This window comes from Microtus oregoni, unplaced genomic scaffold, assembly GCF_018167655.1.
Source record: "Microtus oregoni isolate MIOR12 unplaced genomic scaffold, Mior012 000054F_ref0000373, whole genome shotgun sequence".
NCBI lineage: Eukaryota > Metazoa > Chordata > Mammalia > Rodentia > Cricetidae > Microtus > Microtus oregoni.
In genome coordinates this window covers 826,133-898,221 of record NW_024543830.1, presented here as the reverse complement: position 1 = coordinate 898,221, position 72,089 = coordinate 826,133, and the positions used below count along the sequence as shown (strand labels likewise).

The 72,089-nt window shown below is 41.1% G+C and overlaps 3 protein-coding genes and 2 pseudogenes across 3 annotated transcripts; 3 read left to right on the top strand and 2 right to left on the bottom strand.

The window, feature by feature from the left end:
• Positions 1-25,900: 25,900 nt before the first annotated feature.
• Positions 25,901-31,548, top strand: LOC121437772 (speckle-type POZ protein-like). The gene is made up of 2 exons (XM_041637847.1): positions 25,901-25,907; positions 30,431-31,548. The coding sequence occupies exons 1-2, from the start codon at positions 25,901-25,903 to the stop codon at positions 31,546-31,548; spliced, it is 1,125 nt and encodes a 374-aa protein (XP_041493781.1).
• Positions 31,549-41,599: 10,051 nt separating this feature from the next.
• Positions 41,600-42,327, bottom strand: LOC121438056 (survival of motor neuron-related-splicing factor 30-like). The gene has a single exon (XM_041638265.1). The coding sequence runs from the start codon at positions 42,314-42,316 to the stop codon at positions 41,600-41,602; it is 717 nt and encodes a 238-aa protein (XP_041494199.1). The 5' UTR covers positions 42,317-42,327.
• A 1,112-nt stretch (positions 42,328-43,439) lies between these two features.
• Positions 43,440-44,576, top strand: LOC121437771 (annotated as a pseudogene).
• Positions 44,577-54,629: 10,053 nt separating this feature from the next.
• Positions 54,630-55,357, bottom strand: LOC121438061 (survival of motor neuron-related-splicing factor 30-like). Its single transcript, XM_041638271.1, has one exon. It carries the CDS (start codon positions 55,344-55,346, stop codon positions 54,630-54,632), a length of 717 nt encoding a protein of 238 aa, XP_041494205.1. The 5' UTR covers positions 55,347-55,357.
• Positions 55,358-56,469: 1,112 nt separating this feature from the next.
• LOC121437770 lies at positions 56,470-57,606 on the top strand (annotated as a pseudogene).
• Positions 57,607-72,089: the final 14,483 nt, after the last annotated feature.

Below are 72,089 nucleotides of genomic sequence, written 5' to 3'. Positions count from 1 at the left end.
CTGTCATGGCAGAATAAATATTCTCTTGATTTTTCATCAATTGAGGCTGTGTGAGTGGTGTCTGGAGCAACTCCTCCCTGATGTTTGGACATCTAGTCCAACAATCCCAATGCCTGGGAAACTTATATTTTGTCAGACTTCTATATATGATCAAAGACCAAAGCTAAGAGTGTATATAAATAGAAATTCAATGAAGGGATTGTTAGACATGGGTGCAGACATGAGTATCATTATTCCAGAATCGTGGCATTCAGATTGGCCTCTTCAAGAGGCAGATGCTAAATTTCTAGGAATTGAAACCCTTTCTAAGTGAAACAAAGCATGACATGAGTTGAATGTATAGGGCCAGAGGTAGAGAAAGGAAGGCTGAGTCCATATGTAGCTCATATTGCAGTGAATTTATGGGGTTATGACCTATTGCAAAAATGGAATACCCAGGTTATAATTCTTGCATTTTCCAAAACTAATGTTTTTGGGAAGGATATTATAAACAAAGGTCACCAGCCTTCCCAACATTGCACATCTCCTCATTTTCATTGTGAGGTCAACACATCCTTGAAATACACTGGCTGGTTTAATTCAGAAGTTTTTATCTATTATCCAATGTCTCTCGGATACTGTTGTTCCTTTCCCATTAGTGTTAAGATATTCAATATTAATAAAGAATTATGCAATCAGTTCCTGGGGGTAGTTTCCATTCTGGAAATTGGAAAAGGACAGGATGACTGGGAGGGTTGGGAACATTGTGATGGTGGGAAAGGGGAAGGTAAGAGAAGAAGAGGAGGGAGGAGGGGGAGGGGAGAGGAAAATTTGAGGGAATAGGATGGATGAGATGGAGAAAGACAGAGATGATAGCAAGGAGAGAGATATCTTGGTTGAGGGAGCCATTATAGGGTTTGCTGAAACCTGGCTCTAGAGAAATTCCTAGGAATCCAAATCTCAATCCAGCCAGTATTTTAAAGATGTATTGACCTCAAAATGAATATGAGGAGATGGGCAATGCTGGGGAAGGGGTTTTGCTCTTGTTTCCACAGGAGGAGAAATGCATGGATACTATTAAAACTAATAAAGATTCAGTTTGGAAAAGGAAAACTTCTTGAGAAAGAGAAATGACACCTCATCCATAGAGGTGAGAATCACACAGGTGGGAAGAAAATCTCATAAAGGTTGGGCAGACTTTTCTCCTGTAAGTGTTCCTCTAACACTAATCATCAGTGTATATGGTATAAATTAATCAATTGTTTTTAATCATTTGATTTTTGATTCCTCTGGTAAGTAGACTTTGTGCAGACTGGTAATTAGTAGCACAATTAGGTATGGTCGGGGTTAGGGTGGTAGATAACCCTTCCTCAAATCTGTCCTTTGAATGGTTTTAGGTGATCATTTCAATACCCATTGTTTCCAAGAAAGGTGCTCTAGATTGTGAGTGCAGTGCTCTGATGGGCATGCTACTGGAGGGCAGGTGTGACTTGTCATGAAGGAACTGAGAACCCCTGGGAAGCAAGCTTAGGCTTTACTCATGAAGTTTCACATTAATGGAGAGGCACAGGGGAAGACTTTCTTTCTTCCATAGGTGGGGGCTTCACAGGGTGACCTGACAGACCAAAAAGAAGTTAGATCCCCATTAGGAAGTAGCATTTGTCTTAAACCTGCAGGTGGGTGTACTCCTACTTGGGGAAGTCACTATTCATTAAAGGAAAACAATGAAACACAGAGCCACAGTGAAACACAAAAGCACACACACTAAAGAACACAGGGCTGTCTAGCACATATTCAAACAGCTGAACAGATGGGGGGATCCAATAAAGTCTCGCACAAATTTAAACCATGGGTAGTAGCCCAATGGCACACCTCCTTTGTGTGTTCATACAGAAAGGGCCTTAAACAAGACTTTCCTCTAGAACTTAGAGAAGATATGACTTTCTAGTCTGTTATCTTTTTGTTGTGAAGATTCAGATTGAAGTTTAATACAGCAATTTGTCAATGGAGGTTTGCATGCCTAGAACTCAGGATGAGCATACCCTATGATCTCCTTGTACTCCATACTCATCTACATACCAAGAGTCTCTGAGCCCCCACTCTATATTACTGATCTCTGGAATCTCAGTGGAATCTGCAGAAATATAGGTTTTAGGCCCCAGAGAAGACTGCTGGGACATGCATTTAAGAAAATAGAACATCTGTATTGACAGACTGATGATTACATTGGATGTTAGGGAATGCAGTGCACCATGGGGCCTTGCCAGGTTGAGTTTAAGCACAGATGACAAATTACCATTGTCACAATTCTCTTAACAAGAAGAGTGAGCCAGAAGCAGAAATATGGAGACCGAACAGTATCGGGCAGAGAATTTAGAGTTTCCCCATCATTATGGACATTCGTGGTTTAGGACCTTGTTTTAGTGTTGTCATGTGGTGTACATGATGAATTTTACAGCCTGCGTGGTAATTCCACCATGGAATCTAATAATATGCCACACATCTTCTGGATACTGAAGCGACTGGGCATGGCCAAGTTCTCTTGTGTGTCTAAACAGCACAAGTCAATAACATTCCAAATGCAGAGATGATAGACCAGGTGCAGGTGTCAGATTCCTCCAGAGCATCAGGCAGAGTATGAACAGAGGGCGTTCGGTGACCAGGAATGCAGGCTGTGCCATTCCTAGAGTTCCTTGACTACCACAGGCTTTTTCTCTGACTTGCTCTGAGAGCCCTGGTATCTCAAGGTCTGGCTTTTGGAATCTCAGTGGAAACCGAAAAACTATCATGTAGAAGCCTGAGAATCTCCGGGGGTGAAGGCACTTTAATGTGAAAAGAGCCTACACAAATGTGCAGCAGACGAGACCAGAAATGCAGACCCAGACTAGTATACCCCACCAAAATTTCAATTATCATACATTTAAATATTAAGGCACTTCTAGAAAAAGCCAAATCTAAGCAATATGTATGTATAAATCCAGTCTGAATGAAACGTCTTTCAGAAAAACTTCAACCTAAGGATAATCACTAAATATTGAATAACAAAGGGAACAAATAATCTCAGAACAGTAAAGTAGGGAAAGACACACCCACACAAACACTGCCTCCACCAAAACAATGACAACAAAATATTAGAAGTCCATCCCTATTGGTCATTGATAGCTCTCTTTAGCAGTGGTCTCGATTCCCCATGGAAAATCACATACTAACAGATTGGATGTGAAAATAGGTTCCATTCTTCTGCTGCAGGCAGAAATTGAACCTAACAAAATGGGTAGAGATTACATCACAGTAAAGCATTGGAAATAGAAAACCCATGGAAATGGACCTAAAAAGTAAGTTGGTGTGTCTGCTTTTATGCCTTAGAAGATAGACTTCAACCAAAAGATAATCAAAAGAAACTAGTAGAGACACTATATACTCATCAAAGTTGAAGGGCGCCAAAAAAATCCAAATCAGGAACAATAGGATCCACTTAGAAAAGTAAAATCAAGATCAGATATGTATTTTGACAGGTTGATAAGCCCTAGGAAAATAGCATTCTCTAAAAGTCTCCCAACAAATAAACAAGAAACATAACAATAAAAAACATTGAGCAAGATAGTTTGGCACAGAACTCTATCTGCTATTCAGGCAAGAGTTAATGCCCACCATCATCAAATTATCCAGATATAGAAACAAAGGATTATTTTCTAATTTATTTTATGAGTACTAAATTATGCTGATACCTAAATCACTAAGCAATTCCCTTATAAACACTGATGCAGAAATTCTCATTAAATAATTCCAAACTGAATATCAGAATTTCCCAAGATAATTTACCATGTTGAATTAGCCATTTGTCCCAGATATGTAGGGATGGTTCAATATACAAAACCAAGAAATGAAATTGACCATATAAATTCCTAAATGACCAAATCACAGAAAGACATGAACCACATGGTCATATTTTTGAATACATGAAGAACATTTTTCAAAATTCCATACCCCCTGATGATAAAAGCCAGGTATGCATACAAGTTGCATACTTAAAGAGAATAATGGCAGTTTAATACAATCCACAGTCAATATCAACTGAAATAGAGAGAAACTCTAACAATTCCCCTAAAATTTTGTTGAAGACAAGAGGTTTCACTGTCTTTGTATAAAAATTGGAAAGGAAGAAGAAAGAATCTTTATTAGTAGCAAACAGAATAATAAAGACAATTTAGGCAAACAAGTCAACAGGGATATTCTGATAGCTGATTAAAAATTCCAGCAAATTAGCTTGATAAAAATCTAAGGGAGAGAAAACCCTGTTTAGGATGTATTATGAGAGAGAATAACACATTTTCAGTAAGAAAATAACAGTACAATCTAACAGTCCTCCAATATAGAAATGAGAGACAGACTGGGAAAGAAATCAGAGAAAAAAAATTTCAGAATAGCCTCCAATAATATAAACAATGTTGGGAGTAACTAACAAAGCAAATGAAAAGTTTGTATGATAAAAATTTCATTTGTTTGAGGAAGAAATTGAAGAAGACATCAGAAAATGGAGAGATCTCCCATGCTAATGGAAAAGGAAGATTAACATCTAAAAATGGGCATTCTACAAGAACAATCTACAGATACAATGCACTTTGCTTCAATGTTCAATACAATTCTTTACATATCTCTTAAAGTCCATTCACATCTTCATATGGAAATACAAAAGACATTGAATAGATAAAACATTTCTGAACATTATAAGAAACTTTATACTGGTATGGGAATTCCTTCTGTATATGTGTTGCTTTTATTGGTTAATGAATAAAGCCACTTTCAGCCAATGTTTTAACAGAGTAACACCAGGCAGGAAATTCAAACAGAGATGTAGAGAGAGAGTAAGCAGAGTTAGAGAGAAGCCATGTAGCTGCTACATGGGGCAGATGCCTCTGCCAGAGCCCACCAAAACTTTACCAATAGGCCATGACCTCACGGTGATACACAGATTAATGGAGATGGGTTAGTTTAGGATATAGAAGCTAGCTAGAAATACACTTAAGCTATTGGCTAAACAGTATTGCAAATAATATATTTTTTCTGTGTAATAATTTTGGGTCTGAGCACCCAGGAACATACAAGCAGCTTCCACCAACACTATAGATCTCACCATATCTGATTTCAGTTTTTACTTTAATGATATGGGATTCCCTTCTGTATGCTGTGAATACCACTAGTGAATATAGAAACTGCCGTGGCCTGTTGATAGGGCAGAACTTAGATAGGTGAGGAAAATTTAACTGAATACTGGGAGAAAAGAGGCAGAGTCAGGGAGAAGCCATGTAGCCCAGATAGAGACTGGACAAGCAGGATAAAAGAAAAATGACTGCTAACACTTGCCAAGATAGGGTAAGACTGTTCTGAAAAAATTCCTGCCTCTGAAAATGGTCTGTAAAGTACTAGAGGCCTTAGACAAAGTTAGTTGCTTCAACATTGCAAATGAGACTTTGGATGATTGCTCAGGCAGTCAGTTGTCTCTGTCATCTACTGCATATTTTGGAAGATGTTGGATTGTGCTTCCTTCCCATTCAAGAAATATTATCTCCCTTCTCAGGCCTTCCATGGGGTTGGAGATTAGATAGTCACAGTTACCATCCTCTTATGATCTATCCAAGCCATTTCCTATACAAGACTTAGACTCCTTAGGATAGAATGTGTATTAAAACATTAGGATATGTTCCTTGCTTAATATTGCTTATGCTAGTTGTATTTCCAACTTTATCCTTGATATCTGTTCCTAGTGTGCTGTGTGACAATGATTTTACCCTGTAGAGATTTGTTTCTTGTACTTGTTTAATAAAATGCTGGTTGACCAGTATCCAGGTAGAAAGTATAGGTGGTGCAACCAGACAGGAAGCAGAGGTGGGACAAGGAGAACAGGAGAATTCTGGGAAGAGAGTCAGTCTTCAATGATCATGCAGACACAGAGGAAGCCAGACACAGAGCAAGCAAGTTATAACTACCTCGCCGATAAAGGTACTAAGCCACGTGGCTAACGCTGACAAGAATTATGGGATAATATAAGTTATAAAAGTTTATAAGAAGCCTGAGCTAATAAGCTAACCGTTTATAATTAATGTATATCTCTGTGTGTTTCTTTGGGATGAAATGGCTGTGCAAATGGGTAAGATAAAAACCTCTGTCAACACTAGTGAATATAGTTTTCTATTGGGTTTGGGACTCTCTTATTTAAACAAAAGGGAAAGGTGCTGCGGGAGTTCCTTCAGCCACAAGCCTTTAAGATACCAGCCCACTTGGGCATGATATCTTATACTATAAATGCAGCTGTAAAGCATGTAATAACTCTCTTGCTTCCAGTTTTCTCTTTCTTCTGCTAGATTCATTTCCTGATCCCTGTTTTTACAGAGGACTGTGTTCTCGGACCATGATTTGTAAGCCTACCCCTAAATAAATAACCCTTTATTATACATAATTCTGAGCTAGTGTGGAGTTACTTTGTAACTTTCAGCATCACCTATCTATCTGAAATATATCTCTCTATATCTAGAAATCCTAACATGTCTATAACATTGATTATTATAAGTGACACTCTATTAACCTTTGTTTCTTAATTATAAATTGCATTTTCATATAAGCTGCACAAGCACAATACTTTAATAAAGAGCAGAAACATATATATATGTGTGTGTGTGTGTGTGTGTGTGTATACCAATTAAATTTCTTTAGCATATCCCCCTTGAAATGTAAACAAACATTTATAAACAATCATTTAGTTAATTTGGGCATAGTTCTCTCCAAACTGTTTCCTGCTTGTCGTCTGATGAAATAATTTTTGGGGGTGTTCGGGGCAACCTTTCAGGAGGTCTTGTTCCTTCTAACCACATTAGTCTGGAAGGATTCCACAGCTTCTATTCTTCTGCAGAAACTAAAAAAGAACCTCTTTTCCAAAGCAATATATCCTTAGACCCAAGTTTTGAAGACATATACCATTAAAGTATACATATTGGTTACTTAGTTCCTTCACAGTCAAAAAATTCAAAGAAAGCACAATAATATATATAATCCAGACTTTCTATATATATTACATCTTTACATGACTTTTATCTTACTTTATTATTTTTTCTACAAATTTAATATTCATTTTAATATATTTATTCCTTTAATCTAGGACTATCTGTACTCTTTTATATATTGTACTTACTGTTTTTTTTATTCCTTTCCTCTCTCTTTCCCAAGCCTACATATATTTTTTAAACACACTGTGTCTCACTTGAGGTCTTTTATGTCTGAATCTGTCCTATTGTCTATCTGGAATCCTTTTCTGTCTTAGAAAGCTTTTAAAATGCTAAGCAGCTCAGTTGCAGTAACCCTGGATACTGATTCTGTCTTTATCTGCTTTTCAAAATGGCAGAGGTACCATTACTGCCAGCTCTGGGACTGCCAGGTAGGAGCTGCACTCACCACTTTAACTCTGAGAAAGAGCATATGGCACATAAACCCATTTTGTTTGAATAATAGCAAAATCTTCCATGCAACACACTGCATGGCCTGGAAATATCTCTGTGTATGGTGTCAGGAATCTGCCATGCTTGTACACACATAGTAGACCTGATTCTGCTGCCTGCAAGGAAGAGAGCACTGAGCCATGGGCATGGTCTCAGCTATTTTTCGCCAGACCCCTTGTGAGCATACAAGCACCCAGGCTCACAAACCCCATTCAAATGCTTGGCCTCCTGAAAGTGCCAGAGCAGTTTGTGATGCTGTTTTGAAAATGTGTGGCTTTTTTTGTCTCTTCTGCTGAATCAGTAAAACCTCTCTTAAAGGAACTGCAGCATGCCACAAGCAAGCAGAGTCCATTAAAAAATGTGGCTAAACTTTCATTTTTACTGTCTAGAGTTCCTTTCTAAGACCCTTCAGGTTTTATGAGCATCGAGCTATAACACATTGGAGAGCCAATCTCTTATAGGAGGCAACTTGTTTTTTCCTAGTTGCCCAGATTCCTGAAATAACCACTCAGAAACTGTATTAATTAAATTGATGCTTGGCCTATTAGCTCTAGTTTTTTATTGGCTAGCTCTTACAACTTAATTTAACTCATTTCTATAAATCTGTTTATTACCACGTGGTTGTGTCTTACTGGTGGTTCCATCTGGTGTCTGTCTCTGGTGGGGTTACATGGCTTCTCAATGACTCTTCCTACTCTCTCTATATATGTCTTTCAGCCTGGCTTTACTCTGTTAAGTCATTGAAAGCAACTTCTTTATTAACCAATGGCAATAAAACTTATTCACAGCATATATCACCTCCCCTCTTCTGTTTAAATAAATAGCAAAGTATTAACTTTAACATAGTAAAATTACATAGAAGAATTATAGTTATAATATTTATGTCTACTTTATCTTTTATCATAACTAAGGAAAACTATAATTATACCTATTTATTCTTCAAATCCATCAAAGACCCTAGAAAGATATCATATTACCTAAGTAAACAGAAAGTACATTGTAAAAAACATCCAAAATTCTAGAATTGACAGAGACATATCAATATCCGGACAGTCACTGAAAGTTCTTCTGTAACATTGCGGGCACCCATCATCAGCTTAGTGGTCCATAGTATCCTGCAGACTTTTCCATGAAGCAAGAAATTTCAAAGACAGTTCCACCTATATTGGCAGCTTGTTAGTCACTTTCTTCTGTGTCCTGCAGAATGTCTGGCAGACTCTTTCATGAAGCAGGAAACACAAAGAACTGTCTCACCTTTACGCAAGTTCAGCAGTCATTTCTCTGTGGGCCCTACATGTCTAATTCATCAAGCATTCCAGTGAAGAGCAGTTTTTTCTCAAATGAGGAACTATGCTGTATTGAGATTCCAAGTGGGCTGGTGGGTAGTCAGAACAGATTTTATGAGTCCATTCAGCGCCTGACAGTCTGAGTGAAGGGGAAGTGCTTGGAAGGTTCCTCTCCTGTCTCTTGTAAACATCCCTCCCCTGTCCCTGCATAGACGCTGAGTGCTGAAGTTTTGAGGGCTAGGGGCCCAACCAGACGGTTCCTCAGGAACAGGTGCGGGAAGTAATTCCTCCAGAGGAGGAGTGGGAGGGAAAACATCATTCTGGGTATCAGGAAGAACGGGAGGTGCCTGAATTCTGGATTTTGTTTGCTCCTGTAGAGGAAAGAGAGAAGACAAAAGGCTCAGAGGGGGTTGGGGGCAGCTGGCATAGCTGCTGCCTCTGCTTTCAGAATGAGAGGAGCTGATGATGGCCATGGGGCCGGTACCAGGTTTTGAATTCCTGCAGGTGGTTACATGTTGCTTTATTTTATCAAAGACAAACCATCATACAAAACCAAAAATATAAAGAGACAGACACAAACTCAAATCCAGAAGCTGGTGCTCTCACCACCACTTAGGTGCAGAACTGAAAGTACAGATTGAAACAAATCATGTTTCCTATGGACTAGGGCGACCTGGTCACCCCCTCTGCAAACTGCCTGGAACGCATTCCAGGACTAGGGACAGGGGTCTCTGGGCGAATCTGCCTCCCCTCTCTGTTCCCGTTTCAATACAGACAATGCACAGGTACAATTTTCAAATTACTGATTCACAATTACACAGAAACAGAAACATAATACACAAAGAGACAGACACAAAAGTAAGCTCATTCATACCTCCAGTTGGATCTGGAGTCAGTCTGGGAGAGACTCGATTCCAGGGCAGGGAACCAAATGTTGGACCCTGAAGTCCCATTACCAGAAGGAGTTGCTCCAAGAGACCATCTCTCACACCACAGTTGATGTAAAAGCTTGAGGATTTTAATAATTCTGTCTTGAGAGTGGGTTTCATCATGTGAGAAGCCAGAAAGACTCCAAATAGCTGGTACAGGCTACTTAAAGCAAAATCCACAAAAGAAAGGGGGTTTATGGGGGTAGTTTTTTAACTATTAACATTGGCTTATTCAAAGGGCTATTACTGATAATTGGCTGGAGAGTGGTTGGCACATCAGGTGACGTAAGTGGGAACATCTGAGGATCTCTTTGCCCCTTTCCCAGGGACTGAGTCAAAACACCAGGAACTGACTCAACATCTAAGGGTTATCTTGCCTGTATTCAATAACTGAGTTCTACTTGGAGAACATTTACAAGGACTAAGAAAGATGATGGAAAGTTGCAAACATTTTAGTACATTCATGTGTAGTTGTTATGTCGTTGGTTCCCCGGGGCGGGCATTTCTGCTGAGAAGCCTCAAAATTGGCCTCATCGTTGTCAGATATGTCTTTCGAGTTATTTTAGAGTTTTGCAAAAGCAATTCCTGTTGACAAAAATTGTGTGGTATGACACTAACATGGCTACCAACATAAACATGAACATGTTGTTTTCAAATTTGAGGCCTAAATCAACAGGGAGCTTGGCTGGGATTAAACTGTAAATTTACTACTACACACTATTCTGGAAAGAATTGTAGAAAAAAAACAAGGAGAGTCAGAAAAAGGAGTAGGGAGAGAGGGATACCCAGGCATTGACCCTGTTTCTAAGAGAGTATGAATTTCTGACAATTGCACAGAAGGAAGATTGAGCACAATTAATGAAAACCCAGAGACAGATACTGTGGTTCAACCTGAATAACAGAAAAGAAAAGCAGTGAGCCAATGTATCTTACCTCTACCTCAGAATGAATAAATGGTGAGATCCTGTCTCTACGAATGCTGAAGACTCCACACTCCACAGTCCACTGAGTTCCTCTCTTTCCCATTATATGCCTTCTCCACACAGCCATATAACTCCTGCCTCAACCTCCCTAGTGCTGGAATTAAAGGCGTATATTAATACCAGATGTTGGGATCACATTTGTGTGTTTTGTTTCTCCTTTAAGACAGATTCAATCTCAAGTACCCCAGGATGACTTTGAACTCACAAAGATATCTCTGTCTCTGTCTCCTGAGTCCTGGGATTAAAGGTGTGTGCCATCAGACCCTGGCCTGTATAACTGAATAGTATGGCTGCTTTGCCCTCTGACCTTCGGGCAAGGGTAAAGCCCCTCATGTGTGCTGGGAAGTGATCAAGGGTCCCCTGCAGAAATAACTATTGCTTTTGTCAACTAAGTCATCATCTCTCCAGCTCACACATGCTAAATTTGGAGGGAAAATGTCTTCTTCTTCTTCCCCTTCTTTTGTAAATAAACATTCATATTTATTCTTTCCTTTGTTCGGAGCCCTTGATCATATGGTCTGCTCATCCAATGCAGACAGTTTTATGTAAATAAACCTTACTGGGATGAGCTTGGAATCAGCAAAACCCTGAATCACAGTGTCCTTCTGATTGGACAAGAATCAAAGCAGTCTGAAAACAGGGTAGAAGTTGCATAGAGCATTCTAGTGTCCAGTACTGCTCTTTCCTCTACCTGCCATTCACTCATTTACAGAGGTGTTGAAGCCAGGCCTATCAGCTGTGTTTCCAAAAATTCATTGTAAATGCACCTCAGAGCCCAGACTCTAAAGAGGCATATTTAGTAACAATACTGACTGCTTTTTCTGTTAGACACACGTAGGTCACAGCCCACAGGGTCCTAAGATCACTTCAGGCATTTGAGGGGTGGCTTCAGGCAAAGACCATATGCAGGAAACAGAGAGGCACATATTTCAAACACCAAGTGGGGATAGGAGTCAACCACTGTCTTCCATCTTGAGGTATGAAAAACCTCAGAAGCACGAAGTGTAATGAAATCCATTGCCCGAGTTTTCAACTGCACTGAGCTGTGGAGATCAACCAGAAAGTGAGTGTGGGCAGTATTCTCCACAGAGAGGTCCCTGCAGAGGGCACTCTCACACATGACCTTCAAATGCTCCAGGCCATACTTGTCAGCAGCTGCCAGCACAGCACCTACCACTCTGTGGAGATCTGGTTCCTTCCCAGTGTAAATGAACCCCATTATTGACTTGAAAAATTGCTACTCCATGTCAAGGATGTCCATGAAGTTCTTTTTGCTCTCGTCCAAGTCCTGTTCAAATATAGCTGTGAAATTGAATAACAAGCTGTTAAGATGTCCTTAGAGTCCAGAATTCTTGTCCAGCTGCCTTCAAGCAGCAGTCTGTGAAGCAGGAATTCTCTCACAACTCCCCTAGCTTAGCTGCAAATATGGACCTGGCAACCTGGAACATTTGCTTCATTTTCTGGTTAGAGATCTTAAATGAAACTTGACCATGCTCACCTGGCAGAGGAGGGTGAACTAATCTTCAGGGAGAATCTGATATGCATAGGACAAGATGAAATCTCAAGGAATGAACCTTTTGAATCACAGGTTGAATCGAATACTCTTGGGCTCCTCATGCTTTGGGTTTTATTCTCCTTACGTGCTTGCAATCCAGAACTAGAATTTCACCCAAATGCGGCTCTTTGAACAGCTGAGGAACATTAGGTTAACTGACAAGTAATCTGTGCTTTCCTCCTTGACCCTGTTGTAGTGTACTCTTAGACACCATTTGTCATTGTCTCCTGTTGAGAACGTCGGGCTTCTAATGCTGTCCCACAATTCTTACAGGAAAAAAATGGAAGTTGCTAATGGTCCACCTGTAGGATAAATTCTGGACAGTATTTGTGTGTAGTCCCAGCTCTGGGCTGTCCTGCCCTCTGACATTTCTCCTGGAGGCTGTTTAAAGGTTAAACTGGATCCCAAATGAAGAACTAGGACTTGTTTTCTCTTCACCGCATGAAACACAATTAGAAACAGGGTATAGATTTTTAGGTTATGTTTCTTATCTGTTTCCTCTTCTATGTAGCAGCAACTGTATTTCTTGAAATTTTCACTCCAGATTTCAATATTAGTTTTACAGAAGACAGCCAAGGCTACTATTACGGAGTATTAAATCATTCAATTTGTTTTCTAGATTGAATCTCAGGTAACTAGTTTTGAGAATAGGTAACTAGTTTTGGCAATTATACATTATTTTTAAAAGTTTGGAACATGTTATACACTCTTACCTAAAATATTGCTCTAGAGTTCTCTATAGTAACAGAACATATGCAGCGAATCTCTCTTTGTTTGAATAAAGGGGATTTATTGGAATTATTTAGTGCTTCAGTCCTGACAACATGACATCCCACAATGGCAAACTCTGAGGATTACATCCAACAATCCAGTACACACTTAGTCCAGGAGGTTAGACATGTTGCCTGGTCTTCAATAAAGACAGAAATTGCAAGGAGAATTCTCTAATGCCAGTGAAGGAATGGACTTGCTGCAAGATGAGTGTAAGCAGCAGAGATCAACAGCTTCCTTCTTCCTTGTCCTTAAATAGGCTTCCAGCAGAAGGAAATTCTGATAGCTGATCTAAAATTCCAGAAAGTTAGCTTGACAAAAATCTAGGGGCTGAAAACTCTGTCTAAGATGTATTGTTTGAGAGAAGAATCCATTTTCAGTAAGAAAATAACAGTAAAAAGCTAGCAGTCCTCAAATATACAAATGAGAGACAAACTGGGAAAGAAATCAGAGAAAAAAATTTCAGAATAGCCTCTAATAATTTAAACAATCTTGGGAGTAACTAATAAAGCAAATGAAAAGATTTTATGAAAAATTTCATTTGTTTGAGGAAGAAATTGAAGAAGACATCAGAAAATGGGAAGATCTCCCATGCTCATGGATAAGTAGGATTAACATCTAAAAATGGGCATTCTACAAGAGCAATCTACAGATTCATGCACTTTGCTTCAATGTTCAACACAATTCTTTACATAACTCTTAAAGTCCATTCACATCTTCATATGGAAATACAAAAGACATTGGATAGCTAAAACATTCCTGAACACTATAAAAAATTGTAATGCTTTCGACAGTGGTTGCTCAAGATTGCATTCCCATTCGGGATCAACCTACCCCTGGACCCAGCAATACCACTCTTGGGAATATACCCAAGAGATGCCCTTTCATATGACAAAAGCATTTGTTCAACTATGTTCATAGCAGTATTATTTGTAATAGCCAGAACCTGGAAACAACCTAGATGCCCTTCAATGGAAGAATGGATGAAGAAAGTATGGACTATATACACATTAGAGTACTACGCTGCAGTAAAAAACAATGACTTCTCGAATTTTGCATGCAAATGGATGGAAATAGAAAACACTATCCTGAGTGACGTATCCCAGACCCAAAAAGATGAACATGGGATGTACTCACTCATAATTGGTTTCTAGTCATAAACAGGGGTCAAGGAGACTACAATTGGTGAACCTAAAGAAACTAAATAAGAAGGTGAACCCAAGGAAAAACATATAGTTATAGTCTTGGCTATGGGGAGTAGACAAAATTTCCGGGGAGAAAATTGGGATCTTGGGGGTGGGGTGGGATGGGGGTAAGGGGAGACGGGGAGAGAAAAGTTAGAAGGGAAGGAGGGGGTGAACTTGGGGAAACAGGAGAATTAGGATAAAGGAAGTTTGGACAGGGGAGCACGGAACCACAATTCTAAGTTAAGGGAGCCACTTTAGGGTTGGCAAGAGACTTGACCCTAGAGTGGCTTCCAGGAGCCCATGGTGATGTCCCCAGTTAGTCCCTTGGGCAGCTGAGGATAGGCAACCAGAAATGACCCTATCCTATAGCAATACTGACGAATATCTTGCATATCACCATAGAATCTTCATCTGGTGATGGATGGAGATAGAGACAGAGACCCACACTGGAGCACTGGTCTGAGCTCCCAAGGTCCCAGTGAGGAGCAGAAGGAGGGAAAAGATGAGCAAGGAAGTCGGGACCACAAGGGGCGCACCCACCCACTGAGACAAGGGGGCTGATCTAGTGGGAGCTCACCAAGGCCAGCTGGACTGTGACTGAAAAAGCATGGGATAAAACCGGACTCTCTGAACATGGCAAACAATGAGGGCTGATGAGAAGCCAAGGACAATGGCACGGGGTTTTGACCTTACTTCTTGTTCTGGCTTTGTGGGAGCCTAGCCAGTTTGGTTGTTCACCTTCCTAGACATGGACGGAGGGGGGCGGACCTTGGACTTTCCACAGTGCAGGGAACCCTGACTGCTCTATGGATTGGAGGGGGAGGGGGAGAGGAGTGGGGGGAGGGGGAGAAGGGTGGGAGGAGGTCGAGGGAAATGGGAGGCTGGGAGGAGGCAGATACTTTTTTTTCCTTTTCTCAATAAAAAAAAAATTGTAGTGCTATTGGAAGTCCTTCTGTATATGTGTTGCTTTTATTGATTAACAAATAAAACCACTTTCAGCCAATGTTTGAACAGAGTAACACCAGACAGAAAATTCAAACAGAGATGTAGAGAGAGAGAGAGTAGGCAGAGTCAGAGAGAAGTCATGTAGCTGCTACATGACGCAGATGCCTCTGCCAGAACCCTCCAAAACTTCATCGGTAGGCCATGACCTCACAGTGATACACAGATTAATAGAGATTGGTTAGTTTAGGATATAGAAGCTAGCTAGAAATACACTTAAGCTATTGGCCAAACAGTATTGCAAATAATATATTTTTTCTGTGTGATTATTTTGTGTCCGAGCAGCTGGGAACATACAAGCAGCTTCCACCAACACAATAGATATCACCATTTCTGATTTCAGTTTTTACTTTAATGAATTGGGAGTCCCTTCTATATGCCGCGAATACCACTGGTGAATAAAGAAACTGCCATGGCCTGTTGATAGGGCAGAATTTAGATAGGTGAGGAAAACTAAACTAAATGCTGAGAGAAAGGAGGTAGAATCAGGGAAAAGCCATGTAGCACTGATAGAGAAAGATGCTGGGAATTTTACCAGGTAAGCCACAGCCATGTGGCAATACACAGATTACTAGAAATGGGTTAAATTAAGATATAAGAGTTAGCCAATAAGAAGCTAGAGCTAATTGGCCAAGCTGTGATTTAATAAGTATAGTTTCTGTGTGGTTATTTTGGGGCTGAGCAGCTGGGAACAAACAAGCAGCCTCCTACAACACATGATCTCTTTCTTTATGGAAGATGAACCCCAGTGAGCCAACTCCAATTATAACGGTTTTATTGGTTCCCAACTAGATCACACCTGATTAACTAAAATTCTAAAATGGAAAGCACAACTGTGACAAATGTTTTACTTAAGTTGAAGTAGGTAGAGTCACTTCCAATATGGACTTTGGAGATAGAAAGACACAAATATTTGATCCAGATTTTCAGGCCTAAAGTCATGCACCTTTAATCCTAAAATACCTCTAGTATTCTGTGATACTAATAAAGATTTTTTTTCCAGTTTGTATAAAGAGAGAGTGAAACCCTTGTATTCATCAGGGTTTTAGGAAAATTGTTAGAGTTTCTCTCTATTTCAGTTGATATTGACTGTGGATTGTTTTAAACTGTCATTATTTTTTTTTATGTATGCCATTTGTGTTTCAAATTCTCCTTGGATTTTCTCATCATTGGTACTGAATTTTGAAAAATGTTCTTCCTGCATTTAGTAATATGATTATGTAGTTTATGTCTTTCTGTGATTTGGTCATTCAGCGATTTATATGGTCAAGTTTATTTTTACATTTTTGTGTATTTGACCATCCCTATATATCTAAGACAAAAGACTAGTTCAATGTGATAAATTATCTTTGAATATTCTGTGATTCAGTTAGCAATTATTTAATGAGAATTTCTGCATCAATGTTTATAATGGAATTGCTCTGTGATTTCGATATCAGTGTAATTTAGCACTCATAAAATAATTTAGGAAAAGGTCCTTTGTTTCTATTTCTGGAATAAATTGACAGAGTTGGGCATTAACTCTTGCTTGAATAGCAGATAGAGTTCTGTGCCAAAACTATCTTGCCCAAGGTTTTCTTGTTGTTGTTTCATTGCATTTCTGCTTCCTCAGTTTCCCAATATAGGCATGATTCAAGTAAGGGCAGATAAGATATCATGTTTATTACATATATTGAACACATAATTGTTTTGATATAGTCCTAGATGGAATATTGAATTATTGTTCACATTTATCTTCCTGTGTATAAGCAATCATCCTGAACAAGTCTCGAGGGTATCTTGAGCTGAAGGGATGAACCACCACAGACATAATGAAAAACAACTTTCAGCTTGATTGTTGCTCTCTCTTTTTGATTTTGAAATGAAGTGTTCTTACACAGCCTAGGCTGTCTTTGAATTCACTCTATAGGCCAGGCTGACTCAAAAACAGAGATATCTGCCTACCTATGCCTTCTTAGATTTGGGATTAAAACTTGACTTCTTAAATCAGGAGAGAGACAATAATAAGATGACTAGCTATGACAGAAAGAAGAGATAAAAATATTTTTAAGTGAATGGAATGTATGTAGTACGACCTATGGACCCTAGCACGTCACAGACTGAGGGAATGGAATCAGGAGTCCTCTGGCCTCGGCTGAATAATGAGTTGAACCACAACAGGAAGAGTTGGAAGAAAACTTCAGGGAGACATCTGAACCCTAGAAGTTTGCATGATGCCCAAAGCAGAGAGAGATCATTCACATTGTCTCAGTGTCTCTGTCTCTCTCTTTCTCTCTCTGCCTCTCTGTCTCTCTCTCTCTACATAAAAATATATATATATAGTAAAAGGGTAACATATTATATATATATATACATATATATATATGTATATATATATATATATATATAACTTTTTTGATTAGTGTTTGTTGTAAGACCTTCCTGGATGACCGGACTTGCCCTGATCCTACATCCCACTCACCTCATCCTCCCAGGTTATACATGAGCACCACCATTACTGCCTCTTGACACCTAAGGAATGCTCTAATTAATAAATAAATCAAAATATCCAGTGGGCCTCTGCCATCCTCTTTATGATCTCCAGGCAGCATTGATTTTCCTGTAATGAGCAGTAGCTTTATCATGCATGAGGACACTACTGTTAATTAAGACTTGTGTATCCACCTGAGTCGGACCTGAATCATTTGACTGTGCAATATCCACCTGAGAATCATCTACCTGAAGTAAAAGCACCACCTATCCCATTCCCGGAAGAAGAAACTATATGAACAGATCCTGTACTTCAGCTCCATGGGAGTTTTAGGTCCCCCATGAGAAGTTGCAGCATGCTCATGGGAGCTCTGGGCTAAAATGTAAACAGTTTGTTTCTGCAAATTTGGGGTCCTGCATTGATTGTCAACTTTCATTACCAAACACACAGGTACCCGCCACCTGACTCTAAACCTACATAGAGAAGAGTCACTGATGCTACTAGTTAGCCAACTGTAATAGATTCCTAACTGAGGAACCAACAACTCAAGACATCAAAATCAGTCAATTGATTTATCCTGTTGTGAGGGAGGAGTGACCATGGAGAGAGACTTTCAGGAGAGCTAGCCGGGGAATTGTTGAGTTGATTAAATAACTGAAGTTATTGTCATGTCTTCTAGGCTTAAAGAGTCCCTGCAAACATGCTGGTTTGGATAGAGATGGTAGATCTGGGGAGAAATTTACAGATTTCATTACAAGGGAAACTGCCTCAAAAACCTCTTCTTAAGTAACTCCTAAATATATTCTGCACACTTTGGAAGCTAGAATACTCTCTCACTTCTAAAGTCCTGAAGAGTAACATGAAAGTTCAAAGTTTAAAGAGGACAGAACTCACCAGTGAGGATGAAAGTTATGGGGTATTGAGAAGCTGAACCTTGGCAGGCAACATGAAGCTACTGGGAAGTATTTAAGATTGTCTCATAGGACAACCCTAAAGTGGATCAGGAAGACTGCTTTCAGTCAGGATTATTTGAGTTGGAAAGGAATAGGCAACCAATAAAATTGGTGGAGGCATACCGGGGACTGTGAGTCCGGATGGAATAAAAGCCAAGAGAAGACAGCCACTTTCAGAGGATCCTGGCTGCCTCTGGGCCCAGCTGCCATACATGATCTACCACACTGATCTCGAAGTTGTGAACACTGAGGCTTTTGACAGGGAAAAAAAACACCTCTTCCCAGATCATATTATAAGGGACTTCTAATAACCACATGGCAAAAGTAATAACAGCTGTGTAGGAATGGACACCATTCCTTTACTTATGGAAGATTAACCCCCATAAACAAAATGCACATGTGATGGATATTCTTGCTTCCCACCTTACGACACCTGGAATTAACTAAAATCCTAAAGTAGAGGGCACAACTGTGAGAAAAGCTTTCATTAAGTGTAAGTGGGTAGATCACTTCAAATACAGATGTTAGAAAGACACAAACATTTAATCCGGATCTCCAGCCTGAAGACATGTACCTTTAATTCATATCTTGAGTCTTGAGGTTGCTAGCCACATCTTTAATTGGGCAGTACCTTCTGCCTTCTGGAAGCCTATAAAAGGACATGGAAGAATGAAGATATTACTCTTTGCCTGCTTGCCATCACTTTGAAGCAAGTCTATTATAAGGGACTTCTAATAACCACATGGCAAAAGTAATAACAGCTGTGTAGGAATGGACACCATTCCTTTACTTATGGAAGATTAACCATAGATTACTGCTATTAGAAAATTCTTCAGAACTGCAGCATATACTGAAGATGAGCCGACATGTCTAACCTCCTAGACTAAGTACGAATTGGATCTTTGTACTTTCCCTTCACAGGTAGCCATTGTAGGATTAGCAGGACTGCAGCCCTAAATCATTCTAATGGATCTCCTTTGTTCATACAGAGAGAGTCACTGGATATATTCTTCTACTGCAGAGAACCCAGGTAAAACATTTTTGATATAAGTGTATAAAATGTCTCCTATGATCAAAAGGTGTGCATAACTGGCAAAGTTAGGTATCTACTGACCTAAGACTCAATCTTAAAAAAAAAAATGAAGTGATAGAACAGCCCGTGGTAGCCTAGACTATCTACACTGAAAACACTTTGGAATCTTGACAGATAATTCTGAGATCTGATGTGGGAGGTGATGTATGATGTGAATAAGTTTTATTGCCATTGGATAATAAAGAAGCTGCTTTCAGCCAATGGCTTAACAGAGTAAAGCCAGGTAGTAAGACATAGAGATAGATAGAGAGAGAGAGAGAGAGAGAGAGAGAGAGAGAGAGAAGGCCGAGTAGGTGAGAAGCCACATAGCCCTGCCAGAGACAGATGCTAGATGGAACTTTAGCCAGTAAGCCACAGCCATGTGGAGATATACAGATTAATGGGGATGAGGTAATTTAGGATATAAGACCGAGCTAGAAATATTCTTAAACTATATAGTTTCAGAGTGATTATTTCAGCTCTGAGCAGCCAGGAACAAATGAGAGCCTCCCCTAAGATTGACATGCAAATATAGAACTGACTACATCTACAGAAAGTCTGGGAAAGCTTGGAAAGGAATCCTAGACACAAAAGAACAGAGTTAAGGGGTGCTGCCTCTTTCTTCCTGGCCCACCCAGCTTCCGTCCAGAGCCCTCCCCACTTCGGCCCCACTGCCCTCTTTTGGCGCGTGGCATCGCCCAGCCCAGCCTATCTGGGCACTGGGTCCGAGTACTCGGGGCTCCTGGTGGGCTGCAGTTCCTTTGTTTCTGTGGCCTGCCTGCACCAAGCGGGGTAGGCGCTTTGTTTGCGAGCTGCCCAACCAGCACAGAGGCCTGATCTTTCGGCGCCAGGAGACCCAGCATTGGGGTGAGTTTCTGGCCCACGGCGCCAGCCTGGGACGGGGAGCTCAGGGGTTTCTTGGCCCCCTGTCCTTCTTGGGCTCTTTGCAGGGCCTCTACTCCCTGGGTGCTGCCTCTTTCTTCCTGGCCCACCCAGCTTCCGTCCAGAGCCCTCCCCACTTCGGCCCCACTGCCCTCTTTTGGCGCGTGGCATCGCCCAGCCCAGCCTATCTGGGCGCTGGGTCCGAGTACTAGGGGCTCCTGGCGGGCTGCAGTTCCTTTGTTTCTGTGGCCTGCCTGCACCAAGCAGGGTAGGCGCTTTGTTTGCGAGCTGCCCAACCAGCACGGAGGCCTGATCTCTCATCGCCAGAGAGCCAACATTGGGGAGAGACAGCGTTTGGTAGGCAAGGAGACCTGATCCGGTAAAAGAAGATCCATAGGGAGCATTTGGAAGAAGAGATGGGCCGACGTCAAGGCAAGAATTCGCCCAACAAGCTGAAAAGCAACATGAAGCCACCAGAAACAAGCGACCTCACAACGGGAGGACAAGAACCCCTTAATCAAGAGGAAGGAGAAAAGATTGACTTTATGAAAGTGATTGACACCCTTAAACAGCATGTAAAAAACACCCTTATAGAAATGGATGAGAAATATAACAGAAAGTTTGAAGAATTGAATAAATCAGTGAATGATACCCTAGAAAACCAAGGAAAAACAATCAGACAGATAATGGAAACAGTTCAAGACCTGAAAACTGAAATGGAGGCAAAGAAGAAAACACAAACAGAGTGCCGGCTGGACATGGAAAATCTAGGTAAACGAATAGAGACTACAGAAACAAGCATAACCAGCAGAATACAAGAGATAGAAGAAAGACTCTCGGATTCTGAAGATACCATAGAGAAAATAAACACACTGATCAAAGAAAACAGCAAGTCCAACAAACTCTCATCACAAAACATTCAGGAAATATGGGACACAATAAAAAGACCAAACCTAAGAATAATAGGAGTAGAAGAAGGAGAAGAATGGCAGCTCAATGGTCCAGAAAATATATTTAATAAAATTATAGAAGAAAACTTTCCCAACCTAAAGAAAGATATTCCTATGAAGGTGCAAGAAGCATACAGAACACCGAATAGGCTGGATCAAAAAAAAACATCCCCTCACCATATAATTATCAAAACACAAAGCATACAGAATAAGGAAAGAATATTAAGAGCTGCAAAGGAAAAAGGCCAAATTACTTATAAAGGTAAACCTATCAGACTTACACCTGACTTCTCCATGGAAACCATGAAAGCCAGAAGGTCCTGGATAGATGTACTGCAGAAACTGAGAGACCATGGGTGCAAGCCCAGATTACTATACCCAGCCAAGCTTTCATTCACTATAAATGGAGAAAATAATATTTTCCAGGATAAAAACAAATTAAAAAATACGCAGCCACAAATCCAGCCTTACAGAAAGTAATTGAAGGAAAATCACTAACCAAGGAGTCCAACAATGACCACACTAACTCAGACATCTAGAGACCCTTCACCAACACAAAACAAAGAAGGGAAACACACAAACTCTACGACTAAAAAAAAATGACCGGAGTTAACAACCAATGGTCATTAATATCACTTAATGTCAATGGACTCAACTCACCTATAAAAAGGCACAGGCTAAGAGATTGGATAAGAAAACAGGATCCAACATTCTGCTGTTTACAAGAAACACACCTCAACCACAAAGACAGGCACCTACTCAGAGTAAAGGGCTGGGAAAAGGCCTATCAAGCAAATGGACCTAAGAAACAGGCAGGTGTGGCCATACTAATCTCTAACAAAGTTGACTTTAAACTTAAATCAATCAGAAGAGATGGAGAGGGGCATTTTATACTCATAACAGGAACAGTTCATCAGGATGAAGTCTCAATCCTGAACATCTATGCCCCTAATATAAAAGCACCCACGTACATAAAAGAAACATTGCTAAAATTCAAGGCAGCCATCAAACCGCACACACTAATAGTAGGAGACTTCAACACTCCTCTCTCACCAATGGACAGGTCAATCAGACAGAAACCTAACAGAGAAATAAGAGAATTAATGGAGGTAATGAATCAAATGGACTTAACAGACATCTATAGAACATTCCATCCAAATAGGAAAGAATATACCTTCTTCTCTGCAGCTTATGGAACCTTCTCGAAAATCGACCACATAGTCGGTAACAAAGCAAACATCCACAGTTACAAAAAAATATTAGTAACCACCTGTGTCTTATCAGATCACCATGGATTAAAGTTAGAATTCAACAGTAATGCTACCCCCAGAAAGCATACAAAGTCATGGAAACTGAACAGTCAACTATTGAACCATACCTGGATTAAGGAAGAAATAAAGAAAGAAATTAAAGTCTTCCTGGAATTCAATGAAAATAAAGAAACAACATACTCAAACTTATGGGACACTATGAAAGCAGTCCTAAGAGGAAAGTTCATAGCACTAAGTGCTCACTTAAAGAAAACAGAGAAAGCTCATATTGGAGACTTAACAGCCCACCTGAAAGCTCTAGAAAAAAAAAGAAGCAGACTCACCTAGGAGGAGTAGAAGACTGGAAATAATCAAACTGAGGGCTGAAATCAACAAAATAGAAACACAGAAAACAATACAAAAAATCAATGGAACAAAAAGCTGGTTCCTGGAGAAAATCAACAAGATTGACAAACCACTATCCAAGCTAATCAAACGGCAGAGAGAGAATTTGCAAATTAATAAGATCAGAAATGAAAAGGGGGACATAACCACAGACACAGAGGAAATTCAGAGAATCATTAGATCTTACTACAAAAGCCTATATGCCACAAAATTGGAAAATGTAAAGGAAATGGATACTTTTTTAGATAAATATCATATACCAAAGTTAAATCAGGACCTGGTGAACAATCTAAATAGACCTGTTAGTCGCAAAGAATTAGAAGAGGTTATCAAAAACCTCCCTACCAAAAAAAGCCCAGGAACAGATGGTTTCAATGCGGAATTCTACCAGATCTTCCAAGAAGATCTAATACCTATACTCCTTAATGTATTCCACAAGATAGAAACAGAAGGGTCATTACCAAACTCCTTTTATGAAGCCACAATTACTCTGATACCAAAACCACTCAAAGACTCAACCAGGAACGAGAACTACAGGCCAATCTCACTCATGAATATCGACGCAAAAATCCTCAACAAAATACTGGCAAATCGAATCCAAGAACACATCCGAAAAATTATCCATTATGATCAAGTAGGCTTCATTCCTGAGATGCAGGGCTGGTTCAACATACGAAAATCTATCAATGTAATCCAGCATATAAATAAACTGAAAAAAAAACCATATGATAATTTCATTAGATGCTGAAAAAGCATTTGACAAAATTCAACATCCATTTATGTTAAAAGTCTTGGAGAGATTAGGGAAACAAGGGTCATACCTAAATATAATAAAAGCTATATACAGCAAGCCGACAGCTAACATCAAATTAAACGGAGAGAAACTCAAAGCCATCCCACTTAACTCAGGAACACGACAAGGCTGTCCACTCTCGCCATACCTCTTCAATATAGTGCTTGAAGTTCTAGCAATAGCAATAAGACAACATAATGGAATCAAGGGGATTCGAATTGGAAAGGAAGAAGTTAAACTTTCGTTATTTGCAGATGATATGATAGTGTACATAAGCGACCCCAAAAACTCCACCAAAGAACTTTTACAGCTGATAAACAGCTTTAGTAATGTGGCAGGAAACAAGATCAACTCCAAAAAATCAGTCGCCCTCTTATACACAAAGGATATGGAAGCAGAGAGGGAAATCAGAGAAGCTTCACCATTCACAATAGCCAAAAACAGCATAAAATATCTTGGGGTACATCTAACCAAGGAAGTGAAAGATCTATTTGACAAGAACTTTAAGGCATTGAAGAAAGAAATTGAAGAGGATACCAAAAAATGGATGGACCTCCCTTGCTCTTGGATTGGGAGGATCAACATAGTAAAAATGGCAATTCTACCAAAGGCAATTTATAGATTCAATGCAATCCCCATCAAGATCCCATCAAAATTCTTCACAGATCTGGAGAGGACAATAATCAACTTTATATAGAAAAACAAAAAACCCAGGATAGCCAAAACAATCCTATACAATAAAGGATCTTCTGGAGGCATTACCATCCCTGACTTCAAACTCTATTACAGAGCTACAGTAATGAAAACAGTGTGGTACTGGCATAAAAACAGAGAAGTCGACCAATGGAATCGTATAGAAGACCTGGATTTTATCCCACAAACCTATGAACACCTCATTTTTGATAAAGGAGCTAAAAGTATACAATGGAAGAAAGAAAGCATCTTCAACAAATGGTACTGGCACAACTGGAAGTCATCCTGTAGAAGAATGAAAATAGACCCTTATCTATCACCGTGCACAAAACTCAAGTCCAAATGGATTAAAGACCTCAATATCAGCCCGAACACACTGAACCTGATAGAAGAGAAAGTGGGAAGTACCCTACAGGAGATGGGCACAGGAGATCGCTTCCCATGTATAACCCCAGAAGCACAGACATTAAGGGCAACATTGAATAAATGGGACATACTTAAACTGAGAAGCTTCTCTAAAGCAAAGGACATAGTCACTAAGACACGAAGGCAACCTACTGACTGGGAGAAGATCTTCACCAACCCCACAACAGACAAAGGTCTGATCTCCAAAATATATAGAGAACTCAAGAAACTAGACTTTAAAATGCTAATTAACCCAATTAAAAAATGGGGCACTGAACTGAACAGAGAATTCTCAGCAGAGGAAGTTCAAATGGCCAAAAGACACTTAAAGTCGTGCTCAACTTCCTTAGCAATCAGGGAAATGCAAATCAAAACAACTTTGAGATATCATCTTACACCTGTCAGAATGGCTAAAGTCAAAAACACCAATGATAGCCTTTGCTGGAGAGGCTGTGGAGGAACGGGTACCCTCATCCATTGCTGGTGGGAAGGCAATCTTGTGCAACCACTGTGGAAGTCAGTGTTTCGGTTTCTCAGGAAATTCGGGATCAACTTACCCCTGGACCCAGCAATACCACTCCTGGGAATATACCCAAGAGATGCTATTTCATATGACAAAAGCATTTGTTCAACTATGTTCATAGCAGTATTATTTGTAATAGCCAGAACCTGGAAACAACCTAGATGCCCTTCAATGGAAGAATGGATGAAGAAAGTATGGAATATATACACGCTAGAGTACTACGCTGCGGTAAAAAACAATGACTTCTCGAATTTTGCATGCAAATGGATGGAAATAGAAAACACTATCCTGAGTGAGGTGTCCCAGACCCAAAAAGATGAACATGGAATGTACTCGCTCATAATTGTTTTCTCGCCATAAATAAGGGCCACGGAGTCTACAATAGGTGAACCTAAAGAAGCTAAGTAAGAAGGTGAACCCAAGGAAAAACATATAGTTATCCTCTTGGCTAAGGGAAGTAGACCAAGTTGCCGGGGAGAAAATTAGGATCTTGGGGGTGGGGTGGGATGGGGGTAAGGTGAGATGGGGAGAGAAAAGGTAGAAGGGAAGGAGGGGGGACTTGGGGAATCAGGAGAATTGGGATAAAGGAAAGGTGGATAGGGGAGCACGGAACCACAATTCTTAGTTAAGGGAGCCACTTTAGGGTGGGCAAGAGATTTGACCCTAGAGGGGCTCCCAAGTGCCCAAGATGAGGTTCCCAGTTAGTTCCTTGGGCAGCTGAGGATTGGGAACCTGAAATGACCCTATCCTAGAGCAATACTGACGAATATCTTGCATATCATCATAGAACCTTCATCTGGTGATGGATAGAGATAGAGACAGAGACCCACACATGAGCACTGGACTGAACTCCCAAGGTCCCAATGAGGAGCAGAAGGAGGGAGAACATGAGCAAAGAAGTCGGGACCACGAGGCGTGCACCCACCCACTGAGACAGTGGAGCTGATCTACTGGGAGCTCACCAAGGCCAGCTGAACTGTGACCGAAAAAGCATGGGATAAAACCGGACTCTCTGAACATGGCGAACAATGAGGGCTGATGAGACGCCAAGGACAATGGCACGGGGTTTTGATCCTACTTAATGTGCTGGCTTTGTGGAAGCCTAGCCAGTTTGGATGTTCACCTTCCTAGATATGGACGGAGTGGGGAGGACCTAGGACTTACCACAGGGCAGGGAACCCGGACTGCTCTGTGGACTTGAGAGGGAGGAGGAGAGGAGTGGGGGGAAGGGGAGAAGGGTGGGAGGAGGGGGAGAAGGGTGGGAGGAGGAGGAGGGAAATGGGAGGCTGGGAGGAGGTGGAAACTTGTTTTTTGTTTATGTTTTTTTTTCTTCTTTTCTTAATAAAAAAAAGAAAAAAAGAACAGAGTTAAGCATGGCTTTTTGGTAGCAGTATTTTGTCCAAGGGACTCTGTCTGGTACAAACAAGCAGAGGCATTATTTCTTTTTTATTTTTTTATTGATTTTTAATAGCTCTACATTTTTCTCTGCTCCACTCACTGCCTGTCTCCTTCCCCCTTCAGACCTCCACCAAGATCCCCGTACTCCCAATCTACTCAGGAGATCTTGCCTTTTCTACTTTCTACTTTCCATATAGATTAGATTTATGTAAGTCTCTCTTTGTGTCCTCATTGTTATCTAAGTTCTCTGGGATTGTGGTTTGTAGGCTGGTTGTCTTTGCTTTACATTTAAAAGCCACCTATAAGTGAGTACAAGTGATAATAGTCTTTCTGTGTCTGGGTTACCTAACTCAAAATAATGTTTTCTAGCTCCACCCATTTTCCTGCAAATTCAAGATGTAATTATTTTTTTCTGCTGTGAAGTGCTGCACTGTGTAAATGTACCACATTTTTCTTATCCTTTCTTTGGTTGAGGGGCATTTAGGTTGTATCCAGTTTCTGTCCATGACAAACAAACCTGCTATGATCATTGATAAGCACATGACCTTGTGGCACGATTGAGCATCCTTTGGATATATCCCCAAAAGTGGTATTATTGGGTCTTGAGGAAGCTTTTTTCCTTCTTTCCTGAGAAATTACCACACTGACATCCAAAGGGGTTGTGCCAGCTTGCATTCCCACCAGCAATGCAGAATTGTTCCCTTTTCGGCATAAGTTGTCATCAGTGTTTTTGATCTTGGCTATTCTTACAGGTCTAAGATGGAATCTCAGAGTTGGTTTGATTTGCCTTTTTCTGATGACTAAGGCAGTTGAACATTTCCTTAAGTGCCTTTCAGCCATTTTAGATTCCTCTGTTGAGAATTCTCTGTTTAGGTCTGTACTCCATTTTTTTTATTGGATTATGAGATCTTTTGGTGTCCAATTTCTTGAGTTCTTTGTATATTTTGTAGATCAAACCGCAGTCTAATGTGAGGTTAGTGACAATCTTTTCCCATTCTGTAGGCTGTCATTTTGTCTTGTTGACCATGTCCTTTGCTTTCCAGAAGTCTTTCAGTTTGAGGAGGTCCCATTTATTAATTGTTTCTCTCAGTGTCTGTGCTGCTGTGGTTATATTTAGGAAGTGGTTCCTTGTGTCAATGTATTCAAGTGTACCTCCCACTTTCGCTTCTATAAGGTTTTGTGTGGCTGGCTTTCTGTTGAGGTCTTTGATGCATTTGGACTTGAGATTTTTGCATGGTGCTAGATATGGGTCTATTTTCATTCTTCTACTTGTTGATATCCAGTTATGCCAGTACCACTTGTTAAATATGCTTTCTTTTTTCCATTTGATATTTTTTGCTTCTTTGTCAAAAATCAGGTGTTCAAAATGTGTGAATTGATATATGGGTCTTCTACTCGGTTCTATTGATCTCCTGTCTGTTCTTATGCCAATGCCAGGCTGTTTTCAGTACTGTAGCTCTGTATTAGAGTTTGAGAACAATTCTCTATAAGAACAAATCCAGTACTTGAGCCACAGGGAACTCTAGGTTCCCCATGAAAATCTGCTGTTCTCTTCAGGAGCATGCTCCTGGGAAACCCAGGCTGGCAATGTAAAGAATTTCTCTTACAAATGAGAGTCCTGCATTGTCTGCCCACCATCACTCAAATCACACATTGGAGGAAAGTGGTACCTGCCACCCTGACCTAAACCCAAATAGAAAAGAATCACTAATGTTATTAGTTACTCACCTGTAATACATTCCTAACTGAGGAACACAAAATTAGGAGATCAAAACCAATTGATTGATTTCTCCTGTCTTGAGGGATGAGTAGCATGGGAGCCAGACTTTCAGGAAAGCTAGGCTGGGTATTGTAAACAGAATTGAATCACTAAAGTGATGTTCCTGTCCTCTAGGCTTTGTGTGTCCCTACAGACATGATGAGCTCGAGACAGATAATAGATTTAGGGAGCATTCTACAGATCAAAATCTAAGGTGACAGGGAAGCATCTCAAAGTCCATTCTTCAGTAACTGTTGACAATATTCTGCACCCTTTAGAAACCAGAATACTCTCTCCCATTTAAGGTTCAGCATGGTAAGCACAGAAGTTCAAAGTTAAAGCACAGAACACTCGACCGAAGGGGAAAATTATGAGGTAATGAGATCTGAATCTCGGCAGTCTGATTGATGGAAATGAGAAGTAATTAGAATTTTCTCATAGCACACTCTTAAGTGGATCAGGAAGAGAGTATAAGGAGGATTAACTGAAGAAGACCAGAAAGACCACCAATAAATTTAGCGGAGCCATCCCAAGGACTGTGAGTTTGAATGGAATAAAAAGCAGGAAGGAAGACAGGCACTTTCAGAGAATCCTAACTGGCTCTACTTCCTGCCTCCTGATATGAATTCTTCAACCCTGACCTTTGCTGTGAACACTGACAGGGTAAGAAAAGCATCTCTTCCCAGATTGTGTGTATGTGAGGAATTCATATAACAAAATGAGAAGAGTAATACCAGCTGTGTAGGAATGGACACAATTCCCTTATTTATAAAGATTGACCCCAGTAAGCAAATTCACTTGGGATTCTTGTTCTTGGCTCCTGACTTGACTGCACCTGGAGTTAACTATAATCCTAACACAGAGGGCACGACTGAGAGAAATATTTTTGTTTAAGTTGAAGTAGGTACAGCACTTCACAGACACATTTTGGAGGCAGAAAAACATAAACATTTATCTCAAGACCAGAAGAACACACCTTTAATCCATATCTAGAGTCTGAAGGACACACCTCTAGCTGGGCCACGCCTTCTGCCTCCTGGGAGCCTATAAAAAACGTGAAGGAAGCAGTTGCTAATTGCCTGCTTGTCCTCACCTTGCAGCAAGACCATTCCTTCACTGGCATTAGAGAATTCTTAATCCCAATTCCAGCATAGATTGAGGACCAACCAGTCGGTACGTCTAACCTCCTGTACTGAGTAAGTACTGGATTCTTGGACTCTCCCTTCACAGGTAGCCTTTTTCAGATTAGCAGGACTTCAGCCCTATGTCATTCTAATGAATTCTTTTGTGTATATAGAGAGAGTCCTTGGGTATGTTTTGTTACACTAGAGTATGACTGTGCAAAATTTTGGATAAGTATATAAAATGCTGTAAATTATCAAACATTGTGTATGATTCTCAAAACTAGAATTCCATTGACTTAAGATTCAATCTAGAAAAAAAAGAAGTGCTAGAACAGTCCCTTGTAGCCTAGAATACCCACACTAGAAGTAGAATTGAAATCCGGATAATTTCAGAGACTCGAGTTTCCGGGCTCATAGGAGAGGGAACAGAAGAGAAACAAAAGCTAAAAATGTATATCATGTCTATTATTGTATCCTACAGGGCAAAAGAAGCCAAATACTAGTTTTTTTCATTTTAGATCCAGTTGAACCATCAAACTACCTCTAGGAGAAATGTCATGGGACACCATAGACAAGAACTGGGGCTATAAACAGTTCAACATCCAGAATTTCACCTGCAGGTGGACCATCCACAATTTCCGTTTTATTCTGGAGGAAATGAGGGACAGTATTAGAAGCCCAACTTTCTCAATAGGAGGCAATGACAAATGGTGTTTGAGAGTTCACCCTAAGGGGGTCGATGAAGAAAGCTCAGATTACCTGTCAGTTCACCTAGAGTTGCTGAGCTCTCCAAAGAGTCCCCTTACCATTCGGTTCAAGTTTTGGATTATAAATGCCAAAGGAGAAAAATATGAACCTGTGACTAGCCCAAAAGACATTAATTTCCTGCCAGGCTCCCAAAAGGGTTACAAAATGTTCATCCTTCGAGATTTCCTACTAGACCATTCTCAAGATCTTCTTCCTGAAGACAACTTCACCCTCCTTTGCATGGGGATCCTGGTCCCATACTCCTACAGTATCCCTGACGAAAGCAAGGAGCATAGAATCCAGGTTCCCAAAGGCCCATTAGGAGATGATCTAGGAGAGCTGTGGAAGAATTCAAGCTTCACAGACTGCTGCCTGGTGGTAGCTGGCCAGGAATTCCGGGCTCACAAGGCCATCTTAGCTGCTCGCTCTCCAGTTTTCAGAGCCATGTTTGAACGTGACACAGAGGAGAGCAGAAAGAATCGCATTGAGATTCATGACCTGAAACCTGAAGTCTTCAAGGCAATGATGGACTTCATTTACACCGGGAAGGAACCAGTCCTCCACAGCATGGCAGATGCTGTGCTTACAGCTGCTGACAAGTATGGCCTGGAGCGTTTGAAGGTCATGTGCGAGAGTGCCCTCTGCAGAGACCTCTCTGTGGAGAATGCTGCCCACACTCTCGTCCTGGCTGATCGCCACAGCACAGGGCAGCTGAAAACACAGGTGCTGAATTTTATTACAGCTCATGCTTCCGAGGTCTCTCAGACCGCAGGCTGGAAATTAATGGTGGATTCATGCCCCCACTTGTTGGCTGAAGCATACAGCTCCCTGGCTTCTGCTCAATGCAATCTCCTGGAGCCCCCTCTCAAACGTCTGAAGCAATCCCAGGAATCTGTCACCGGTACCCTACATGTGTATGCCAGAAGCAGTGATCAGTGTTGATACCGATGGCTCCTGGATAGACTATGGGGTACATGGAGCAATTACAGCAACTCTGGGGGATGATATAACGGTTTAGTTGTGCTTTGATACATTTATTAATGCCTTGAACATTGTAGTGGTGTATTATTTGTATTTTGAATACCAGAAGTAAAGCTAAAGCCACTGGAGATCAGACAATGATGACACACACCTTTAATCCCAGTATTTGTTTGACAGAGTAACATGGATCTCTGTGGGTTTAAAGGCACCTTAATCTAAACAAGATCAATGCAGTAACAAGTCCAGGTGGTGGTAGTTCACACCTTCCATCCTAGCCTAGGAAATCCCAGCATGAGAGGTAATATAAAATGGGATGATTGAGGCTTAATAATCTGCTTCTTCTCCAGTCACCCAGCCTTAAGACAGGAAAGACGTCTCTAGTGGCTTGGCTGCTTTGCTTTTCTGGTTGTCGGTTTGAACCCCAATATCTATCTCTACGTTTTTATTTTTGGTGCTACAGAATGGCAGGATAGGGCGGAACCAGGGTGAACTCTGATGGACTCTATGCAAGCTCTCCTCTGTTGCTGTACTGGTTTGATTTTTGTCCAGTGATTTGGAAACTGGGATTCAGTTTAGCTAAAGCCCCCAGCACATACCAACAGGGTTACTTTGGAGAAACCTGTGTGGATAGGAGTGTGTAGAACATATGATCAAGAGCTCAGAGCAAAAAAGAAAACAAACGTGAATGTTTTCTTATGAGAGAAGGGGTAGAGAATGAAAACATTTTTCATCCAAACTCAGTTTGTGGGGACGGGAGAGGTGACTCAGTTGGCAAAAGCCATTGTTCCTCTTGCTGAGAACCCTTGTTCAGATACGTAGACAAAATTTTACACCAATATAATACAATAGAAAAGGAATAAAAATTGTAGAATCACTTTGTGGATTCCAGTGGTGTTTCTGTTAGAAGGAATCCAGTACTGCTCAGCTGCGGAAGTTTGTGCAGGGTCCTCACAGTCACACACACACAAATGTTAATAAACGATACCTAAGAAATTGCTGTACTCAGAGACTGGTGCCTAGCCCAGCTGTCATCAGTTAGCCTTTCTCCAGCAGCTGATGGCAGTAAAGGGTTCACAGAATCAGATAACCGGGGATCATAGGGGCTCACAGCGACTGAAGAGGCAATCACACAGATGCATGGGTCAGCACTATGTCCTCTGTATGCACACTGTGGTTGTTTAGTTTGGGGGTTTTTGTGGGACTTCTAGAGAGTGGGACTGTGGAGAGTCTCTGACCTGTTTTTCGGATGTTGGAAACCTTTTCTTTTTTCTGGTTGACTCCCCCAGGCTTGATATAAGGGCTTGTGCCTTGCTTATTGTATCTCATTATGATATGTTCAATTGATATTCCTGTGTTCACCAACTTCGTGAAATGGCTCTCTGGACAGAAAGATGGACTGGACAATTGAAGATCCAAGGGAAGATTAAACAACTAACATCAGCTTCTAGTGATGGGTCAGGATTCTACAGGAGGCAGCTTTCTCCTTAGCCCTTGTCCATTGGTCCAGGCATTAAGAGGTAGAAAAGGGAATAGCTCCTCTCACTATCTCCCCTAGCAACTCCTGGGGAAAAATCTTTGCTTCCCATTCCCATGATCTTAGGTCATTCTGGTCTGGAAGTTTTGGTTCCAGGGTGAATGTTGGTGTGAGGGCCTTGCCTCTGTCTGGAGCCACAACAAATATTCCTTGCAATGGAACCTCAGACTTCTCCGAAGCCATTTTTAGCTTCTGAAGTCCTTAATACAACAGGCTGAGAAGGAAATAACAGTGTTAGGAGGGCTGATGGATCAAGATCACCATCTGAAATTTGGATTGAGTCTCCACAATAAAGGCAAGAAAGATTATGGTTGTTTTGCAGGAAATCCTTTAGGGTATCTTGGCGCCGCATTGTCCAAAGACTAAAGATGAAGGTTGACTGCAACAATCTTCTCCAGGCAGATGACAAAAAATGTAGATGCACCAGGAATGAAAACACATTTCACAACTCTAAGTAAAGAGCCAAGACGGGTTGTGTATTTCTACTGAAGGAGAGTAAAGGCAACCATCCACATTTGGTCAATTAGACTTTTTAATTTTGTACACTGAACCATCACTACATATCCGGGACAAAGCATAGTTCCTCATAGTAGAAATCATAGAATATTATGGCATTCCGATTGTAACTATATAATGAGTATTTTAGCATCAGTGTTTATAATAATTTGGTCTGTGATTTAGCTATCATAATTTTGGACTAATAAAATAAATTTGTTAATGATCCTTGGTGTTACTTTCTGAAATAATTGGAGGAGGATGTACTTTAACTTTTCTTTGAATAGCAGGTAGGTCAATATGCCAAAAGTGTCTGGTCCTGGGCTTTTGTTGTGGGAAGACTTTTAGTGATTATGCTATTTTTCTAGGGTTTTACTGTCTATTTAAAATACATGTCTCATCTTGGTTTCCTTTTATTATGAGAAATCTATTGTTTCCTATATTTTTTATCTTTGATCCCTTTTGCTTTGATGGTATGTAGTGTCTTTACTTCATTCTTCAGATTTCGTTATAGTTGAAGCCAATTTTGTTAGCTATAAAATCGATTACACCAGCTTACTTCCTAGGTCCTCTTGCTTGGAATGCTTATTTCCAAGGCTTTACTGTGAAGCAACCACTGCCCACTTTGTTAAGGTGGGTTTCTGGATGGAGCTGAAGGATGGAACCTGCTTTACTATGTACTCATTAGTCTGTGACTTCTCACTGGGGAATCAAGACCACTGATGATGAGAGTTATCGCCACTTTTGTTTTCCAATATTGAACAGTGGCTTTCTCAGGTAGGAGGACATCCCCCTCCTGGTTAAACACATGTGTGAATCACTTTTGGTTGTGACAAGTCACCCGGTGAAGTGCCCACCATGCAAAAAGAGATAGCTCCCCCTGTGCCTCTCCATTAATGTGAAACCTCATGCATAATGCCTAAGCCTGCTTCCCAGGGGTTCTCAGTTCCTCTGTGAGAAGTCACACAGGCCTCCAGGAGCATGCCCATCAGAGCACAGGACTCACAGTTTAGAATACCTTTCATGGAAACAAGGGGTGTTGAAGAGATCACCTACAAGCCCATCAAATGATAGACGAGAGGTAGGGGGTACCTACTACCCTGACCCTGAACAAACCTGGTAAACAGTCAGCCATGCTACTAGTTAGCCATCTGCACAAAATCTACCAAAGGAACACAAAAACCAAGGGATGAAAACCAAATGATTGAGTTATCCTATTTTGGCAGATAAGTTGTTTTGGACTCAGATTTACAGAAACACCAGACTGGGAATGGCTGAGCTGATTGGATCAATGTATATATATCTGTGTCTCTCCAAAACAGGACTAACTACAGAAAGATGACATGTAGGTAGAACATCACTCATCACACTACAGAGGGCGATCTATCCCCAACCCCTCCCACTCTGGTTCTGTGGAGTGTATTCTGCATCCCATGGAAATGAGAATAATCTCTCACTCTGAAGGACCAGTAAAATAAGCCTGCCACGTGCAAGGATTAATGGACAGTACCCACCAGTGGAGGATGTAGTATATGGGCTATTGAGAGGTGAATCTGGTCAATCAAAGTGATAGACTTGGAAAGGATTTAGGATATTCATCAACCACACATTTAGATGGATCTAGAAGACTGTGTCCAAGTAGGATTATCTGAAGGACAGGGGAAAGATCACCATTAAAGTTTGCTGGAGTCATCCTGAGACTGTGGGTCTCAATGAAATCAAGGGCAGGAAAGACAAAACACACTTGTGATGGCTATTCTTGGCTGTCAACTTGACTATATCTGGAATTAATTGAAACCCAAAATGGAGAACACACCTGTAAAAACTGATTGCTTAAGTCGCAGTAGTAGGTAGATCCAATTCAAATGAGGAATGTGAAGAATAAAGGCACACACCTTTAATCTGGATAATGGGGATGGGTGATACAATTGAGATCAGGCCACTTCCTTTTATTAACAACTACGTCTTACTCATTAAATACATATTCTCATTAATAACAACGTCTCTGCTCAACTGTTGTTTTAAAACTTATGCTCATATGATGCTTTGGTTTTTTCTTTCACTTAAGTTTTGTTTGTTTGTCTTTTAGAGACTAAGCAATTGAAGAAGATCAGTCTAAACTCAAATGAAATAGTTTCTCAGGGCCCGCTTAAAATCCCTGTGTATTCCAGGCTGCCACTGCAGATTGCCTCTGCCTCCTGAATATAATTTACAGGAGGATACCACTGTTTCCAGCCTGAGAATCTGTCCTTTGTGGAAGGGGTAATATGTAAGGGAGCGACCTTTGATCTGGGCTGTTATTGAGTTTGTTTTAGTTTAGGGGACAAGATGTCATTTGGTATGCATGGACACACCAATCAAACTTCCAGCATTTCTGCTGCTTAAGTTTTCCAATACAGGCCCAAGTCGAGGAGGGCCATTTAGAATAGCACATTTATTACATATAGAGAAAACAGTTGTTGTGACATATTCCTAGATGGAACATTGAACTATTGTTTACAATGACCTTCTGGTATATAAGCAACCATCTTAAGCCAGCCTCAAGAATATCTTTAATTGTATAGGTAAACACCAGACATAAAATAAAAAACAACTTGAAGCTTGATCTGGGTTCACACTCTTTGTTTCTGAAAGGGAGGGTTTTTACGCAGGCTTGGAACTCATACTATAGACCAGTCTGACTTATAAACACAGAGATATGCCTACCTCTGTCCTCTGAGTTCTGGGATTAAATAATTCACTTCTTAAATCATAGGAGAGGCAATAATAAGATGGTTGGCAAGGACAGGAAGAAGAGATACTGAAAAATATTTTTAAATGAATGGAATGTATTTGGTACACCTCATGGACCTTAGCACTTCAGAGCCTGAGGGGTTATAATCAGGAGCCCTCTGGCCTGGCCTGTACCCTGAATTTGCACCACAGCAGGAAGAGATGGAAGAAAACAGGGAGACTTCGGGACATTTATCTCCACCGTGGAATTTTGCTTTATTTTTTTCTTTACATCTGCACAAAATGGAGAAAGATTTTTCTGGCGGTCTCTGTGTCTTGTGTGCGTATATGTATTTGCCTTCTTGGTTAGTTTTTGTTGTAAGACCTTGCTGCACGACCTGACTAACCTTGAACCTACATACCTTTTACCTCATCCTCCCAGGTGAGAAGCACCACCAATCCTGACTTTTGATCCATAAAATATATTCTACATCCTCTGATTGATTTCCAGGCAGCATTCTTGTCTCTGTGGTATCACCCATATGCATGCAGTCATCTGTGTGCAGCTGCATCTGTGTGTCTTGTAGGACTGATGGAGGAATTACTTTCATTGGTGAATAAAGAAACTGCCATGGCCCTTTGATAGGACAGAAAATTAGTTAGGTTGCATATTCAAAAGAGAATGCTGGGAAGAAGGAAGTGAGGTCAGACGCATGGAGACAGCCATCAGGTCAGACATGCTGAATCTTCCCGATAAGTCACCACCTTGTGGTGCCACATACATTGATAGAAATTGGTTAAGCAAGACGTGAGAGTTAGCCAGTAAGAGGCTAGATATAATGGGCCAGGCAGTGTTTAAAAGAATACAATTTGTGTGTTGTTATTTCATGGTATAAGCTAGCCATGCGGGAGCCGGGCAGGACGAAAAGCAGGCCTGCTCACCTCATCTCTACAATAGGACATAGATGCAGGGACTTCCAACATGCTAGGCAAGTTCCCTGCTACTAAGCTACATTTTCACAGTCTTACCCTTCTTCGGCCTTCCCTCATTTCTTCCTTTCTTTAGTCTCCTCAGGCTGCCCCACAGAGAACTGGGTCCAACATGACACAGAGCACTTGTCAATGTGATTCTGAGGTGGATATTACTCATGCTTCGTTGTATGAAGGCGTGGAGGTCAGGTCTCCAATCTCAGCAGCCCCAGAGTGTAGAACTTGGGGAACAACCTGGTCTACATCAGGAATTCCAGGATGGCCAAAACAAACTAGTAAGATCATATCACAAATTAATAATAACAATGATGGTAATGATATACTATAGTGCCACTACTACTAATAATAAAGGCTGGCTGTTTTTTTTTAAAATTTTGATAAAGACAACCTTTCAACTTGATTTGTAAGATTAAGAGTGTGCTTAAGGTAATTAAATAGAAATTCATGAACCAGGTATGATGCAGTACTCTATGGCTTTGATCTGATTAGTCTGAATGCAGATGCTGACTCAATTCTGTGAGTCTGAACCTAACTTGGTCCATAGAGAATCTTCTAGCAAAGCCGGACATGCAGAGTGACAAGTTGTCAAAAAAAAAAATGCATGAAACAAATAATGATTACCTCTTGAATTCCTGCTAAAATATTTGAGACTGCCAAAGCTTTGGAGAATGAACTATTCTTTCACAGCTGATTCTTTTAGAAAGAACTATCCATCTAATGGGATGGAGAAATGGTCAGAAGTAAAAAGTGCTAGATGCCTTTCGAGAAGACTGGAAACCAATTCACTGCATTCACAGAGCAGCTGACAACCCTGGTAACTCCAGTTATCAAGATATCCAGCCTCTTCTGGCCTCTGAGAGCACCATAGGCTCATGGTGCACAGGCAAACCTGTGTAGCAGGACCCAGACATTAGCAGAATACCACACATAAGCAAATGGGTATCCCTTGTGAACTTACCTTTCAAGGTGAAACAAAATCAAGCATTTATTTAAGAAAACAACACACATGCCATAACCGAAACCACGACTCAATCCACCAAACACATACTTTTGGGACTATCTCTAAATGTACAATCCTTGCTCCAAATATACTAACACTTCAGCTTCTGTAGCGCCATTTCTGGGTACCTCTTCTCTTTAACTGTAGTGTGTCAATCCAGAATATGGTGTTGTTTTGTGTGTGTGCTTAAAACTCACCTGAGAAAGGCTAGTTACTGTATTGGCATCTCGAACATTCCATGTAGTTGGCAGCTGGCTAATAAAGACTTTCTGTTGGCTTAAATCTATGGTCAAGCGGTATCCCAATCTCTCTATCTCTTTCTCTCTGTCTCGTGCTTGGTCTCTCACTTTCTTTGCATTTGTGTTTGCACTTGTGTCTGTTTGTATGTCTTTCTACTTGTTTCAGTCAGTTTTTCTATAAGGACCAAGGCTTTCTCTGGTATGTTGACCATTGATTAATCTCTGTTGATTAAACTCATGCCTCCACCTGTTGGGGACTTAAACACTTTGGCTATGTCAAGCCCTCCAGAGAACCATCTACCTGAAATTAAAGCTCCACCAGCCCAATTCCCAGACTGTATATGAACAGATCCTGTACTTGAGCCCAAGGGGGTCTCAGTTTTCCCCATGAAAAGCTGCACTCCTCTCCAGGAGCAGGATCCTGGGAGCCCTGGGATGGCAAGGGAAAGCATTTGTTTTTACAAAGGAGGGTCCTGCATTGATTGCCTCCCTTCATTCAAATGACACATTGAAGGGAAGTGATACCTGCCACCTGATCCTAAACCCACATAGAGGAGAGTCACTGATGCTATTAGTTATTGTAAGGGCAAATGATTTTAGCCACTTTGCTGTGCACAGACTTTCATTTTGGATTCAATCCATGAGAAAGAATTTCCACAAGCCATGAAATTAGTTAATAAAAAGCAAGATTTATTCTACAAGGAAGCGTAATTGAAACCATAGGATAGAGTGGGAAGCCCCCAGGAGAGGGGGCTCTACCTGGGAATTTACCACTAGTTGTTCTGTATACAGCACAGGAACAATGTAGAAATATGCATCCCAGTAAACATCACAGGCACAGGCTTCATCTGACTGCTTGTCTCTCCTGGGTTGAAACAGTAGCAGCTAGAGGCGTTCTGAGGCCAGATTTTCAGCCTCATGAACAAGGGGGACAGGGCTCATTACTCAGTCATCAGCAATCGTCAAAACACGTGGTCCTGTATGCATGTCCACTCCCAGACATTGGCCAGATGTTAGGGTGTGCAGTGCATCAACAGGTCTCTATCTTAATTAAAACAAAAATTCTCTCCTTTCTCGTTCCTAGAACTGGCCAGGTTCTCAAAACAGAGAAGGGGCTTATCTACAGTTCATGCCTTAGACTGTGCAGAGCCTTAACACAAGCCTCCCCATTTTAAAATTACCCTCCTCACAGTTACCCACCTGTATTAGATTCCTAACTGAGGAACTCAAAATTCAAAACCAAGTGATTGATGTATCCTGTCTTGAGGGATGAGTAGCACTGGAGTCAGACGTTCTGGAGAGCTAGTCTGGGAATTGTTGAGAGGATTGAATCACTGAAGTTATTTTCCTGTCTTCTAGGCTTTGTGTGTCCCTACAGACATGATGAGCTCCATGAAGATGATAGAGGTGGGGAGCATTTTACAGATCACAGTCTAAGGGAACGGGGAAGCATGTCTAAGTCCCTTCTTCAGTACCTGTTGAAAATATTCTGTACCCTTTAGAAACCAGAATACTCTCTCCCATTTAAGGTCCAGCATGGTAAGCATGGGAGTTCACAGTTTAATGAACAGAACTCACCACTGAGGAGGAAAATTATGAGGTAATGAGACCCTGAATCTCGTCCGTCTGCTTGATTTAAATGAGAAGTAATTAGAATTTTCTCATAGCACACCATTAAGTGGATCAGGAAGAGAGTATAAGGAGGATTAACTGAAGAGGACCAGAAAGACCATCAATAAATTTAGTGGAGCTGTCCCAGGGACTGTGAGTGTGAACGGAATAAAAAGCAGGAAGGAAAACAGCCACTTTCAGAGAATCCTGTCTGGCTCTACTCCTGCCTCCTTAGATGAATTCTTCCACCCTGACCTTCATGCTGTGAACACTGACAGGGTAAGAAAAGCATCTCTTCCCAGATCGTGTGTATGGGAGGAATTCTTTTTTTTTTTTTGAGATTTAAAAACACTTTATTTATTAAAGTTAAACATACAAAACTGAAATTAACACACACCCTAAAAATTGTCTTCTTCCAGTAACAGGAAGACCCTTTTTCTATCTGTGTTTCTGGCTTAAACTCAACTTGGGGTAACTGTGGCGCTCACTTATACCAACAAATGCTGGCAACTTGATCTAGTTAATAAAAATTACAAACTCAGCTACATGAACATAATATACAGGGAAATTATGGTCAGATTAATGCACAAGAAATACAGGAAAATTCAATCATGAAACATTCAGTACTCTGCTTCATTGATTTAGCCTTGGTTTTTTTTTTTTACAAAAATAGTATCTACATTGTATACAGAGCTATACATCAGCTTTTTGTTTTCCCATATAAACATTACACATTCCCCCAAAATGGAAGCACTACCACAAGTGAAAAATCAACAAAGAAAAAAACAATTCAAAACACCAAATAAACACGAGAGAAGGGGAGCACATCCTACACATGGTTTGTTTTTTAATATAAAATTCAAACTCAATGACCAAAAACTACAAGGTGAGTCAATTGTGGAAGTGACCTAACAGGCCCAGGAAAGAATTCAAGGAAAAACCTCAAACTAAACCCTGTCATTTATAAATTAACCCATGCTCGGGTTTGTCTGGACAATGGCCAGGTTATCATCAAACTGAAGATATCTTTAGCAGGCTGGCATTTTGCCATGATGTTCCAATGAACTGCTGGGATACATCAAGTGCAAAGCACCCGAAAACTCCAAATTAGGACTTACAAAATGTCTACTCAACATTAGTTAAGTAGGGGCCTGAAGTACACTGAGTCATCTAAGTGCTGATTTAAGCAGCATCTACCTAGAAAAGTTGCCTTATTCAACAAACTCTGAGGGAACTGTGGTAAGTAGTAATGAAAAGTTAAATGAGAGCAGTTATCAAATGTCTTCAAGTTTCATTCTACCAAAGCCAAACAATGACAACAATGTATCTTCCTTACTCATCTAGCAAATAATTTACCTTTAGAAAAATATAAGAATAAAAAGGTAAATTACTGTAAAGCCCTGCAGAGATGAAATCCAACAGTTTTTCTCATTATTGAGGCATCAAATGCCTGACATTGTATTTAGATGTGTCTTGATACTGAGTCATAGGCTTGTCAGCAATTCCGCAAGTTCCTACTCCAACTTTGCCCGTTACACTTTCTGGAGAAGCAAAAATCCTCCTCTTTACCTGGCCTTTTTTGTTTTTAGAATAAGCCCTGTTGTTGAACTGCTGCCATTTCACCTTCTGGTCCTCTCTTTCCTGCTCAAGTTCTTTTATTCTCTGTGCTTTTTTCAAAGCTTTTTTCTTTTTATATTCACGTTGCTGGGCAATCATTTCTTTTTTTGACATAGGTTTGTTGCCACTGTCCTCTTTTGCCTTCCTTCCTTCTTCTACGGGTTTGAGGTTCAACAACGGAGTCACGTCAGCATTGCCATAACCAGCAAAGGTGATTGCAGCGGTGACATTTTCTTCATCTATCTCCTCGATCTCCGCTTCATAACACTGTCCGTCTTCACTCCAGATTGCCATACATTTGTCCCCTACTTTCCATGAATGAGTAGGCTGAGCAGAAGCAAAACTGTCTGAACTTGCAAGAGGTTCCGAAGGCTGAGTTGACAGAAGGTCTTTGGTCAATTCTATAACTTCTTGCAAGTCCTTCTTCAATTTCAACAGATCTTCATTTTCTCCGTTTCCAGACAGAGCAGCTTCTACTTGCTGGAGTTGGGCTTTGTAGCTAGCCAACTGTTTTGCTAGATCCTCGGACATCTTGGGCGGGGTTGGGGACGGGACTGAGGGCAGAGGCAGGGGCAGCTGCAGCAGGGAAAATAGCCAGGACGACTAGAAGATTAGGTCTGAAAAGGAAAAACTCCGCAGGCGCCTGAAGGGGAAGGGGGGGGAAGGGGACGAATTCTTATAACAACATGAGAAGCGCAATACCAGCTGTGTAGGAATAAACACCATTCCCTTATTTATGGAAGATTGACCTCAGCAAGCAAATTCTCTTGAGATTATTGTTCTTGGGTCCCGACCTGACTATACCTGGAATTAACTATAATCCTAAAACAGAGGGCTCGACTGTGAGAAATGTCTTTGCTTAAGTTGAAGTAGGCACAGCACTTCACAAACACACTTTGGAGGCAGAAAAACGTAAGCATTTATCTCAAGGCCTGAAGAACACACCTTTAATCCATATCTAGAGTCTGAAGGACACACCTCTGGCTGGGCCACGCCTTCTGCCTCCTGGGAGCCTATAAAAAACCATGGAGGAAGCTGTTGCTTATTGCCTGCTTGTCCTCACCTTGCAGCAAGACCATTCCCTCACTGGCATTAGAGAATTCTTTTTTTATTATTCCAGCATAGATTGAGGACCAGTCGGCACGTCTAATCTCCTGGACTGAGTAAGTACTGGATCCTTGGACTCTCCCTTCACAGGTAGCCTTTGTGGGATTAGCAGGACTGCAGCCCTAAGGCATTCTAATGAATCTCCTTTGTTCATACAGAGAGAGTCCTTGGGTATGTTCTGTTACTCTAGAGAACCACTGTGCAAAATTTTGGATGAGTATATAAAATGTTGTAAATTATCAAAAGTAGTGTATGATTCTCAAAATTAGAAATCCACTGACCTAAGATTCAATCTAGAAAAAAATGAAGTGATACAACAGTCCCGTGTAGCCTAGTCTACCCACACTGAAACTAGAATTGAAATCTGGATAATTTCAGAGACTCGAGTTTCCGGGCTCATAGAAGAGGGAACAGAGGAGAAACAGAAGCTAAAAATGTATATCATGCCTATTATTGTTTCCTACAGGGCAAGAGAAGACAAATCCTAGTTTTTGTTTTTTTTTTTCATTTTGGACCCGGTTTAACCTTGAAACTACCTCCAGGAGAAATGTCACAGGACGCCGCTGACCAGAGCTGGGACTATAAACTGTTGAACATGCAGAATTTCTCCTGCAGGTGGACCATCCGCAAGTTCCGTTTTATTCTGAAGGAAAGGAGGGACAGTATTAGAAGCCCAACATTCTCAACAGGAGACAATAACAAATGGTGTTTGAGAGTTCACCCTAAGGGGGTCGATGAAGAAAGCTCAGATTACCTGTCAGTTAACATAGAGTTGCTCAGCTCTCCAAAGAGTCCCATTCAGGCAGAGATCAAGTTTTGGATCATAAACGCCAAAGGAGAAAAATATGAACCTGTGACTAGCCTGGAAGACTTTAGTTTCCTGCCAGGCTACCAAAGGGGTTACAAATTGTTCGTCCTTCGAGATTTTCTCTTGGACCATTCTCGCTGCCTTCTCCCTGAAGACCACTTCACCCTCTACTGCATGGGGATCCTGGCCCCATACTCCTACAGTATCCCTGATGACAGCACGGAACTGAGAATCCGGGTTCCCAAATGCATATTAGGAGATGATCTAGGAGAGCTGTGGAAGAATTCGAGCTTCACAGACTGCTGCCTGGTGGTAGCTGGCCAGGAATTCCGGGCTCACAAGGCCATCTTAGCTGCTCGTTCTCCAGTTTTCAGAGCCATGTTTGAACATGACACGGAGGAGAGCAGAAAGAATCGCATTGAGATTCATGACCTGAAACCTGAAGTCTTCAAGGCAATGATGGACTTCATTTACACCGGGAAGGAACCAGTCCTCCACAGCATGGCAGATGCTGTGCTGGCAGCTGCTGACAAGTATGGCCTGGAGCATTTGAAGGTCATGTGCGAGAGTGCCCTCTGCAGGGACCTCTCTGTGGAGAATGCTGCCCACACTCTCTTCCTGGCTGACCTCCACAGGACAGGGCAGCTGAAAACACAGGTGCTGAATTTTATTACAGCTCATGCTTCCGAGGTCTCTCAGACTGCAAGCTGGAAATTAATGGTGGATTCATGCCCCCACTTGGTGGCTGAAGCATACAGCTCCCTGGCTTCTGCTCAATGCAATCTACTGGAACCCCCTCTCAAACATCTGAAGTAATCCCAGCAACCTGTCACCGGTACCCTCTATGTGTATCCCAGAAGCAGTGGTCAGTGTTGATACCGATGACTCCTGGGTAGACTATGGGGTACATGGAGCAATTACAGCAACTCTGGGGAAAGACATCATGGTGTAGTAGTGCTTTAATACATTAATTAATGTCTTGAGTATTGTAGTGGTGTATTATTTGTATCTTGATAAACAATTCTTCCCTGAAGACCAGAAGTAAAGCTAAAGCCACTGGAGATCAGACAATGGTGACACACACCTTTAATCCCAGGATTTGTTAGACAGAGTAACATGGATCTCTGTTGGTTTAAAGGCACCTTAATCTAAACAAGGTCAATGCAGTAACAAGTCCAGGTGGTGGTAGTTCACACCTTCCATCCTAGCCTAGGAAATCCCAGCACGAGAGGTAATATGAAAAGGGATGAGAGAGGCTTAATCATCTGCTTCTTCTCCAGTCACCCAGCCTTAAGACAGGAAAGACGTCTCTAGTGGCTTGGCTGCTTTGCTTTTCTGGTTGTTGGTCTGAACCCCAATATCTATCTCTAGGTTTTTATTTTTGGTGCTACAGAATGGAGGGTGGGGTGGAACTATGATGAACTCTGATGGACTCTATGCAAGCTCTCCTCTGTTGCTGTACTGGTTTGGTTTTTGTCCAGTGATTTGGAAACTGGGATTCAGTTTAGCTCAAGCCCCCAGACATCCCAACACGGTTTCTTTGGAGAAAGCTGTGTGGATAGGACTGTGCAGAACATATGATCTAGGGCTCAGAGGAAAGGAGAAAACAAACATGAATGTCTTCTTATGAGAGAAGGGGAAGAGAATGAGGACATTTTCCCTCCAAACTCAGTTTGTGCGGACTGGAGAGGTGACTCAGTGGGCAAAAGCAATTGTTTCTCTTGCAGAGGACCCTTGTTCAGTTATGTAGACAAAATTTTACCCCAATACAATACAATAGAAAAGCAACAAAAATTGTAGAATCACTTTGTGGATTCCAGTGGTGTTTCTGTTAGAAGGAATCCAGTCCTGCTCAGCTGCGGAAGTTTGTGCAGGGTCCTCACAGTCACACACACACAAATGTTAATAAACGATACCTAAGAAATTGCTGTACTCAGAGACTGGTGCCTAGCCCAGCTGTCATCAGTTAGCCTTTCTCCAGCAGCTGATGGCAGTAAAGGGTTCACAGAATCAGATAAACGGGGATCATAGGGGCTCACAGCGACAGAAGAGGCAATCACACAGATGCATGGGTCAGCACTATGTCCTCTGTATGCATACTGTGGTTGTTTAGTTTGGGTTTCTTTGTGGAACTCATAAAGAGTGGGACTGTGGGGAGTCTCTGACCTGTTTGTCTGACCTTGGGAACCTTTTCTTCCTTCTGGTCGACATCCCCAGCCTTGATATGAGAGTCTGTGCCTATGCTTATTGTATCTCATTATGATATGTTCAGTTGGTATTCCCGTGTTCACCAACTTCCTGAAACAGCTGTCAGGACAGAAAGATGGACTGGACATTTCAAGACACAAGGAAAGATTAAAGAAGTAACATCAGCCTCTAGTGCTGGGTCAGGATTCTGCAGGAGGTGCTCCTTAGCCCATGTTCATTGGTCCAGACATTAAGAGGTAGAAAAGAGAATAACTCCTCTCACTATCTCCCCTGGCCTCCTGGGGTGGGGGGGGGAACTTTGCTTCCCACTTCCATGACCTTAGGTCCTTCTGGTCTGGAAGTTTTGGTTCCAGGGTGAATGTTGGTGTGGGGGCCTTGCCTCTGTCTGGAGCCACAACAAATAATCCAATGACTGGAAGCTCAGACTTCTCCGAAGCCATTTTGAGATTCTGATGTCCTTAATACAACAGGCTGAGAAGGAAATAACAGTGTTAGGAGGGCTGATGGGTCACGATCACCATCAGAAATTTGGATTGAGTCTCCACAATAAAGGCAAGAAAGATTATGGTTGTTGGGCAGGAAATCCTTTAGGGTATCTTGACGCCGCATTGTCCAAAGATTAAAGATGATGGGAGACTGCAACAGCCTTCTCCAGGCAGATGACAAAAAATGTAGATGCACCAGGAATGAAAACACATTTCACAATTCTAAGTAAAGAGCCAAGACGGGTTGTGTATTTCTACTGAAGGAGAGTAAAGGCAACCATCCACATATGGTCAACTAGATTTTTTGAATTTTGTACATTGAACCATCCCTACATATCTGGGACAAAGCATAGTTTCTCATGGTAGAAATCATAGAATATTATGGCATTCAGATTGTAATTATATAATGAGTAATTTTGCATCAGTGTTCATAATATTTTGGTCTGGGACTTACTATCATTGTAATTTTGGAATAATAAAATAATTTTTTTAATGATCCTTTGTTTCTACTTTCTGAAATAATTGGAGGAGGATGTACTTTAACTTTTCTTTGAATAGCGGGTAGGTCAATATGCCAAAAGTGTCTGGTCTTGGGCTTTTTTGGTGGGAAGACTTTTAGTGATTATGCTATTTTGCTAGGGTTTTACTGTCTATTTAAAATACATGTCTCATCTTGATTTCCTTTTACTATGAGAAACCTATTGTTTCCTATTTTGTTTATCTTTAATCCCTTTTGCTTTGATGGTATACTTAATTCTTCGGATTAGGTTATATTTGAAGTCTATTTTGTTAGCTATAAAAGCGAGTACACCAGCTTACTTCCTAGGTCCTTTTGCTTGGAATGTTTATTTCCAAGGCTTTACTGTGAAGCAACCACTACCCATTTTGTTAAGGTGGGTTTCTGGCTGCAGCTGAAGGAAGGAACCTGCTTCATTAGTCTGTGACTTCTCACTGGGGAATCAAGACCACTGATAATGAGAGATATCACCACTTTTGTTTTCTGTTAATGAACAGTGGCTTTCTCAGGTAGGAGGACATCCCCCTCCTGGTTAAAGACATGAGTGAATCACTTTTGGTTGTGACAGGTCACCCGGTGATGTGCCCACCAATGGGGAAAAAAAAGAAAGCTCCCATTGTGCCTCTCCATTAATGTGAAAGCACATGCATAATGCCTAAGCCTGCTTCCCAGGGGTTCTCAGTTCCTCTGTGAGAAGTCACACAGGCCTCCAGGAGCATGCCCATCAGAGCACAGGACTCACAGTTTAGAATACCTTTCATGGAAACAAGGGGTGTTGAAGGGATCACCTACAAACCCTTCAAATGATAGATGAGAGGTAGGGGGTACCTACTACCCTGACCCTGAACACACCTGGTAAACAGTCAGCAATGCCACTAGTTAGCCATCTGCACAAAATCTACCAAAGGAATACAAAAACCAAGGGATGAAAACCAAATGATTGAATTATCCTATTTTGGCAGGTAAGTAGTTTTGGACTCAGATTTACAGAAACACCAGACTGGGAATGGCTGAGCTGATTGAATCAATGTACATATATCTGTGTCTCTCCAAAACAGGACTAACTACAGAAAGATGACATGTAGGTAGAACGTCACTCATCACACTACAGAGGGGGAATCTATCCCCAACCCCTCCCACTCTGGTTCTGTGGAGTGTATTCTGCATCCCATGGAAATGAGAATAATCTCTCACTCTGAAGGACCAGTAAAATAAGCCTGCCACGTGCAAGGATTAATGGACAGTACCCACCAGTGGAGGATGTAGTATATGGGCTATTGAGAGGTGAATCTGGTCAATCAAAGTGATAGACTTGGAAAGGATTTAGGATATTCATCAACCACACATTAAGATGGGTCAAGAAGACTGTGTCCAGGTAGGATTATCTGAAGGGCAGGGGCTAGACCACCATTAAAGTTTGCTGGAGTCATCCTGAGACTGTGGGTCTCAATGAAATCAAGGGCAGGAAAGACAAAACACACTTGTGATGGCTATTCTTGGCTGTCAACTTGACTATATCTGGAATTAATTGAAGCCCAAAATGGAGAACACACCTGTGAAAACTCATTGCTTAAGTCGCAGTAGTAGGTAGATCCAATTCAAATGAGGAATGTGAAGAATAAAGGCACACACCTTTAATCAGGATAATGGGGAGGGGTGATACAATTAAGATCAGGCCACTTCCTCATATTAACAACTACGTCTTACTCATTAAATACATATTCTCATTAATGACAATGTCTCTGCTCAACTGTTCTTTTAAAACTTATGCTCATATGATGCTTTGGTTCTTTTCTTTCACTTAAGTTTTGTTTGTTTGTCTTTTAGAGACTAAGCAATTGAAGAAGATCAGTCTAAACTCAAATGAAATAGTTTCTCAGGGCCCGCTTAAAATCCCTGTGTATTCCAGGCTGCCACTGCAGATTGCCTCTGCCTCCTGAATATAATTTACAGGAGGATACCACTGTTTCCAGCCTGAGAATCTGTCCTTTGTGGAAGGGGTAATATGTAAGGGAGCGACCTTTGATCTGGGCTGTTATTGAGTTTGTTTTAGTTTAGGGGACAAGATGTCATTTGGTATGCATGGACACACCAATCAAACTTCCAGCATTTCTGCTGCTTAAGTTTTCCAATACAGGCCCAAGTCGAGGAGGGCCATTTAGAATAGCACATTTATTACATATAGAGAAAACAGTTGTTGTGACATATCCCTAGATGGAACATTGAACTATTGTTTACAATGACCTTCTGGTATATAAGCAACCATCTTAAGCCAGCCTCAAGAATATCTTTAATTGTATAGGTAAACACCAGACATAAAATAAAAAACAACTTGAAGCTTGATCTGGGTTCACACTCTTTGTTTCTGAAAGGGAGTGTTTTTACGCAGGCTTGGAACCATACTATAGACCAGTCTGACTTATAAACACAGAGATATGCCTACCTCTGTCCTCTGAGTACTGGGATTAAATACTTCACTTCTTAAATCATAGAGAGGCAATAATAAGATGGTTGGCAAGGACAGGAAGAAGAGATACTGAAAAATATTTTTAAATGAATGGAATGTATTTGGTACACCTCATGGACCTTAGCACTTCAGAGCCTGAGGGGTTATAATCAGGAGCCCTCTGGCCTGGCCTGTACCCTGAATTTGCACCACAGCAGGAAGAGATGGAAGAAAACAGGGAGACTTCGGGACATTTATCTCCACCGTGGAATTTTACTTTATTTTTTTCTTTACATCTGCACAAAATGGAGAAAGATTTTTCTGGCGGTCTCCGTGTCTTCTGTGCGTATATGTATTTGCCTTCTTGGTTAGTTTTTGTTGTAAGACCTTGCTGCACGACCTGACTAACCTTGAACCTACATACCTTTTACCTCATCCTCCCAGGTGAGAAGCACCACCAATCCTGACTTTTGATCCATAAAATATATTCTACATCCTCTGATTGATTTCCAGGCAGCATTCTTGTCTCTGTGGTATCACCCATATGCATGCAGTCATCTGTGTGCAGCTGCATCTGTGTGTCTTGTAGGACTGATGGAGGAATTACTTTCATTGGTGAATAAAGAAACTGCCATGGCCCTTTGATAGGACAGAAAATTAGTTAGGTTGCATATTCAAAAGAGAATGCTGGGAAGAAGGAAGTGAGGTCAGACGCATGGAGACAGCCATCAGGTTAGACATGCTGAATCTTCCCGATAAGTCACCACCTTGTGGTGCCACATACATTGATAGAAATTGGTTAAGCAAGACGTGAGAGTTAGCCAGTAAGAGGCTAGATATAATGGGCCAGGCAGTGTTTAAAAGAATACAATTTGTGTGTTGTTATTTCATGGTATAAGCTAGCCATGCGGGAGCCGGGCAGGACGAAAAGCAGGCCTGCTCACCTCATCTCTACAATAGGACATAGATGCAGGGACTTCCAACATGCTAGGCAAGTTCCCTGCTACTAAGCTACATTTTCACAGTCTTACCCTTCTTCGGCCTTCCCTCATTTCTTCCTTTCTTTAGTCTCCTCAGGCTGCCCCACAGAGAACTGGGTCCAACATGACACAGAGCACTTGTCAATGTGATTCTGAGGTGGATATTACTCATGCTTCGTTGTATGAAGGCGTGGAGGTCAGGTCTCCAATCTCAGCAGCCCCAGAGTGTAGAACTTGGGGAACCACCTGGTCTACATCAGGAATTCCAGGATGGCCAAAACAAACTAGTAAGATCATATCACAAATTAATAATAACAATGATGGTAATGATATACTATAGTGCCACTACTACTAATAATAAAGGCTGGCTGTTTTTTTAAAAAAATTTTGATAAAGACAACCTTTCAACTTGATTTGTAAGATTAAGAGTGTGCTTAAGGTAATTAAATAGAAATTCATGAACCAGGTATGATGCAGTACTCTATGGCTTTGATCTGATTAGTCTGAAGGCAGATGCTGACTCAATTCTGTGAGTCTGAACCTAACTTGGTCCATGGAGAATCTTCTAGCAAAGCCGGACATGCAGAGTGACAAGTTGTCAAAAAAAAATGCATGAAACAAATAATGATTACCTCTTGAATTCCTGCTAAAATATTTGAGACTGCCAAAGCTTTGGAGAATGAACTATTCTTTCACAGCTGATTCTTTTAGAAAGAACTATCCATATAATGGGATGGAGAAATGGTCAGAAGTAAAAAGTGCTGGATGCCTTTCGGGAAGACTGGAAACCAATTCACTGCATTCACAGAGCAGCTGACAACCCTGGTAACTCCAGTTATCAAGATATCCAGCCTCTTCTGGCCTCTGAGAGCACCATAGGCTCATGGTGCACAGGCAAACCTGTGTAGCAGGACCCAGACATTAGCAGAATACCACACATAAGCAAAACTGTATCCCTTGTGAACTTACTTTTCAAGGTGAAACAAAAGCAAGCATTTATGTAAGAAAACAACACACATGCCATAACCGAAACCACGACTCAATCCACCAAACACATACTTTTGGGACTATCTCTAAATGTACAATCCTTGCTCCAAATATACTAACACTTCAGCTTCTGTAGCGCCATTTCTGGGTACCTCTTCTCTTTAACTGTAGTGTGTCAATCCAGAATATGGTGTTGTTTTGTGTGTGTGCTTAAACCTCACCTGAGAAAGGCTAGTTACTGTATTGGCATCTCGAACATTCCATGTAGTTGGCAGCTGGCTAATAAAGACTTTCTGTTGGCTTAAATCTATGTTCAAGCGGTATCCCAATCTCTCTATCTCTTTCTCTCTGTCTCGTGCTTGGTCTCTCACTTTCTTTGCATTTGTGTTTGCACTTGTGTCTGTTTGTATGTCTTTCTACTTGTTTCAGTCAGTTTTTCTGTAAGGACCAAGGCTTTCTCTGGTATGTTGACCATTGATTAATCTCTGTTGATTAAACTCATGCCTCCACCTGTTGGGGACTTAAACCCTTTGGCTATGTGAAGCCCTCCAGAGAACCATCTACCTGAAATTAAAGCTCCACCAGCCCAATTCCCAGACTGTATATGAACAGATCCTGTACTTGAGCCCAAGGGGGTCTCAGTTTTCCCCATGAAAAGCTGCACTCCTCTCCAGGAGCAGGATCCTGGGAGCCCTGGGATGGCAAGGGAAAGCATTTGCTTTTACAAAGGAGGGTCCTGCATTGATTGCCTCCCTTCATTCAAATGACACATTGAAGGGAAGTGATACCTGCCACCTGATCCTAAACCCACATAGAGGAGAGTCACTGATGCTATTAGTTATTGTAAGGGCAAATGATTTTAGCCACTTTGCTGTGCACAGACTTTCATTTTGGATTCAATCCATGAGAAAGAATTTCCACAAGCCATGAAATTAGTTAATAAAAAGCAAGATTTATTCTACAAGGAAGCATAATTGAAACCATAGGATACAGTGGGAAGCCCCCAGGAAAGGGGGCTCTACCTGGGAATTTACCACTAGTTGTTCTGTATACAGCACAGGAACAATGTAGAAATATGCATCCCAGTAAACATCACGGGCACAGGCTTCATCTGACTGCTTGTCTCTCCTGGGTTGAAACAGTAGCAGCTAGAGGCGTTCTGAGGCCAGATTTTCAGCCTCATGAACAAGGGGGACAGGGCTCATTACTCAGTCATCAGCAATCGTCAAAACACGTGGTCCTGTATGCATGTCCACTCCCAGACATTGGCCAGATGTTAGGGTGTGCAGTGCATCAACAGGTCTCTATCTTAATTAAAACAAAAATTCTCTCCTTTCTCGTTCCTAGAACTGGCCAGGTTCTCAAAACAGAGAAGGGGCTTATCTACAGTTCATGCCTTAGACTGTGCAGAGCCTTAACACAAGCCTCCCCATTTTAAAATTACCCTCCTCACAGTTACCCACCTGTATTAGATTCCTAACTGAGGAACTCAAAATTCAAAACCAAGTGATTGATGTATCCTGTCTTGAGGGATGAGTAGCACTGGAGTCAGACGTTCTGGAGAGCTAGTCTGGGAATTGTTGAGAGGATTGAATCACTGAAGTTATTTTCCTGTCTTCTAGGCTTTGTGTGTCCCTACAGACATGATGAGCTCCATGAAGATGATAGAGGTGGGGAGCATTTTACAGATCACAATCTAAGGGAACGGGGAAGCATGTCTAAGTCCCTTCTTCAGTACCTGTTGAAAATATTCTGTACCCTTTAGAAACCAGAATACTCTCTCCCATTTAAGGTCCAGCATGGTAAGCATGGGAGTTCACAGTTTAATGAACAGAACTCACCACTGAGGAGGAAAATTATGAGGTAATGAGACCCTGAATCTCGTCCGTCTGCTTGATTTAAATGAGAAGTAATTAGAATTTTCTCATAGCACACCATTAAGTGGATCAGGAAGAGAGTATAAGGAGGATTAACTGAAAAGGACCAGAAAGACCATCAATAAATTTAGTGGAGCCGTCCCAGGGACTGTGAGTGTGAACGGAATAAAAAGCAGGAAGGAAAACAGCCACTTTCAGAGAATCCTGTCTGGCTCTACTCCTGCCTCCTTAGATGAATTCTTCCACCCTGACCTTCATGCTGTGAACACTGACAGGGTAAGAAAAGCATCTCTTCCCAGATCGTGTGTATGGGAGGAATTCTTTTTTTTTTTTTTGAGATTTAAAAACACTTTATTTATTAAAGTTAAACATACAAAACTGAAATTAACACACACCCTAAAAATTGTCTTCTTCCAGTAACAGGAAGACCCTTTTTCTATCTGTGTTTCTGGCTTAAACTCAACTTGGGGTAACTGTGGTGCTCACTTATACCAACAAATGCTGGCAACTTGATCTAGTTAATAAAAATTACAAACTCAGCTACATGAACATAATATACAGGGAAATTATGGTCAGATTAATGCACAAGAAATACAGGAAAATTCAATCATGAAACATTCAGTACTCTGCTTCATTGATTTAGCCTTGGTTTTTTTTTTTTACAAAAATAGTATCTACATTGTATACAGAGCTATACATCAGCTTTTTGTTTTCCCATATAAACATTACACATTCCCCCAAAATGGAAGCACTACCACAAGTGAAAAATCAACAAAGAAAAAAACAATTCAAAACACCAAATAAACACGAGAGAAGGGGAGCACATCCTACACATGGTTTGTTTTTTAATATAAAATTCAAACTCAATGACCAAAAACTACAAGGTGAGTCAATTGTGGAAGTGACCTAACAGGCCCAGGAAAGAATTCAAGGAAAAACCTCAAACTAAACCCTGTCATTTATAAATTAACCCATGCTCGGGTTTGTCTGGACAATGGCCAGGTTATCATCAAACTGAAGATATCTTTAGCAGGCTGGCATTTTGCCATGATGTTCCAATGAACTGCTGGGATACATCAAGTGCAAAGCACCCGAAAACTCCAAATTAGGACTTACAAAATGTCTACTCAACATTAGTTAAGTAGGGGCCTGAAGTACACTGAGTCATCTAAGTGCTGATTTAAGCAGCATCTACCTAGAAAAGTTGCCTTATTCAACAAACTCTGAGGGAACTGTGGTAAGTAGTAATGAAAAGTTAAATGAGAGCAGTTATCAAATGTCTTCAAGTTTCATTCTACCAAAGCCAAACAATGACAACAATGTATCTTCCTTACTCATCTAGCAAATAATTTACCTTTAGAAAAATATAAGAATAAAAAGGTAAATTACTGTAAAGCCCTGCAGAGATGAAATCCAACAGTTTTTCTCATTATTGAGGCATCAAATGCCTGACATTGTATTTAGATGTGTCTTGATACTGAGTCATAGGCTTGTCAGCAATTCCGCAAGTTCCTACTCCAACTTTGCCCGTTACACTTTCTGGAGAAGCAAAAATCCTCCTCTTTACCTGGCCTTTTTTGTTTTTAGAATAAGCCCTGTTGTTGAACTGCTGCCATTTCACCTTCTGGTCCTCTCTTTCCTGCTCAAGTTCTTTTATTCTCTGTGCTTTTTTCAAAGCTTTTTTCTTTTTATATTCACGTTGCTGGGCAATCATTTCTTTTTTTGACATAGGTTTGTTGCCACTGTCCTCTTTTGCCTTCCTTCCTTCTTCTACGGGTTTGAGGTTCAACAACGGAGTCACGTCAGCATTGCCATAACCAGCAAAGGTGATTGCAGCGGTGACATTTTCTTCATCTATCTCCTCGATCTCCGCTTCATAACACTGTCCGTCTTCACTCCAGATTGCCATACATTTGTCCCCTACTTTCCATGAATGAGTAGGCTGAGCAGAAGCAAAACTGTCTGAACTTGCAAGAGGTTCCGAAGGCTGAGTTGACAGAAGGTCTTTGGTCAATTCTATAACTTCTTGCAAGTCCTTCTTCAATTTCAACAGATCTTCATTTTCTCCGTTTCCAGACAGAGCAGCTTCTACTTGCTGGAGTTGGGCTTTGTAGCTAGCCAACTGTTTTGCTAGATCCTCGGACATCTTGGGCGGGGTTGGGGACGGGACTGAGGGCAGAGGCAGGGGCAGCTGCAGCAGGGAAAATAGCCAGGACGACTAGAAGATTCGGTCTGAAAAGGAAAAACTCAGCAGGCGCCTGAAGGGGGAGGGGGGGGAAGGGGACGAATTCTTATAACAACATGAGAAGTGCAATACCAGCTGTGTAGGAATAAACACCATTCCCTTATTTATGGAAGATTGACCTCAGCAAGCAAATTCTCTTGAGATTATTGTTCTTGGGTCCCGACCTGACTATACCTGGAATTAACTATAATCCTAAAACAGAGGGCCCGACTGTGAGAAATGTCTTTGCTTAAGTTGAAGTAGGCACAGCACTTCACAAACACACTTTGGAGGCAGAAAAACGTAAGCATTTATCTCAAGACCTGAAGAACACACCTTTAATCCATATCTAGAGTCTGAAGGACACACCTCTGGCTGGGCCACGCCTTCTGCCTCCTGGGAGCCTATAAAAAACCATGGAGGAAGCTGTTGCTTATTGCCTGCTTGTCCTCACCTTGCAGCAAGACCATTCCCTCACTGGCATTAGAGAATTCTTTTTTTATAATTCCAGCATAGATTGAGGACCAGTCGGCACGTCTAATCTCCTGGACTGAGTAAGTACTGGATCCTTGGACTCTCCCTTCACAGGTAGCCTTTGTGGGATTAGCAGGACTGCAGCCCTAAGGCATTCTAATGAATCTCCTTTGTTCATACAGAGAGAGTCCTTGGGTATGTTCTGTTACTCTAGAGAACCACTGTGCAAAATTTTGGATGAGTATATAAAATGTTGTAAATTATCAAAAGTAGTGTATGATTCTCAAAATTAGAAATCCACTGACCTAAGATTCAATCTAGAAAAAAATGAAGTGATACAACAGTCCCGTGTAGCCTAGTCTACCCACACTGAAACTAGAATTGAAATCTGGATAATTTCAGAGACTCGAGTTTCCGGGCTCATAGAAGAGGGAACAGAGGAGAAACAGAAGCTAAAAATGTATATCATGCCTATTATTGTTTCCTACAGGGCAAGAGAAGACAAATCCTAGTTTTTGTTTTTTTTTTTCATTTTGGACCCGGTTTAACCTTGAAACTACCTCCAGGAGAAATGTCACAGGACGCCGCTGACCAGAGCTGGGACTATAAACTGTTGAACATGCAGAATTTCTCCTGCAGGTGGACCATCCGCAAGTTCCGTTTTATTCTGAAGGAAAGGAGGGACAGTATTAGAAGCCCAACATTCTCAACAGGAGACAATAACAAATGGTGTTTGAGAGTTCACCCTAAGGGGGTCGATGAAGAAAGCTCAGATTACCTGTCAGTTAACATAGAGTTGCTCAGCTCTCCAAAGAGTCCCATTCAGGCAGAGATCAAGTTTTGGATCATAAACGCCAAAGGAGAAAAATATGAACCTGTGACTAGCCTGGAAGACTTTAGTTTCCTGCCAGGCTACCAAAGGGGTTACAAATTGTTCGTCCTTCGAGATTTTCTCTTGGACCATTCTCGCTGCCTTCTCCCTGAAGACCACTTCACCCTCTACTGCATGGGGATCCTGGCCCCATACTCCTACAGTATCCCTGATGACAGCACGGAACTGAGAATCCGGGTTCCCAAATGCATATTAGGAGATGATCTAGGAGAGCTGTGGAAGAATTCGAGCTTCACAGACTGCTGCCTGGTGGTAGCTGGCCAGGAATTCCGGGCTCACAAGGCCATCTTAGCTGCTCGTTCTCCAGTTTTCAGAGCCATGTTTGAACATGACACGGAGGAGAGCAGAAAGAATCGCATTGAGATTCATGACCTGAAACCTGAAGTCTTCAAGGCAATGATGGACTTCATTTACACCGGGAAGGAACCAGTCCTCCACAGCATGGCAGATGCTGTGCTGGCAGCTGCTGACAAGTATGGCCTGGAGCATTTGAAGGTCATGTGCGAGAGTGCCCTCTGCAGGGACCTCTCTGTGGAGAATGCTGCCCACACTCTCTTCCTGGCTGACCTCCACAGGACAGGGCAGCTGAAAACACAGGTGCTGAATTTTATTACAGCTCATGCTTCCGAGGTCTCTCAGACTGCAAGCTGGAAATTAATGGTGGATTCATGCCCCCACTTGGTGGCTGAAGCATACAGCTCCCTGGCTTCTGCTCAATGCAATCTACTGGAACCCCCTCTCAAACATCTGAAGTAATCCCAGCAACCTGTCACCGGTACCCTCTATGTGTATCCCAGAAGCAGTGGTCAGTGTTGATACCGATGACTCCTGGGTAGACTATGGGGTACATGGAGCAATTACAGCAACTCTGGGGAAAGACATCATGGTGTAGTAGTGCTTTAATACATTAATTAATGTCTTGAGTATTGTAGTGGTGTATTATTTGTATCTTGATAAACAATTCTTCCCTGAAGACCAGAAGTAAAGCTAAAGCCACTGGAGATCAGACAATGGTGACACACACCTTTAATCCCAGGATTTGTTAGACAGAGTAACATGGATCTCTGTGGGTTTAAAGGCACCTTAATCTAAGCAAGATCAATGCAGTAACAAGTCCAGGTGGTGGTGGTTCACACCTTCCATCCTAGCCTAGGAAATCCCAGCACTAGAGGTAATAATATAAAATGGGATGAGAGAGGCTTAATCATCTGCTTCTTCTCCAGTCACCCAGCCTTAAGACAGGAAAGACGTCTCTAGTGGCTTGGCTGCTTTGCTTTTCTGGTTGTCGGTCTGAACCCCAATATCTATCTCTAGGTTTTTATTTTTGGTGCTACAGAATGGAGGGTGGGTTGGAACTATGATGAACTCTGATGGACTCTATGCAAGCTCTCCTCTGTTGCTGTACTGGTTTGGTTTTTGTCCAGTGATTTGGAAACTGGGATTCAGTTTAGCTAAAGCCCCCAGCACATCCCAACACGGTTTCTTTGGAGAAAGCTGTGTGGATAGGACTGTGCAGAACATATGATCTAGGGCTCAGAGGAAAGGAGAAAACAAACATGAATGTCTTCTTATGAGAGAAGGGGAAGAGAATGAGGACATTTTCCCTCCAAACTCAGTTTGTGCGGACTGGAGAGGTGACTCAGTGGGCAAAAGCAATTGTTTCTCTTGCAAAGGACCCTTGTTCAGTTATGTAGACAAAATTTTACCCCAATACAATACCATAGAAAAGCAACAAAAATTGTAGAATCACTTTGTGGATTCCAGTGGTGTTTCTGTTAGAAGGAATCCAGTCCTGCTCAGCTGCGGAAGTTTGTGCAGGGTCCTCACAGTCACACACACACAAATGTTAATAAACGATACCTAAGAAATTGCTGTACTCAGAGACTGGTGCCTAGCCCAGCTGTCATCAGTTAGCCTTTCTCCAGCAGCTGATGGCAGTAAAGGGTTCACAGAATCAGATAACCGGGGATCATAGGGGCTCACAGCGACTGAAGAGGCAATCACACAGATGCATGGGTCAGCACTATGTCCTCTGTATGCATACTGTGGTTGTTTAGTTTGGGTTTCTTTGTGGAACTCATAAAGAGTGGGACTGTGGGGAGTCTCTGACCTGTTTGTCTGACCTTGGGAACCTTTTCTTCCTTCTGGTCGACATCCCCAGCCTTGATATGAGAGTCTGTGCCTATGCTTATTGTATCTCATTATGATATGTTCAGTTGGTATTCCCGTGTTCACCAACTTCCTGAAACAGCTGTCAGGACAGAAAGATGGACTGGACATTTCAAGACACAAGGAAAGATTAAAGACGTAACATCAGCCTCTAGTGCTGGGTCAGGATTCTGCAGGAGGTGCTCCTTAGCCCATGTTCATTGGTCCAGACATTAAGAGGTAGAAAAGAGAATAACTCCTCTCACTATCTCCCCTGGCGTCTCCTGGGGGGGAAACTTTGCTTCCCACTCCCATGACCTTAGGTCCTTCTGGTCTGGAAGTTTTGGTTCCAGGGTGAATGTTGGTGTGGGGGCCTTGCCTCTGTCTGGAGCCACAACAAATAATCCAATGACTGGAAGCTCAGACTTCTCCGAAGCCATTTTGAGCTTCTGAAGTCCTTAATACAACAGGCTGAGAAGGAAATAACAGCGTTAGGAGGGCTGATGGATCACGATCACCATCAGAAATTTGGATTGAGTCTCCACAATAAAGGCAAGAAAGATTATGGTTGTTGGGCAGGAAATCCTTTAGGGTATCTTGACGCCGCATTGTCCAAAGATTAAAGATGATGGGAGACTGCAACAGCCTTCTCCAGGCAGATGACAAAAAATGTAGATGCACCAGGAATGAAAACACATTTCACAACTCTAAGTAAAGAGCCAAGACGGGTTGTGTATTTCTACTGAAGGAGAGTAAAGGCAACCATCCACATATGGTCAACTAGATTTTTTGAATTTTGTACATTGAACCATCCCTACATATCTGGGACAAAGCATAGTTTCTCATGGTAGAAATCATAGAATATTATGGCATTCAGATTGTAATTATATAATGAGTAATTTTGCATCAGTGTTCATAATATTTTGGTCTGTGATTTACTATCATTGTAATTTTGGAATAATAAAATAACTTTTTTAATGATCCTTTGTTTCTACTTTCTGAAATAATTGGAGGAGGATGTACTTTAACTTTTCTTTGAATAGCGGGTAGGTCAATATGCCAAAAGTGTCTGGTCTTGGGCTTTTTTGGTGGGAAGACTTTTAGTGATTATGCTATTTTGCTAGGGTTTTACTGTCTATTTAAAATACATGTCTCATCTTGGTTTCCTTTTACTATGAGAAACCTATTGATTCCTATTTTGTTTATCTTTAATCCCTTTTGCTTTGATGGTATACTTAATTCTTCGGATTAGGTTTTAGTTGAAGTCTATTTTGTTAGCTATAAAAGCGAGTACACCAGCTTACTTCCTAGGTCCTTTTGCTTGGAATGTTTATTTCCAAGGTTTTACTGTGAAGCAACCACTACCCATTTTGTTAAGGTGGGTTTCTGGCTGCAGCTGAAGGATGGAACCTGCTTCATTAGTCTGTGACTTCTCACTGGGGAATCAAGACCACTGATAATGAGAGATATCACCACTTTTGTTTTCTGTTAATGAACAGTGGCTTTCTCAGGTAGGAGGACATCCCCCTCCTGGTTAAACACATGTGTGAATCACTTTTGGTTGTGACAGGTCACCCGGTGATGTCCCCACCAATGGGAAAAAAAAGAAAGCTCCCCTTGTGCCTCTCCATTAATGTGAAACCACATGCATAATGCCTAAGCCTGCTTCCCAGGGGTTCTCAGTTCCTCTGTGAGAAGTCACACAGGCCTCCAGGAGCATGCCCATCAGAGCACAGGACTCACAGTTTAGAATACCTTTCATGGAAACAAGGGGTGTTGAAGGGATCACTTACAAACCCTTCAAATGATAGATGAGAGGTAGGGGGTACCTACTACCCTGACCCTGAACACACCTGGTAAACAGTCAGCCATGCTACTAGTTAGCCATCTGCACAAAATCTACCAGAGGAATACAAAAACCAAGGGATGAAAACCAAATGATTGAGTTATCCTATTTTGGCAGATAAGTAGTTTTGGACTCTAATAAGCTGTTGAAAATGCAGAAATTCTCCTGCAGGTGGACCATCTGCTACGTCTGTTTTATTCTGGAGGAAATGAGGGACAGGGAGGACCCTGAGAAAATGGGGATAATTGTTAAGTCTATTCTGGAGCAGCTTGTGACGCTGGATCACCTCAGTCAGCGGTTTTGGAGCTCTTTTGAATGCTGGATCATATCCGCCATTTTTATTAATGTCTGGTCTCCTTGCTCTGAAAATATACAAACTTTAAAAGGTAACATACATGCCTATTTTAATGTAAGTATAGGCTGCATTGAGACAAGTTAGCCAAACATGATTTTTTGATACGTGTTTGAGCAGGTAAAATATACACCACGTGTCTTGTAGTTTCTTTAGGTTCATTTTTCCATGTCTGTAGTCAGTATTTCAGGGGGTATTTCTTGATCAAACCTATTTTTTCTTAATCCAGAATGAATCTATAGCTTCTCATTTCCTATGGAAATAGAAGCATAAACTCTCCCCCAAAACAACATATCTTTTGACTTAAATTTTGAAGTCAAGATAATTTTAAGATATATATATATATATGTGTGTGTGTATATATATTTATATTAGTTTAATATACCAGTTTTCAAAATCCAAGGTCTCTTAGCAGGCAAAAGTTTTAAAGGCAGCATGATAAATACATAATCCAGACTCTGTGCATTTTCCATCTTTATGTGGCTTATTATAATTTTTATTATTCTATTTTAAGGACTTTTCTACCCTTTTTCTTTTCTCTCCAAGTCTACATATATTTTTAAATACACTGTAACACCTTTAGAGGTTTTTTCCATCTGAATCTGTCATTATTGTGTATCTGTATCCTTTTTTGTCTGCATGAGCAAAACCCCAAATCTGTCATGCAGTGAATGGCACTTACAGCTCAAGCCCACAGAGAGCAACTGAGAAATGCCTCTGTATTGAAGCACATGTAAAAGATTTCAGAAACCCTTCACCCTGCTTAGCTCATGGTTGGCAGCTGGCTCCATCTTGCGGGCATTGTCTGGAGATGTGTCTCTGTACTGCAGGTGGTATGAGAGACTCGGAAACCCAGCATGGCTCTGTTTCTGTGTGTTTAGAACCTTTATAAAGCTTCTCAGATATTATGTGGATCCACACCAGATGGTGGACACCATATGTAAAAGACATTTCCTGTCCCAGCGCCTTGTCCCAAATAATCACTTGGACACATATTAATTTCAACTGCTCAGGTGATAGCTCAAGCTTGTTACTAGCTAGCTCTTAACATTTTAAGTTAATCCATATTCCTTATGTATTCTCTGCCATGTTCATCTCCTGTTCCCTCCACATCTGGCTGGCAGTACCTCTGACTCTGCCCTTCTCCTTCCAATCACCCTTAGTTCGGTCACCCCATCTATATACTTCCTGCCTGGCTACTGGCCAAACAGCATTATATTAAAACAATCCAAGTGACAAATCTTTACAGCATACAAGAGGATTATTCCACAGGAATGGAGTGTCTTTGAATTTATGTCCTTATCAGTGTTCCTTCTGTTTGCAGTTTGAGAAATAATTTGAGGAGTATTGGTATTAACTCTTCTTTGAAAGTCAAGTAGAATTCTGGCTAAAGCCATCTGACTCTGAACATTTTTTTAAGTTAGGAGGCTTTTAATGACTGCTTCTGCTTACTTAGGATTTATAGGTCTATTCAATTGTTTATAGTCCGAGCTGGCATATGTGATCTCTTAGAATCTACAGAACATTTGTCCAGGATGTTCTGGCTTTTATTGCCCCCATTTTTAATTGGGCACAATTCTAATATGTCTGAACTTATGTATTATATTTTCTTTTTTTATGGTGGCATCTAGAATTCTAGGATTGCAATGTTTATAGGGCTAGGTGCTGGTTTCTGGAGTTGTCTTTTCAGGGAGGGTGTTCTGACTTTTGGTTTCTGTTTTCTCTCTGACCAAAGTGTGATTGCTGTATGCTCTCTGGTAGGAAATTTTCTTTGGACTTTATGGTTTTGGCCACTGGAGGTTTCAGGTGAAATGTGTTTCTGGGTATTGGGAGCTGACACACAGAAATGGGCATAGGATAGAGGACTGAAAGGGCTCATAAAAGGGAGGAGAGCAGAGAGTTCCACAGAATCTGCTTGGTTTGTCTCCTTGGAATGGAGAAAGACAGTGAACAGAGGTCACTCCAAAAGGTCTGCTACAGCACTAGAAATATACTGGGAGCAGGGCGGTTGGAGCTAGAGGAACAGAAGGAGAAGGAGACATCTCCAGACAGTATACCTTCTTCCCTAGCTATAGTTATACTTTTTTGTTGGGACCGCTAGCCCAGAAGTAGTGACACAGAGACTTATTACTAATTATGAAAGCTTGGCATTTAGCTTAGACTTGTTTCCTACTAGTTCTTATAACCCAAATTAACCTGTTCCTGTTAAGCTATGTTCTACCACGTGACTTTTACCTTTCCTCATTAAGGTGCATCTGATTTGTTCCGAGTCTTCTGTCGAATTCTGAGCACCTAGATTTCTTCCCTCCCCCAGAAGTTTAGCCTAACCTCTCCTGCCTGGCCATTGGCCATCCACCTCTTTATTTTCTTTATCCATTCTTCTGTTGTACAAGATCTAGTTTACTTCCAGTTTCTAGATATTCAATAAGGCCAATTGAACATAGTTGAGTGGATGTCTTTGCATATATGCCCAAAGGTGGTGTAGCTGGGTTGTTAGGTAAATGGATTCCCAATTTTCTGAGAAACTGCCAAACTGATTTTCATGATGGCTGTCCTACTTTGAACTCTTACCAGCATGGAGGTATATCCTCCTTGACACAGTTTCTTGGCAGCATGAACTGTCACTTCTGTCACTGACAGGTATAAGATGGAATCTCAAAACAGACTTGATTTGCATTTCCCTGATGGCTAAGTATGTTGAGCATTGCTTAAAGTGTCCCTAAGCTACTTGAGATTCCTCTATTGAGAATTCTTTCTTTAGGCCTTTTTTAATTTCATTGTTTGTTTTGTTGATGTCTCGTTTCTTGAGTTCTTTGTATATTTTTATATTAGCCTTTTATTGGATTGATGGAAATCTCTTGCCATTCTGTAGGCTGTGGTTTATTCTGTGGATGGTATCCTTTGTCATACAGAAGCTTTTCAGTTTCATGTAGTCCCATTTATTAATTGTCATTCTTAGTACCTGGTCTATTGATGTTCTGTTTTGGAATATATCTCCTGTGCCAATGCTTCTACGGCTGTTCCCTACTTTCTCTGAGTTCAGCATGTCTGGTTTCATGTTGAGGACTTTAATCTACTTGGACTTGAGTTTTGGGCTGTGTAATAAATATGGATCTGTTTGCATCCTTCTATATACAAACACCCATATGACCAGCAGCATTTGTTGAAGATGTCTTCTTCTTTCCATTTTATATTTCTTGCTTCTTAATAAAAATCAGGTGTCCATAGGTTTATGTCAGAATCTTTGATTCAATTCTATTAATCAACATGTCTGTTTTTATGGCAATACCATGTAGTTTTTATTACTATAGCTCGATGGTACAGCTTGAAATCAGGGATGATTTAAACATGTTTTAGCTATCTGGGTTTGTTTGGTTTTCTATATGAAATTGAGTAAAGTCTTTCAAGGTACATAAATAATTTGTTGGGATTTTAATAGGGATTACGTTGAATCTGTAAATTGCTTTTGGTAGGATGGCCTACCAAAAGCAATTTACTTATCCATGAGCATGAGAGTTATTTCCATCTTGTGATATCTTCTTTGATTTCTTATTGCAAATACTTAAAGTTTTTCATACAAGTTTTTCACTTGTTTGGTTAGGGTTCTCTCTAGATATTTTATATTGTTTATGGCTCTTGTGAAAGGTCTTCCTTCCCTCATTGATTTCTCAGTTTGTTTGACATTTGTATTTAACAAATACATTCTACTACTGAGGACTACTAATTTGTTTTGAATTAATCTTTTATCCAGCTACTTTCCTGAAGATGTTTATCAGATGTAGAAGTTCTATGGTAGAATTTTTGGTATCAGTTATGCAAACTATCATATTATCTGCAAATAACAATATTTTGATGTCTTATTTTTCCAATTCGTTTTCCCTTGATCCCTTTAAATTATCTTATTGCTCTAGCTATAAATTCAAGTATATGTTATATAGATAAGGAGAGAATAGACAGACTTGTCTTGTTCTTGATCTTAGCAGAAGTATTCTGAGTTTCCTTCCATTTAATTTGATGTTGGTTACTGTCTTGTTGTTGCCTTTATTATGTTTAGGTGTGTTCCTTGTGTTCCTGATCTCTCCAAGACCCCATCATGATAGGGTGTTGAATTTTGTCAAAGGCTTTTTCAGCATCTAATGAGATGATCATGTGTGTTTTTCTTCCAGTTTGTTTATGTGGTGCGTTACATTGACATATTTTCTTATGTTGAAACATCCCTGCATCTCTAAGTCATCCCTGCAGACTCCTTAGTCATGGTGTGTGATCTTGTTGATGTGCTCTTGGATTCAGATTTTGCATCTTTTGTTGAGTATTTTTGCATCAATGTTCATAAAGGATATTTGACTGTAATTCTCTTTCTTGGATGATCTTTGTGTGGTTTGAGTATCAGGATGACTAGGACCTCATAAGGTGAATTTGGCAATGTTCCTTCTGTTCCTGTTTTGTGGAATAATTTTAGGAGTGTTGGTGTTAAATCTTCTTTGAAAGTCTAGTAGAATTTTGAGATAAAACTCTCTGACTCTGGATTTGGGGGGGGGGGACTTAGGGGAGTTTTAATGAGTGCTTCTGTTTCCTTAGGATTTGTGAGTCTATTTAAATAGTTTATTTAATTTTGATTTAAGTTTGGTATCCTTTAAGGAAATTTTTGTTTCTTTTAGATTTTTCTAATTTTGTGGAGTACAAGTTTTTGAAGTATGACATAATGATTATTTGGATTTTCTTGGTTTCTGTTTTCATGTCCCCCTTTTATATGATTTTTTAAAATCTGGACTCACTGTCCTTTAGTGTTGGCATAAGAGTTTGTCTATCTTGTTGATTTTCTCAAAGAACCAATGCTTTGTTTCATTGATTCTTTGTATTGGTATTTTTCTATTTTATTGACTTCAGCCTTCAGTTTATTATTATTTCCTGCTGTCTACTCCTCTTGGGCATGCTTGCTACTTTTTGTTCTAGAGTTTTCTGGTGTGCTGTTAAGTTGCTAGTATGAGATCTTGCCAATATTTTTATGTAGGCACTTAGTGCCATGAACTTTCCCTCTTAGCACCTGTTTTATTGTGTCCCAGAAGTTTGAATATCTTGTGCATTCACTTTTATTGAATTCTAGGAAGCCTTTAATTTCTTTCTTTATTTCTGTATTGACAGAATGCTCTTTCAATAGGGAGTTATTTGGTTTCCATCAGTTCGTAGGTTTTCTGTTTTTGAAACCTAGATTTATTAGGCAGTTGTTTGACAACATGCTAGGAGTCATTTCATTTTTCTTGTATTTGTTAAGACTTGCTTTGTGACTAAGTATGTGGTCAGTTTTGGAAACAGTTTGTGAGGTGCTGAGAAGAAGTATAGTGTTTTGTTTGGGAGTGGAATGTTCTGTAGATATCTGTTAGGTCCATTTGGTGTATAAAGTCTGTTAGGTCCATTATTTCTCTGTTTGGTTTTAATCTGGATGACCTGTCTGTTTATGATAGTGGGGTATTGAAGTCTTCCACTATCAGTGTGTGATTTAAGCTTTAGTGAGGCTTCTTTTTACACATGTAATACCCTTTAGTTTTGGGCATAGACGTTAAGAACTGAAACATGACCTTGGTGAACTAATCTGTTGGGTGAAGTGTTCTTTCCTGTCTCTTTTGATTAACTTTGGTTTAAAGTCTATTTTGTTAAATATTAGATGGATCCATCAGATTGCTCCTTACAACCAGAGGAATAGACAGTTGAGATCTTTCATGTGGGTTTTGGGAACTGAACTTGGTTCTTGTAGAAGAGAAGTCAATGCTCTAAACTGCATTAGCGTCTCTCCAGCCCAAAAGTATACTTTCTAAAGACCACCCACAGAATGTTATTAAGGAGTCATTCAAACAACCCTGTTCTCTAAGCAGCTTGCTAGTTGCCTTGACATGAACTTTACAGAAGCTCTGGTCATCAGGAGACAGGAAACTCACTTGAGAAATGCCTCCATCAGATTGTTTGTAGGGCTATCTCTAAGGCATTTTCTCACCCCTTCCACCGTTTTGTTTTTGTTTTTTGATACAGACTGTCTATACATAGCTGGAGCTGTCCTAGATATCACTATGTAGATCAATCTGGCTTCTAAGTCACAGAGATCTGTCTGTCTCTGCTTCCTGAGTTCTGGGATTAAAGGTGTATGCCACTACACCTGCCTTTCTAGATCTTTTCTAGACTAATGATCCATGTGGAAGCCCATGGCCTATTGGGGGCAGAACCACCCTTTGGCAGGTAGTCCTAAGGTGTATTAAAAAAGCAAGCCAATAAGCAACATTGTTCAGTGCCTCTTCTTTGGTTCCTGACTTGCTTGAGTTCCTGCCCTAACTTCCCCTTGTGATGGACTATAAGCTGGAAGCTGAAACAAAACTTTTCTTTTCCAAGCTGCTTTTGGTAATGGTGTTTCACCACAGCAATGGAGAACAAATTAAGACAGCAGGTTCATGAATTTTAATCACAAACTAAGAAAGGGTCGTTAACTTTAATCACATCACTTCAGTTACACTTTGGTCTTATACCTTATATCAAAAGTTTATAGCTGTCACCCTGCCATTCTGAACATTTGTCACAGAAACAATGAGATATGCTGTCTTCTGCATGGTTCTGGGTTTCTATGGGAGGCCAATGGAGAAGGAAGAAAGAGAAAGAGAAGACGGGCAGATGACATAGTAGCTCAGGTGACAGAAACAGCTTAGCATGTGGGAGGCACTGATTTATACTTCCAACAAGGGTCACACATGCTGATACGCAAACACATGTATGTACATGCATCCATTCAAAAGGAGAAGAGAAGATAAAGCCTCCTTCAAACATGAGCAGGGTATGAGAGGCCCTCTGAGGCTTTTGATTGATTACAGTTCAGGCTATTACTATTACAGGACCATGCTTCCAGAATCTGCCTCCTGTAGATGTATTATTGCTCTGTGCATAGGTATCATATCCTATTTTATTAATTCAAACTGAGAATTTTGAAAGTATGGATGGCTCCAAGCACACAGCTTCTTCTCCTAGAAGCATCTTTAGTGCATGTTCCGGTGTTGTGAGTGATGTTTATGTAGTGGCGCATTGAACAGCCTTAGTAAGGGCACTCTGGTCCCTCTCTGGGAAGATTCGTAATGATGGAGGCATGTGTCTGTAGTTCTGTAAAGCCTTTTCTCTAAGTTCTCTAGAGTTCAATCTCCACTGTAAAATGATAAGACACAATTATAAAAAGAAGATTGTGCTGTTGCATGCAGCTTGTCCTCTCTGTTTCTAAGACTGACATCTCAAGAAAATAATTTGTTGAATTGCCAGGGAAGGGGATTCCAGGGAAAACAAATGAAGCCTGAATGTTGTTTTGCATGGCAATACCTTGTAGCATCTCTCAAAATAGGCAGATGACACCTAAGTTCAGTAAAATGAACTCGAGCATAGTTGAGGATACACAGAGGGGAAGCCAAATACTACAGGACAGATTTCCAGTCGTCCAATTTGGTGAAAATGTTGTTGTAACTGAAACACACCCCAGACAGCCTGACTTCATCGATACTGAGAGCCAACATGCATGTCCTGAATTGGTGTTCTCGTTGCATGCCTGTCATTACAGGCCATGCATTTCTCTGAGAAGCTATGGTTCTGGGCTTCCAGGAAGGTTTTTTACAAAGGGAAAGGTGGGCTTTCCTATGGCAAGTTCCTCCTGACAACAGTTGCAGCCTCCTAGCTTTTACCAAGGTGCATTAGAAGCAACAGCAGATTCTTGCAGTTTTTTCTGGCCCCCTTTGCATGCTTATGTAGAACTCTGTAATATCAATCCTTAAAACTGGACTGTCTTATCCCTACCATCTAATTTCTTTTTTAAATGGTGGCATCTGCTGCTTTTGAAATTCTATTAGAGTGTCACTCTATAGACACAAAGCAAAACCCACAGAATTTGCTGACAAACTGTCATGAACGTGTTCTGACCAAAGCACAGTTTGGAACCAAATAGCCAGAATGATATGTAATAGTTTTCTAATGCTACTGTAGCGTATGGGCAGCAGCCTAGAAGCACAGGAATTATTAGTTTAGATGCTTTGGGTCATGGTTTCTAAAGGGCTCAGTAGTCTATTGGAGGCTGTCCCCTCTTTGACCTCTTGAAGGCACCACATCCCTTGCTTTGGGCTCTTAGGTAACAATTGATCCTTTTTCTGACTCTTTCTTCAGAAGTCTTCAGGACACCTGTGACGTCATTATCCCACTAACAGAACATACAAGATGATCTGTCTCAGAACCTCAGCACTCCAGATCAGGATACGGATATGGAAAGATCAGGTCTTCAAGCCCAGCATTGGCTTGTAGTGAGTTTGAAGTCAGCATGGCTTACATGAGACCTACCTAAAAACAAAACAAAAACAAAAAAACAAAGCAAAAAAAAAACCAGATAGACAAGTAAATGAATGAATGAAAATTAAATTAAAAATATATATATAGAAAAAAGCTATTATGAAAAACTGACATCAATGAAATCAGCTTAGACATGGGCAGTAAGGTCAGTTTCCAGACAGTATTTGGGACATGGCCCTTTATATCATTAGTGTACTTAAGGTAAACATCTAATTTTTCACTTTCTTCCTCTCCCCCTACCAAACAGTAATTTAACATTTCAAAGGGAAAATTTAATGCTAGAGCTGGAGAGATGGCTCAGTGATTATGAGTACTGAGTGCTCTTCCAGAGGGTTCAATTCCCAGCACCCACATATGGGCTCACAACCATCTGTAAGTCTAGTTCCAGAGAATCCCAGGCCATCTTAGTCCTATGTGGGCCCCACATTTACGTGTCTAGCTGATGTTCAAACACGCAAAACACACACACACACCTGATGGAGGAGAGTCAACTGTCTATGTGTTACCTTCATTGGCTAATAAAGAAAGTGCCTTGGCCCTTTGATAGGACAGAAAATTAGGTAGGTAGAGTAGACAGAACAGAATGCTGGGAGGAAGAAGGCAGTGAGGCAGACGCCATAGCTCTCCTCTCCGAGATGGACGCAGGTTAAGATCTTTCCCGGTAAGCCACCACTTTGTGGTGCTACACAGATTACTAAATATGGGTTAAAGCAAGAAGTGAGAATTAGTCAATAAGAGGCTGTAATGAATGGGCCAGGCAGTGTTTAAGTGAATACAATTTGTGTGTTGTTATTTCGGGTGTAAAGCTAACCATGCGGGAGCCGGGCGGGACGAAAGGCAGGCCTGCCCACAGCTCCTCACTACACACACCTTAAAGGAAATCATAGGAAGTCCGGTTAAAATGGAAGAACTACTCTTCAGACCTCCTTCCTGCAAGAAGAGGAGCTAACCAAGAGCTGCAGGTACAGCCCCTACTCAAGGGCCACATCAGATAGTGATAACAACAAAACCTCCTCTTCTTTTTGTTTTTATTGGTTTATTCACATTAGTAAAATTGCCATAAACAAACAAAAATCCCAGTGCCTCCTCAAGTAATATACAAACAAAGCAAAAGGAACCAGGAAAGTCTATTTCTTCCTCCAAGAAAAACATGACATGGCACAAACCCAGCTACCAAGCTCACGGTCAGCTCTTTATCCCTAACCCCAAGGGGAGCTTGGCTGCTCCTTATTGTCTGCGGCTCAACCTCAAACTCTACACCTATATGCTAGTTTGGAAACCTGGGGTAGGGAAAAGACAGCAGGGTGATTGAATGGAGAAGAACAAGGGAGGAGGAGCAGATACCTGGCCATTAGCCTGCCTGCATGAAAGACTGAATTCTCAGAAGAGAAGGGAGGAAAGAAAAACAAAATCAAGAGAATGCCAAGACCTTCTCCCCAACATCCAGAACCAGAGCCGTACTTCTTGTGAAGACGGTGTGGATTCTGAGTGGCCTGGCATTTCCACTACTGAGCACCAAAGAACTGGAGCAAAACTAGACCACTCTGTAGGGTTTGTTTAAAAAAGAAAAGGTTTATTGGGGGAACAACCTGCAGGGCTGTCTCGTGGGAGTGGAGAGCAGCAGCTTGGTGAGAAACCGAGCTGATCTTATATGTCAGTCAGCAGGATGGGGACTTTGAGCTGACACAGGCTGTTGGGGTTAATTGGGAGCTGGGTGCACTTTACCCAACGTAGGTGACCATAAGGTGTGGAGAAGGGAAGTGGCAGGTTTCCTCACAAACAGAAACCCACATCATGAGGTTTCTGGGGAGTGCTGAGTTAAGTTTCTCTTTGACTGGTATGAATCCTACCATGATATTTTGCCTCACTTAGGGTCCAAAGTGACCTTGGACTGAAGTCTCTGAAACTACTAGTCAAAATGAACCTTTGCTCGTCCAAGTTGTTTCTCAGGCATATTGTCAGTCACAAAAAGCTGGGTGTCCTGGGGATTTGGTGTGCTATAATCAACACACCAGCAGGTGGAGCTGTTGGCCTTCTGGAGGCTGTGCAGAAGACCTCTGTCTCTCTTCCTGTCTCCCTCTCTCCCATCGCTTTCAGTCTCTATTCTGTTCTTTTTGTTGTCCTTTCTTCTTTGTTGTGGTTACATTTGGAGATAGGGTCTCACCATGCAGCTCTGGCTGGCCCAGGCCAGTCTGGCTTCAGTCACAGGTGTACATCACCACATCTGGTTTGACTTTTGTTTCTTTACCCTGTGGCTTTGAGAGGCCAGTCACATATACTCCTGAGCTCTGGCCTCTTGTAGTGGCTGAATTACGCCACAGAATCATCTGATTGATCATAATTCCATGCTTAATTCTTAGCTGTATAAGCTAACATATTTATAGGTTCTGGGTTTAGGATGTGGCATCTAAGGTTAGCATTATTATGACTACTGTATTAAACACCAACACTGTTTGCATCTCTTTTCTTCCTTCCTTCCTTTCTTTCTCTCTTTCTTTCTTCTTTCTTCCTTTCATTTATTGATATTTCAGGTTTCTAGTGAACAAACTTTTCATACTAAGTATTTTCTCATTGAGATAGTAATTGTAAGTTGATATG

What these genes read in the sequence shown, in the direction of transcription:
- LOC121438056 (XM_041638265.1), bottom strand. Translation starts at nt 42,316, where the DNA reads ATGTCCGAGGATCTAGCAAAACAGTTGGCTAGCTACAAAGCCCAACTC.
- LOC121438061 (XM_041638271.1), bottom strand. Translation starts at nt 55,346, where the DNA reads ATGTCCGAGGATCTAGCAAAACAGTTGGCTAGCTACAAAGCCCAACTC.